Raw genomic sequence first — 72,089 nt, forward strand, 5'->3', positions numbered from 1 at the left:
GATCAGTTAGGCATTGATCAGGCTGGCAGGGGAGTGGTTAGGGGGTGAACATGCTGGCAGGCAGAAGCAGTTAGGGGCAATCAGGCAGGCAGGCAAGCACTTGGGAACCAGCAGTCCCAGATTGTGAATGGGATGTCTGACTGCCTGTTTAGGTCTGGCAGTTGGACATCCCCTGAGGGGTCTCAGATTGGAGAGGCTGCAGGTTGGGCTGAGGGCCACACACCCCTGTGAATGAATTTTGTGCACTGGGCCTCTAGTTTACTGTTAAAAGAAGTTAAAAACACAAAAAATGGAAATGTAACTCATGTTCATTGATTGGAAAATTAATGTTTTCATATTGTTCATATTAAACAAAGCCATTTCTAAGTTCATTGCAATCCCCCAAAAATATTCAATGGCACTTTTTTAAAAATAGAAATAGAAATATACAATAACCTTAGATTGGTTTGGAACCACAAAAGACACTAAAAGCTAAATCAATCAATCAAGAGCCCATAAATAAACCCAAACACATATGGTCAACTAATATTTGACAAGGGAGCAAAGACTACTTTATGAGGAAAGGATAATCTCTTCAATAAGTGATACTGAGATTTTATCTTACACAAAAATAAATAAATTGAACCCTTATCTTATACCACTCACAAAAATGAACTTGAAATGGATTAAAGGTTTAAATGTAAGACCTTAAACCATAAAACTCCAAGAAGAAAATAGAGGGGAAAACTTACTAACATTGGTCTTGACAGTGACATTTTAGATATGACACCAAATGCACAAACAATAAAAGCAAAAGTCAACAAATGGGACTGTATCAAACTAAATAACTCCTGTATAGAAAATATGTTATCAACAAAAAATAAAAAGACAAACTATGGAATAGGAGAAAATATTTGCAAGCCACATATATAACAAGTGGTTAATATAAAAAATATGTAAGGAACTCATACAACTCAATACCAAATAACAAGCAATCCAATTTGGGCAAAGAATCTGAATAGATAGCTTCTAAAGAAGATATTAAAATGTCCAAAGAGTACATAAAAAGGTGCTCCACATCACTAATAATCAGGGAATTTCAAATCAAAATCACAATGAGATATCACTTCACACCTGTTAGGATGGCTATCATCAATAAGATAAAAGATAAATGCTGGTGAGAACATGGCTAAAAGGGAATGATGGAGCACTGTTGGTGAAAATGTAAATTGGTACAGAAACTATGGCAAAGGTTATAGGGGTTACTTAAAAGATTAAAATGAGAACTACCATAGGAACCAATAATCCTACTTCTGGGTATATATCTAAAGAAAATGAAATCACTATCTTGAAAAAATATCTGCATTCCCAAGTTCCTTGTCACATTTATTCAAAAATAATTCAGACATGGAAACAACCTAGATGTTCAAGGATTGATAAATAGATAAATATGTGAGATTCATATGAATAATGTAATATCATTAAGCACTAAAGTAGAAGAAAATCCCTGACATTTATAACAATAAATGGCCTGGTGCACAAAATTTGTGCACAGAGGTGGAGTGTCCCTGAGACCAGCCTGCACCCTCTTCAATCAGGGATCAGGCCTAAACCAGCAGTCAGGCATCCATCTCACAATCTGGGACCACAAGCTCCTAAACACTCACCTGCCTGCCTGCCAGCCTGATCACCCCCTAATGACTCCCCTGCTGGCCTGATTGATGCCTAACTGTTCCCCTTCTTGCCCAATCACCCTCAACTGCCCTCCCCTGCAGGCCTGGTCACCACCAACTGCTCTCCCCTGCAGGCCTGGTAGCCCCTAACTGCCCTTTTCTGCTGGTGGGTTTGCCCCCAACTGTCCTCCCCTGCTGGCCTGATCACCCACAACTGCCCTCCACTGCTGGCCATCTTGTTGCAGCCATCTTGTGATGATATTGCATGAGGGTGTCTTGCCACCTAGGCTTTTATTATGTAGGATGGGTAGACCTTAAGGGAATTTGCTAAGTGAAATGTTAGACATAGAAAGGTGAATTTCACTTATATGTAGCATCAAACTCATAGACACAGAGATTTAGAATGGTAGTTTTCAAGGGCTGGGGACATGTTGTTTCCAGGGTAAAAACATTCAGTTGTGTGGTGAATGAGTTACAGGGATCAAAGAAATAATATGTTTTGTATAGCTATTAATACTGTAATGTACACTTGAATGTTGCTATGAGAGTAGTTCTATAATATTCTCACTGTAAAAACAACAAAATTCTAATTATGTAATGTGAGGAAGGTATTAACTAACCTTATCATGGCAAATATATATATTGATCAGAGGCCCCATGCACAAAATTCGTGCATGGGGGCCATCCCTCAGCCCGACCTGCACCCTCTCCAATCTGGGAGCCCTATGGGATTGGGCCTAAACTGGCAGTTGAATATCCCTCTCGCAATCTGGGACTTCGGGCTCCTAACTGCTCACCTGCCTTTCTGCCCTAACCACTCTGCCTGCCTGCCTGATTCCCCTAACTGCCCTCCCCTGCCTGCCTGGTTGCCCCTATTAACTTTTTAAAAAATCTTATCCCTTTCACACACAGCTGTATTTTACTTCCTTATTAGCTTCTCCATCTCACACAATTTCTCTCTCTCTTTTATGTATTTTTTTCCTACTGACTTCTTTCTTTCTTATTTTCTACTTATGTTCCATCATCCTTCTTCTCATCTTTTTCCTACCATCCCTCCTTCCCCACATTCCTTCTTTCTTTATCTTTACTCCTGTCTACTCTTCCCTTTTCCTTCCTTCGCACCTTAATTTTTTTCTTCACTTCCTTCCTCAGACCTGCTTTGCTTCCTTCTCCATTTCTTCCTTCTTCCTATTCTCCTTTTAAGCTCTACTGTCTCCCCTTGAAAACTTTTCTTCATTCCCTCTTTCTCTCTCATCCATATTCTTCTCTACTTACTTACTATTTTAATATTTATCTACCTGCCTAATTATTCACTATCATTTATCTTTCTTTTTCTTTTCTGACTTCTACTTTTAAAATCTGTCCCCAGTACAGAACTATACTAGATTTTCTTTATAGCTACTACAGTTCACTCACACATCCTCTTTTCTTCTTTAACTCTTCTCTCTACTGATGCCTTTATGAAGTTCTTCCCTCCCTCTTTCCCTTCTTAAAGCTTCCATTGAGGGGGGGGGGCATTAACTCCCAACCCAGGGGTCAGCCCCAGCCAGGTGTTTGCTGTCCCCCCTTCCCCGGCCTCCCCACTGCTGTCCTGCTCCTATTCCCTGCCCAGGATGCCCAGCCCAGCAAGGGTGGCCCCCATGGACTGTGCAATGCTGACGCAAAGCAGGAGCTCCTCCACCCAGAAGGCCTCAGACCATCCTCCACTCTGTGCTGGACCAGTGGGCTTCTCCCGACAAATGGCCACCACCAACCTCCTCCCACATCTGGTCAGGGCTCCCTGCTCCAGGTGCTCTTGCTCCACCCCCAACAAGGTTGCCATTCCCTTCTGCATGCAGTTTCCTTCCCTTTTCATTCCTTCGTCTTTTCCTTGTTCCCTTTCTGTATTTCTGTTTCTCCTCTAGGCTTATCTGCCTGCAGGCCTGCCTTTCTTTCCCTCTCCTTTCTTATCCCCTTCTATCGTATCCAATCCTACCCCAGGCCTTGCCTGAGCGGAGGGTGGGGATGCAGCCTGCTGATCTGGTAGTGACATGACACTGTAACAGACAAATTTGAATATTCCTCTATTATTAGATTAGATGTATTCAATCATCACACTGTACACATTAAACTTACAAAATGTTATGTCAATTATGTCTGAATTAAGTTGGAAGAAAAAAACACATTATCATTTAACATTAGCACCAAAAATAAAATAGGTATAAATTTTACAAAATAGTACACAAGTTATATGTGAAGAAAACCATAATCTGATAAAAAATATCAAAGAAGAAATAAATAAATGGAAAAGATATTCTGTGTCCATTGATTGGAAGACTAAATATTTTCAAGTTGTCAGTTCTTCCCTACTTGATATATAGAACCAATGTAATCCAAATCAAAATCCTAACACATTATTTTGTGGATATTAACAAATTGATTCTAAAGTTTAAATTACTAGGCAAAAGACCCAGCATAGCCAACTCATTATTGTAGAACAAAATTGGAGGGCTGACACTACCCTACTACAACATCTGCACTAAAAAAAGAGAATTGACAATTGACAGTACCTTCGCTATGCCCACAGCCAATCAGGAGTGATATACAAATTAAGCCAACAAGGATGGAGGGTAATTTGCATATTCAGGAGGGGTAGGCTGTGTCTGACTCTGCTGCAGGGACCAGTCTACCATGGGGGACTGGGCAGGCCAGGCAGGCAGTGCCTGACGCCACTAGCTGGGTCAAGGCCTCCATCAGTAACCAGGCAGGCGAGGTGGGGTTGGGCAGCAGAGCCTGAGCCACCGTTGGGATCCAGGCAACCATTGGTAACCGGGCAGGCCTGGTGGGCAGTGCCTGACGCCACTGGGGTCCAGGTAGCCATCGGGATCAGGCAGGAATGGCGGCAGCGCCTGATGCCACCTGCGGGGTCCAGGTCATCATCAGAGTGCGGGCAGACCAGGCAGATAGTGCCTGACGCCATCGGAAACCGTAAAGGCATGGCGGGCAGCACCTGACGCTACCTATGGGGTCCAGATCGCCATCCAGGACAGGGATGCAGCATGGACGTTACCTGACACTGCCCGCAGGGTCCAGGCTTCCATCGGGACCTGGCAAATGGTATGGACAGCGCCTGACATCACCTGTGGAGTCTAGGCTTCCATAAGGACCTGGCAGTTCCAGTAAGCAGCGCCTCTGCCCAGAAGGCTTGAACTCCGCCTAGCGGGGTCCAGGCAGCTATCGGGACCAGGGAGGCGGCATGGACAGCACCTGATGCTGCCCTCAGGGTCCAGGCAGGTGGTATGGACAGTGCCTGACGTCGCCTGCGAGTCTGTAAGCAGGGGTAGCCAGGGTCTCAGGGATCACTGTCTGAACTTGGGCCGCCTGAGGGCACTGGTGGAGCAGGCCTGGGTTGAACATTTTAATGAAAATGCGATGCCTGTGCCCTACCCCACAGCACCTTGTCCCTGGAAAGGAGAGAGAAATAGGCAGTTAGGAGGCACCAGGGCTTTGAGATGGCTGGGTACAACCTGCAGGGAGTTACCAGGAAGAGGTGCTGAATCATGAGGATGCAGAGGGCTGGCTGATGGAGGTGAGCAAAGGTGCAGATGAGGTGGCTCTTACTAGCGCTGAGCTGGAAAAGTGCATTGAAAGCCTGATGGACAAAATCACCTTTCTGAAGAAGGTGCAGGTCAGTATGCTCAGATCTCCGTGGAGATGGACGTGTTCTCCAAGTCCAACCTCTCCACTATGCTCAAGGACATCGCGCCCAATATGAGAAGCTGGCTGCCAAGAACATGCAGAATGCCAAAGAATGATACAAGAGCCGCTTCACTGTGCTGACCAAGAGCACTGCCAAGAGCACCTATGAGACATGGGCCAGTGACTGCTCAAGGCCAAGACCCTGGAGATTGAAGCAAGCTGGGGCATGAATGAAATGCTGGGAAAGCAACTGCAAGAGCTGGAGGATAAGCAGAACTCTGACATTAGTGCTATGCAGGAAACAATCAACAAATTAGAAAATGAGTTGAGAACCACAAAGAGTGAAATGGCAAGATATTTAAAAAAATACCAGGACCTCTTCAATGTGAAGATAGTTTTGGACATTGACATTGTAGCTTACAGGAAACTCTTGGAAAGTGAGGAGATATGGTTTAGTTTCACCAGTGTGGGAAGCATAGCCAGCAGCTAATACAGAGTTCCCAGGTCTCTGATAATCTACCTATGGTGGTTTACAGACTAGCTCTGACTTGATGTCTGCTTGCTCCTTCCTTTCTTAATACACCAGCCATGTCCAGGAGGAGCAGATCAAGGTGGAAAAGACCATTGAGGCTGCAAAAGCTGAGAAAGCTAAGGATGAACCCCCTTCTGAAGGAGAAGCTGAAGAGGAGGAGAAGGTAGAGGCTGAGGAAAAGAAAGGAGAGGAAGAGGAAGAAGTTGTCAAGGAAGAATATGAGGACACAAAGGAGGAAAAAGGAGGTGAAGGTGAAGGAGAAGATGCCCAAGAAGCTGAGGACGAGAAGAAAGATGGAAGGTGCTGGGGAGGAGCAAACAACCAAGAAGAAAGATTGAGCTCCCCTTTCCTTAATTATTTCAGAAATAATCCTCCCCAAACCAGGTCAACCCCATCACCAACCAAGCAGTTGAGTTCCTAATACTATATGAATTAAGAAGTCAATATATATAACATTCTGAGGTGACTCTGGTGGGACATTACATTTTATGCTATGACTTTTCTCCTTATGCAGAGTATCTGTTTGCTTGCAGAGTGGCTTCCTGGCTTGTTGCCAGCCTGTGCATGGTCCACGCTTATGAGTTTAGGATCTATGACAATGTGAATAATTCAGATCTTTATAATAAAAATACATGAGTACATGAATTCACTAATGTCATTGTTAAACTTCATGGAAAAAATAGTCCTTTAAATCTTTGGTGGTTAGAAATTAAAGACCTCAAATCATGTGCAATAAAAAGTAAATAAAGTTACACTGAATGACAAAAAGAAAATACATTAGGGGCCAGGAAACATTCAAAGAACTGGGGAACCATTCCCAGATCAGGAAGGGAAGTCACAGGGTGTATATTATTGCTACGAATACAGTATTTCTTACTACTTACAATATATACAATGTAATGTATTTGATGCCTTCCTATCACATGAAGTATGTATTCTCATAGAGCAATACTGGTAGATATGTTATAGTTATGGCAGTATGTCTTATCCTATCTATATTAATAAAAGGGTAATATGCTCATTAGACCATGAGACCTTCCAGATGTCCTTCCGGACAAAGCCATGGTGGCTGGGTCGAGGCAGAAGTGGTTATGGGTGATCAGGCCAGGAGGGGAGGGCAGTTGGGGGTGATCAGGCTGCCGGGGGTTGAAGTTGGGGGCAAGCAGGTCAGCAGTCAGTGTGGTTAGGGGAGATCAAGCAGGCAGGCAGGTGAGTGGTTAGGAGCCTTTAGTCCCACATTGCGAGGGGTTTGTCCAACTGCAGGTTTAGGCCCGGTCCCACAGAGGTCCCAGATTAGAGAGGATGCAGGTCAGGCTGAGGAACACACTAGTTTATTATAAAACTACAGTAAATCAAGATAGTGTGGTATCAGTGGAAAAAACAACACACAGACAGATCAATAAAACAGAGAGCCAGAAATAGACCCACATACATGTAGTCAGCTGATCTTTGAGAATAAGCAAAGACAATTGGGCAAAGTTAATTTTTTCAACAAATGGTGCTGGAACAATTCAACATACATATGTAAAAAAATAATATAGACTTATACTCCTCACAAAAATGAAGTGAAAATTGATCATAGACCTAAATGTAAAACACAAAACTGGAAAACCCCTAGTAAATAACAGGAAAAAGCTTAGATTACCTTGGGCATCATGATTTTTTTTAGATATATCAGCAAAGCATTGCCTATTAAAGGAAGAACTGATAAATTGAACCTCATTAAAACTAAAATCTTCTGCTCTTAGAAAGACAATGACAAGGAAAAACTCAAACTGGGAGAAAATATTTGCAATGGCATGTCTGACGAATTATTATCCAAAATAAAATAAGAACACTTAAATTCAATAATGAGAACACAAATAACCTGATTAAAAAATAACCTGAACACCTGAACATCTAGATGTCTTACCAAAGAAGACATACAAATGGTAAGTAAGCATGCATCATTAGGGAGTTGCAAATTAAAATAACAATTTGATACCACTAAAAACCTGTTAGAATAGCCCAAAGTTTTAACACTGACAACACCAAAACTGGTAAGGATATGGAGCAACAGGAACTTTTATTCATGGATGATGAGAAAGTAAAATGGTACAGACACTTTGGAAAAGAGTATGGTGAGTTCTTATACAACTAACATACTCTTAATATACAATTCAGAAAAGATGTTTCTTGTTAATTATCCAAGTAAATTGAAAACTTATGTCCATAAAAAAAACTGTACATGGGTGTTTATAACAGTTTTATTCATAATTGCCAAAATTTGGAAACAACCAAGATGTTCTTTGGTAGATGAATAGATAAGTAAACTGTGATACACATAGAAAATAGATTATTATTCAATGCTAAAAGAAATTTAGCTACAAGCTATGACAAGATTTGGAAAAAACTTAAGTACATATTGATAAGTGAAAAAAGCCAATCTGAAATGCTACACATTATATGATTTCAGCCATATAAAAAAGATAAAATGGAGACAGTAAAAAAAAATAGTGGTTTCCAGGGGTTAGGGAGAGGGAGAGATGAATAGACAGAACACATGGATTATCCACTCTAATTGTGGATACATGTCATTATACATTTGTGAAATCATAGAATGTATAATACCATGAATAATCACTGATGTAAATTATGGATTTTAGGTGATAATAATGTGTTAATGTGGGTTCCTCAATTGTAACAAATATATTAATCTGATATGGAATGTTGTTAGTGAGGATGTTATATGGGGTGAGAGCAGGGAGTACTAGTATATGTGAAATCTCTGTATATTCTGTTCAATTTTGCTGTGAACCTAAAGCTGCTCTTAAAAATAAAGTTTAAGTTAAAAAGACAGTAAAAATTAAAAAAAAATTCAAGCTTTATATTTTGCCTATCTGCCCTTTCCATGGCAGACATGATGACATTAATGCTTTTAATCTGCTTCTTACATGAGGTCATTTTATTAAATTGCTAGCCTACCCTCTTCAGATTGGTTGCAACCTTTTCGGAGTTGTGCACATCGAAGATCCATGTCCTGGGCACTGATCCAAAAAGGTCATTAATGCTACCCTAGAGGTAGCAGTTGCCAAAAGATTTATTTTAAACCTATTCACACAATGATAATCAATGTTTGTGTTTTCTAAGAGTGTTTTGCAATGCCTATGAAATTTTATGTAACTCAAAGTCCAGAAGATAAAGCGATTTGAGTGTAGCTAGACCAAAGAGAATTTCTAAATAGAAATAAGTCTGTCAAAGCCAAGTTTCCAAAGGATATTAATGAAGTCTATATATCTGCTGCCTTGTAAATAGTATATTAAAGATTTCTCATAAACACCCTTCATGGTATGCCCTGAGGTTGTTACATTAACTAATTTAAATATTTTCATTTATATTAACTCAAGAATTATTAAGATCTAACTGGAAAGAACTCTCCTTTTGAATTTACATGACTGATTCTGATTAATCCAAGAAGTAACCTCACAAAATAATCCTGGAAATTTCATGCATGAATTACAGACAAGTTACAGAAATGCATACTGAGCATCCCGATTTGGAAAAAACAAAACAAAACAAAAAAAAAACTGGGCAGAGAGAGAAAATGGAAAAACCCAAGTAAGTCAAGGTCCAGCTCTGAGTTTCAAGATCTTATCTAATAATAGGCAAACATGTAAATTGATCGTACCTCTGCTATGCCCACAGCCAATCAGAGTGAGTACGCAAATTAGAAGGCCAAAGATGGTGGCCTCCCAGCTGCTCCAGGTGTGGAGCGGCCAGGCAGAGCAGGACGCCTGCTATGAGGTGTGTGGGGGGAGGGGGGGCGCGAAGGATCTACAGGAGCAGCACTCCTGCCGCAGGGAAGACAAGACTGCAGACTCTGGAGTCTGCCACAATGACAAAGAAGGCAAAGAAGGCAGACTCTGGTTGGAGCTAAGGCCTGGGTCTCAGATGTCAGAGGAAAACCGGTGCTGGAAGCCAAGGGAATGAAGGCCTATTGCATGAATCTCTTCATGCAATGGGCCTATAGTATTATATAAGAGGGATATTTGATAAGTACAACCTCAAAGCAATGGCAGGATATAAATTAATGCATGTGTTAGTTTGAATCAAATAGGGATCTGAAGCCAGAGAAGGTAAGTCATGTACTGTATTTTTTTCAAACTTTGTATTCATCCATTCATAGCAATATTATTTTTTAAATATATATTTTATTGATTTTTTTACAGAGAGGAAGGGAGAGGTACAGAGAGTTAGAAACATCGATGAGAGAGAAACATCGATCAGCTGCTTCCTGCACACCCCCTATTGGGGATGTGCTCACAACCAAGGTACATACCCTTGACTGGAATCAAACCTGGGACCTTTCAGTCCACAGGCCAACGCTCTATCCACTGAGCCAAACCGGTTTCAGCAGCAAGATTATTTTAAAAATCATATAAAGAATCCCCTGAGGTTCCCTTGTGGGGCCCTAAGAAACTGAAATTTGTAGTTTTAAAAGTACTGGGCTAGGTGTCCAAGACACTTTGAAGCAGTGGTGTCAACCAGTGGATTCTAAGAACTTCTGCTTCCTTTCTTGTTAAAGATTGACCACTAGTTTGAGCTAAAGGCTTGAGCTAGTCAGTAAGCAAAGCAACTTTGCTTTCATAAGTCTGTCATCCACATCCATTACCAAGTTCTACCCAAATCAGACCCATGGCTGAGAAGCAGGTCAGTTCATTTTCCTCTCATTGATAAAAATGGCAGTTTTTATGACAAAAATCAGAACCTCCCCCAAAAATAAAACAAGGCAAGACAAAAATATGTTTTTAAAGTTACCATCCAGCCTAAATACCCTTTTTAGTCAAACCCAAACTTGCTTAACAATGTGAGGCAAAATATTTGAGGAATAGCAACACAGAATGAAAGAATAAAAAAGATGAATGCTCTTTTAACTACATCTCCACTCACCCTATACATGAAAGAACTGAAACTAAATGAACATTTTATAAGCAGAATTTAAAATTTTAGGAGTTTGTATTCAATATCATATTCCTAAGGCTTTTGTCGGCTTGGATGGGCAACAAATGGGCAAGATCTTGATCATTAAAGTCCTCCTAAAGGTATCTCATGCCTAGCAAATTATTTCTGTTATCAATAAAACGTGTGTTGCTTGTATGTGAGGGATGACTAGAACAGCAGTGTAAGATGGGAAGAAAGCCTCCACTGCTTAGTAGGATTCAGTTACTATAGGCACCCTCATTATTGGTGTTTGCTGCTATGATGCCAGCTATTTCTCAGTTTGCAAATAATCTGTATATTATGGGACATAGATGGCAAATAGTTTTCATTTTACATGCCAAATACAATTAATCAGTAATGGCCATCTGTAGTGCTCTATCAAAAATGATTCTGAAGTTGATTCCAGACAATAAGAATGCTGTGATTTATTTGCAATGTCTGCCATGGGCACAGGAATGGGGAGGGTCAGCACTTATTCAAGCATCTTCAAGTTTTGAATGAGCATAAGCAATACAAAAAGGTCACAGTTTTATAGAAGAGTCAATCCCCTCAGTCCCATTGGACTGGAATGAAAACAGGGATTCCTTGAGAAAAAGTTCTAAACTATCATCTTAAAATGGCTCTTTTTCCTGTAGGTAAAGCTCACATTGAAACAAGCCACAAGTTTGTGCTGTATAAATCCCATACTGAACAACTCTAGTTACGTTAAATATCATTTTCTTGACTTCTTGTTTGGGCCTTCTTTTTTTTAAAAAAAAAATCTTGTTTCAGGGGATGAAGGTGTTTCCTACAAATATCTTTTTCAGTTCCACACAAAGACCCATATCTTCTCTGCCTATCATGCTCAAATGGAAAAAATTATTTAGAGTATAAGGGTATTGCTTTGGATCCCATATGTCATTTAAACTTTGGATTAGTTTTTATTAACCAATATTTCATTCACTATTCTGACTATGCTATTTTGAGTTGGTAATGTATTTTTCTTCTCAAATTGTTTTCAAGATATGAAGCTATAAAGATTATTCTTTTTAAAATATATTTTTATTGTTGACTAGAGACTCAGTGCATGAAATTCGTGCATGGGGAGGGGATCCCCTCAGCCCAGCCTGGAATATCTCTAATCTGGGACCCCTCAGGGGATGTTTGACTGCTGGTTTAAGCCCAATAGCTTGGTCATCCCTCACTAACCCCCCTGCTGGCCTGATCACACCTAGCACTGGCAGTTGGACATCGCTCTCACAATCCTGGACCACTGGCTCCTAACTGCTCACCTTCCTGCCTGACTGATTGCCACCAATTGCCCCCCACCCTAGCCAGCCTGGTCACCCCCAACTGCCCCATCTGCAAGCCTGGTATCCCCTAATTGGCCACCCTGCCTATCTGGTCACCCTGCAGTGCCCCTCCTACTGGCCTGGTCGCCCTCAACAGCCTCCCTGCTGGTCTGGTTGCCCCACACTGACCCTCTATACTGGCCCGGTCTCCCCTCACTTCCCCCCTCTGCTGGCCTGGTTGCCCCTCACTGCTGCCCCTGCTAGCCTGGTTGCCCCATACAGCCTTCTGATCAGTCATTTGGTCGGCCCTCGCTAGCCCCCCTGCCAGTCTGGTTGCCCCATGCAGCCTGCTGTTTGGTCATTACTGTGAGGGCATCGTAACCAATTAACTTATTACTCTTTTATTAGTATAGTTAATATTATGGTAAATCTCCCATACCCCCCCCATTTACTCTCTCCTCTCAGTGCCTACCCACTCACCCCCAGGTCTTCATTACCCTATGGCCCGTGTCCATGGACTATGAATAAAGAGTATTCTTAAACATCTCTGTCTAGTTCCTCTTATGATAGAACTTCCCTGAAGGTTTCTTGACTTAGTCTTTTGGTGAAGAGTTATCTTCCATAAATTATTAGCTGTGTGACTTTAGGCAAATGAATTCACCTAAGCCTCAGCTTTTTTTACCTATAAAATTAGAAAAAAATAGCATATAACAGGGTTGTTGAGAGCAAAGCACTTAGGATTATGCCTGTCTTATAGTAGTTTGTCTATAAGTGTTTATTTTTGCTATTCTATTTCCTAGGAATAATATTATTTAGCCTAAATATTTATTTGATAGTTAAACACCTGAGTATCTATTTCTATTCAGATTTGCTATTTTGAGACAAAAGGGTATATGAGAGTACTTCCTACATGACAAGTCATTATAAAAATGTCTCCAGTAATGAAATGTTTATATTTTTATCATATTTGATAAACTTGATTCTGAGGTTGATTTATCTATGTACTTAAGGACCTGGAGAGTATTCTGCTAGGTGAAATAAGCCAGTTAGAGAAAGACAAATACCATGTTATCTCACTAATATGTGGAATCTAATGAACAAAATAAACTGATGAACAAAATGGACCCAGAAGCATAGATACATGGAACAGACTGGTGGGTGCGTGAGGGGAGGAAGGGAGGTGGTGACTGGCTAAAGAACATATATACATATCCAAGAGACACAGACAATAGTGTGTTGAAGGCCACAAAGGGGAGATATGAGGGTAGATTAAGTTGGGCAAAGTAGGGGTGTCTTCAATAATGTCAACATAAAGAAATTTTAATGAAAAATAAAAATATATAAAATGAAAAATAAAGTAAAATGTATTTTAACTTAAAGACTGCATAAGATCAGTATTATTTTCATTCCACATTGTATTTAGCTCAAAATATAAGTGGCAGAGCAAGGATATAAATCATATTTGCTTGATGCTACAGCCCATGCTCTTAACCACTTTACAACACTGCTTAACATATTAATACTTATTTTCTTATTGGCAGGACAGCCCTCCATTCTTGTCAAGTCTCCTGGACACTTATACCTTTCCCTCCTCTCTCAACTCCCTCCTTTAACTATTTCATATTAAAACGTATTTATACTAATAAAAGGGTAATATGCTAATTACACCAGACATCTTCCAGACAAAGCCATGGTGGTAGGAACCTAGGCAGAGGCAGTTAGGGGCAATCAGGCTGGCAGGGGAGGGCAGTTAGGGGCAATCAGGCCAGCAGGAGAGCAGTTAGGGGCATTAGGCTGGCAGGCAGAGGTAGTTAGGAGAAATCAGGCAGGCAGGCAGGCGAGCGGTTAGGAGCCAGCGGTCCTGGATTGTGAGGGGGCTGTCTGACTGTCATTTCAGGGCCAGTCCCCTGTAGGGTCGGGCCGAAACTGGCAGCTGGAAATCCCCCGAGAGATCCTGAATTGGAGAGTGTGCAGGCCAGGCTGAGGGAACCCCTCCTTCAACCCCGTGCATGAATTTTGAGCATTGGGCCTCTAGTCTTGAAATAAGAAAATGAATTAGAAGGAGTTGGTGGTGACCACTTTCTTAGTCCATCAGTCCAACTGGAAGAATGTGTGATAGCCTTAGTATTCTCAGACCCTACCTGAACTGAATGTGTCTGCCCTCGGTTCATCAAGGTGACCCACCAATTGTTTCACTGCCATCACTAGCAATGTGCCCCTACTTATACCATATCTACTGGATGAATTATCTGAAGTTATCTGGAGAGCTGTGTGAGTGGTGGAAAGATATAACAGGGTTAATCAATTTCTAAGCATTTCTTATATTTTATGGAGATTCGTATAGAAATTCAGAAGAAAAAATGTCACAGACACCTACCTACTCTCCTAATGACAGTTTAGCTCTTCCCAGAAAAGAAATTTCCCATTTCTGGGTGTGAATGTAATTTTTTCTGTGTTGGAGCCCCCTACCCTCTAATCTAGGGAAGTTGACATTTCCCTTTCTCTAAGAGGGTGAAGACATTGGTTTGACAATTTTTCTTTGCCAGAAGCTCTTTTTCTTCATGGCATATGGTAGCCTGGACTGCATCTGTTCTGAATGCCAAGAGCTTCACAATCCTTTGGGGAATCTTTATAAACAATGGGTCTAAACTGTGAAGCTATCCTCAAGGTCTTTTCTTACTACAACAAGAATATTAGGCCCCCAAGCCTTCCTACAAGAGTACATTTGTCACCTATTGTAGTCACTGATGTATATACCCAAAGAGACATAGATGACACTATATGTAATTTTATACCATTTCAAGTAGCTTCATACTTTATTATTAGGCCACTAAGAAAAGAAGGGTAAATATCATTGTGCTTCAATATACAAGGAAACTTGAGTATATAAAAGCTATTATTCTTTGAAGGAAGTAGCAATTTCTAGTGGATGCAAAATTAGAATTTAGGTTTCCCTACTCTCAGCATTTTGGAAACTCTACTACATCAATTCCTTGAATAAAGTACAAACAGGCTGTCTTTCCCTATTTCCCTAGACATGCCAATACTTATATTCTATGATTTCCTTCATTGCTTAAAAGTCCCGAAGGCTCCTAGAGTTCTGGTTGAGAAACTGTAGCCACCTAGAACCAACTACACATTTGGAGAGGTTCCGGAAAGAGCTGATCCAGGGTTCAGGGTAATGTCTGGGTGCACAACTCAGTGCTGTTTGGTTAAGTGTTGTTAAGTCTCTTCTGTGCCCTAGTGGCCAATTATACCTACCATCTACCCATTGCTTACCATGGACCAGACAGAATGCTATGCACGTCACAGAGATTACCTCATTTGTACTTCCTAACAACCCTATGAAGTAGGTACTATCTTTAATCCTTATTTTTCATGCTCTCAACACTGCTGCCACCCCAATATTGCAATAATAAAGATATTTTAAGTGTTCAATGACAAAAACTAGTAGTTGAGAAGTTGATTTATCATTTGTGTCTTCTCCCTCACTTGCCTGATTTCTTTTTTTTATTGAAAATTTATTATTTTTATTTTTATTTATTTTAAATATATATATTTTATTGATTTTTTAAATTGATTATGGTCTCACATAATTGTCCTTATTCCCCCATTCCCATCCCAAACCCCTCCCTAGATATGCCCCCCCAAACCCCCATTGTCCATGGCCACTGGCTAGGCCCATATGTATGCACACAACTCCTTTGGTTGATCTCTTCCCCTTAACCCCATCCTCCCTTACTTTCCCTCTGAGGTTTGAGAGTCTGATCGCTGGTTCTCTTTCTCTGGGTCTGTTATGTTGTTCATTATTTCCTCTAGATGTATGAGATCATGTGATCCAAGAAATACCCTTGTAAGAACCTAAACTGCAACAGGCCATAATGGTTATGCTGAGAGGCAAATGAATCAGTCTGTAGTGAGTTCCTTTCTGGGCCAACAGTTCTTTTGCGTCCCAATTTCAATACCAGATAGTTCCTTATGTGTACATGCCAGCCATGACATTTCATATCTGGTTGGTGGACAAATGGTGGTAATTTTAAATGTGGAACCAGTTGTTTTATCCAAAAATTTTCATGAGATATAAGTCACCATATAATTCAGCCACTTAAAGTGTAAAATTTAATGTTCTTTTAAAAAGTATGGTCACAAATTTTTGTAACCATCACCACAATCAATTTTAGAATATTCCCACCACCTCAGAAAGAACTGATCTGTAAATTTTGGTGATGGTTGGTTTTATTTTTATTTAGTGGAGAGTTGAGTAATGCCTGATTCCAAATCTATCCTGGCCAAAGATCTAGTGCAGGAGATGACAAACTCAAAGGCTACAGAGACCAAACAGATAACATTAAAGTGTGACCCAGCCACAACACTGGGAGGGACCATGGGAAATTAGAAGGAGCATGCCTTCTAAAGGAAACAGCTGCAAGTACAGTAAGCCATGTTGGAATGCGGAACCAGTTGTTTTATCCAAAAATAAGCCAGGAATATGGAATTTTAAAGTTCCACATATTTTTTTTACACGATAGCAACTAAAACACATTTTTAAAAGCCACATATGCGGGCAAAACACATACTATCTTTGGGCTGGATTCTAGTCTTGGGTTACTGGTGTGTGATCTCTGTATTTTGGAAACAAGGACACCTTTCAAGTTTCCTTTTTCTTCACACTTTCCTTTTCTCTACCAAACTGAAATTAGAGTTCTCTGGCTTAAGGACATTGATTTCACCCTAATATTTTTGCCCTAATATAAAGATATATAATAGATAGCTTCTTGGGTAAGGTGTTACAATAATCCTTCTTTCATAATGGTCCATCTCAAATCTGTGCCCATCTCTCTGAAAAGATAACTGAATAGTATATCTCTTGTGGTTTTTAAAAGAGACCTTAACATATTTATCTTATTGGAGATCCAAACCTAATGCCCAGACTCAAAATTTCCTTAGCAGTCATTCTGAAACAAAGTGCTTCTAGCTCACTCAGCCTCTCATTGTATCCCTAACATCATGGAGTATCCAACATTGACATGTCTCTTCCTCCTCTGAATTACCTTGTCCACCAGGTGCTTTCACCAGCCTTTCACCATCACGGCTAATTCTAAGGTATACACTTGTATGAATCCCTACCTTAAAGGTTGTGTTAAGCATTAAAAATAATGTGCACCAAATTCCTAGGATAGATAGTGTGTGGCACTTGGCAGGTGCTCATTAAAAATAAAGTACTTATTATGATTCTGTTAGTGCTTCAGAGAAAACAGATTTCTGGTGAGAGAAAAAAATAGCAGCTTTAGGCCAGCTCACCTTGCCATAAATAGGAATGCAAGGTTTCTGAGATGCTGAGGCCCATCTGCAGAATGAAGTAAGTAGGCATAGCCCTTCCCCAGTCTGCACTCACATGGCCCTTATATCCATTTTTCTTAGTACACATGAGAACACATGGCTTTAATTAGAATACTAGCCAGTGTTATAGATATTTGTGATGCTAAGCTCTCCAGGTGGAATAAATATTAGCCTGGCACTGAACTCAGCTCAGCCACAGTATTTATCCTCCTGGCAAGTCCTATGCAAGTGCTGTTCCTATAGGTCCTTATCTCATAGGCATCAGCTCAGCAGGAAAAATAAGCTGCAGTTTTAAAGAACAACATGGTACTTTTATACTCACCACTAGAGGTCTGGTGCATGAAATTCGTGCCTGGGGGGCACAGCCCTTCAGCCCTGCTAACACCCTCTAAAAATCCGGGACTGCTGGCTCCTAACTGCTTGCCTGCTTGATTGCCCCTAACCACTCTGCTTGCCTGCCTCATTGCCCCTAACTGCCTCTGCCTGCCCGCCTGATATCCCCTAACCACTCACCTACCTGCATGATCACCCCTAACCCCTCTGCCTGCCTGCCTGATTGCCCCTCATATTACACTTTTATTATTATAGATAGTTGCCTTGCTCCAAGTTATAAGGACCTGCTTGCCATAGAGAAAGAAAAGTTTTAATTTATACTCTTGATTATAGCAATTAACTAACACAGATGGCCACCAAAAAGGTGATTTACCAAAGGGTGTATAGCAAATGGTGCTATTAAGTCCTCTTCCATGAAAACATGCATGACGTGCATTGTATCTGCTCAGGTATATGAAAGAGTGAAGTTTCTGCCTGTCTTTGCAATCATATGAGCGAATTGTGTGAGACCCCAGTCCAGTCTGGTTTGGTGCTCATAGAATAAAAGAACACTTTTTTTTTTTTTTCCTTTGCTCCATTGGTGGAGATTTCCTAGAAGTTTCAAGCTATCTTCCTTTTAATTTTTTCTCAACACTTTGACTATGTCTCTCACCTTTTCTTTTCCTCCACCCCCCACCTGCAACAGTAACTTGCTCCAGGCTCACTTTGCTATAGTATCTAGGAGACTGCCCAATGTGTCCCCCACCAGAAATAGGATTCCCAGCATTCCTGGTGCTTCCCATGCTCTCAGATTATGTTTCTAGTCCAGGGGCCACAGAAACTAAAAGGAGACAAGTGGAAGGGCTCAATGGCTGGGTGACTCCAGCAGGGCTGACAGATTCGAACACTCCAGCTTGAGGCTGAGGGGACTGGGAGCCACCATCTTGTGGCTATGGGCCCTGCCATCTTCGTTACAGAGTGATGGTTAATTTGCATATCTCCCTTGTATTAGATAGGATACTCAGTACTGAATGCCTTGAAATAGATGAGTAGGAAGTGTTGTGGGTTAATTTGTGTCTCCTCAAAAGATATGATGAGGTCCTAACTCCTGTTACCTATGAATGCAACCTTATTTGGAAATGGGGTCTTTGAATCCGTAATACAGTTAAAATGAGCTCAGACTGGAGAAGAATGGGCCCTTAATGCAATATGACACACACAGAGGGAAGGCTGCCATGTGACCATGGAGGCCGACATTGTAGTTATGCAACTGTAAAACAACAAACACCAAGGACTGCCAGTAATAACCAAAAGGTAGAAGAGAGAACCTGGCCTTGCCAATACCTTGATTTTAGACTTCTAGATTTGAGGATTGTAAGAGAATAAATTTCTGGGGTTTTTTTAAGCCACACAATTTGTGGCACCTTGTTACAACAGCCTTAAGAAACTAATATAGGAGGTATAGTAGGAGGTGCATGCCCCTGGAATTCAAACAAATCTGAGTTCAAATCATGGCTCTGCCATTTTCTAACTGTGCTTTTCAGCAGATTATTTAACATCAATGAAGAAGTACTGATTGAATAAGGCATAAAGGAGGCTTCATGAATACATCCATATAACCAAATATTGTATCTAATTCACTTTGTAAAAATCTGTCAAGCTATACACTTATATGTGCGTTTTTCTGTCTATATATTATACTTCAATAATAAAAAAAAAACTTTTTAAAAGCCATGCCATTTGACCTAGCAATTCCACATTTAAAAAATATTTAAAAAGGGAAAATCAAATATATGTCTGAGAAAAATCAGCATAGTAATATATGTAATAGCACAGAAAAAATATGCATATACCCAACAGGAGATATATGGTCTAATCATGTACAATATGCCTATAGAGTGAATATTAAGTGACAAAAGGTTTTATATCCAGTTCTTCTACAGAAAATTTTAATTTTTAACAACTCTAATAGGCTATTAATTAAAGGGATCTTAAAAATAGGTGTAACCACTTACTTTGTGCCTCGTTCTTCCTTTCTTTCTTTCTTTCTTTCTTTCTTTCTTTCTTTCTTTCTTTCTTCCTTCCTTCCTTCCTTCCTTCCTTCCTTCCTTTCTTCCTTCCTTTCTTCCTTCCTTCCTTCCTTTATTTTTTTTCTTCCTTTCTCCCTTCCTTCCTTTCTTTCTTTCTTTCTTTCTTTCTTTCTTTCTTTCTTTCTTTCTTTCTTTCTTTCTTTCTTTCTTTCTTCCTTCCTTCCTTCCTTCCTTCCTTCCTTCCTTCCTTCCTTCCTTCCTTTCTTCCTTCCTTTCTTCCTTCCTTCCTTCCTTTATTTTTTTTCTTCCTTTCTCCCTTCCTTTCTTTCTTTCTTTCTTTCTTTCTTTCTTTCTTTCTTTCTTTCTTTCTTTCATTTATGAGGGAAATTAACTTGCCTAAGAAAGGTGTCTGCCCAAGTCAAGTTATATTTGTATTAAAACTAGAAGAAAAATGAAGTGGCATGAATTAGGTTTGGGCCACATGCTGTTTGCACTTGAAGAACAATAAAACATTAGATTGTCTGGAAAATAGCAAGGATTTTAACTTACTTATAATAGTCAGTGAATGAATGGTGGGAGAACACCTGGCTGGCACTTTGAAAAGAAACAAAAGTAGATCACTATATTACTTCTCACACCAGAATAAGTCCAGGTGGATCAAAGAGGAAAACAATAAAAGCAGTAGAAGAGAACATGGGAAACATTTTAAATAAATCATTTTGGAATGTGTTCTACACAAGGACTCAAACTCCTGAAACCCTTTAAAGGCAAAAGACTGATAAAATTTACTATAAAGCATTTAAAATTTCTTTATGGAAAAATTAATACTATGAGGACAAGATAAAAGTTGAGAAAAAATGTTTTCAAAACATGGCAAAGGAAAAATTTCCTTAATAAAGAGCTCTTACAAAGCCAAAGAAAAATACCACAATCTAATTAAAAGTGGGGACAGAAAATAACTAAGAAATTGACATAAATGTACAAATGGCACAGGAAAATAGATAAATCTATATAGTACTTAACAGAGGCCAAGTACTGATCTAAGTAATTTATTTACACATTTGAGCCTCACAACAACCTTATAGGAAAGTACTGACATAATTTTCATAATTAAGAAAACAAACAGAGAAGTTAAGCGTCATGCCCAATTCCTAATAGTGAGTAAATAATAGGATAGGGTTTTGTGGTGGGGTGCTTCTCCTTTTTCTGCGTCCTGCACGGAAAGGGAGAAGGGCAGGTTCCAGAGTGGAGGAGCTGGGGATTAAGAAATAAAAGAAAGAAAGGGACAAGAGGCAGAAATATATCTAAAATCTGGGTGCCAGGGGGAGGCTGTAACTCTGATGGAGGGACAGTCAACACCCACCACAGACATCACAGCACATTTATTGATTTCCAGAGGGGGGTTTAAGGTCAAAGAAGTTTTGAGTGTGCCCAGGTCCTATTCATTTCCTCATTCCTGAGATTTAGCATATCAAGACCTGGGTAAGTCAAGGTCCTATTTGTTCCTCATTCCAAGCACATGGATAAAGATAAGAAATCAGTACTGATAATAGTCTCCAACATTTTGGGAGGCTGTTTCCAGGGGACAGCCATGCCAGTCACCTCGGACTCAGCTGACGTTAATTTAAAGGTCATCCATGTGCATTCCCAAGGGGCCCTCTACAGGGTTTGAACATATAGATATAGATATAGATATAGATATAGATATAGATATAGATATAGATATAGATATACTCTTTACTGTTTGAATTTTTTACCATATGCATGGGTATATTATTTTTTTCTGTTAAAGTAAAGCTAAGAAAAAATATGTTGAATGTTGAATTATTTTTTAGGATATAATATGAACTAGGTTTTATTCTAAGCACTATAACAAACACCTTAATTATGAACCAACCGGCTAAATTGGAAAGGCAGAGACTCAACTCAGTAAGAATATTTTTCTGTCTTTTGCTCAAATACTATAGAAGAATGGCCACACTTAACTTTCTTATTTGCTACTAGGTTACAGAGAGTAGGTGATACTGTCCTTAGTTGTTGACACTACTCCCAATTTATTTGTTTTCTCAATAATTAGAATTCCTACTGTGTGTCAAGTGCTGAAATTTGTGACTCCTATTTAATATCAGCAACTCTATGAGGTGGACCCTATTCTAACCTTCACTTGTAGAAGAGGGATTTAAGCCTCAGAGAATTTAAGGAACTTCTTCATGGTCACATGCCCAATATTTTCATAACCCCTGATCATAACTTCTATATATTTATCATCCTAATTTTAGAAAAAAGAAATAACATTTACTATTTCAATGGAGCTTACTGTGTTCTTAGAATTATACTAAATGCTTTATAGAAATTATTGCATTTGATGCTCAGAATAACTTCATGATGTGACATAACAACACTTGTTATTTCTTTTGAGAGATGAATGAACTGAAGAGAGTGGTAAGTGATACTAGTATGTCAAAGATTATTCAGTTAATAAATGAAAAAGACAGGGTTTGAACAGGGTCATGTGTATGGCTTCAGAGCCCATATTCTTTATTGTAAACTAGGTCCCTTGGCCTGGCCTGTGCCCTCTTGCAATCTGGGACATCTTGGGAGATGTTGGAGAGTCTCTTTTGGCTGGATCCCCACAGGCTGGTTGCTTAGGCTTTCATATATATATATATATATATATATATATATATATATATACACACACAGTGGTGCCTCACACAACGAACTTAATTTGTTCCAGGAGCAAGTTTGTTATGCGAAAAGTTCGTTATGTGAAACGCGTTTTCCCATAACAATACATGTTAAAAAAAATAATTCGTTCTGTAGCATAAAATATGCTAAAATGACTTTTTAAACCTCAATCTATTAAGTCCTGCTTTTTTTAGAAGCCATGATATAAAAAAAATATTGAGTTTAACTTAAAAGGACGACTGCCGTGATACGTGCGTGATTTAATTCGTAATGAAGAACGATTGCCGCGATACGTGCTTAAGTTAAGCGCAGTGACTAACGACTGCCTGCAGTGCCTGCGCGGAAGGATGCAATACATCGGCAGCGATCGTGGAAGCTCGGGCGAAGCAGTCGTGGAAGCTCAGGCAAAGCGGTCGTGGAAGCTCGGGCGACTTCGTTGTGTGAAACGAAGTTCGTTGTATGAATCATGAAATGAAGTTCGTTGTGTGCAGCGTTCGCTGTGCGAGGCGTTCTTTATGCGAGGCACCACTGTATATATATATATATAAAATAATGGTGGAGCAGAGGGAGGATCCTTCCTACCCAGCCTGGGCTCCACCATTTATCCCCACCTACAGGGAGGCCCTGCCCACCTGTCCTGGGCTCCTCCATTCATTCCTGCCCACAGGGAGGCCCTCCTACCCAGCTTGGACTCTGCTATTAATCCTCTTTTGGGGCTCTGGGATCAATGGCAGAGCAGAGAGAGGCCCTGCTCACCTGGCCAGAGTTCTGGGTGGGCCCCATTGCCACCTACAGGGTGGCCCTATCTGCCATGCCCACCCTGCCAGGGCTTTGTGATCAATGCTACACAGAGGGAGGCACTACCAACCTGGTAGGGGCTCTACAATGGGCCCTTCCAGCATTGGTGGCCTGCCTCTGCTCTCGCAGCCATGGCTTTGTCTGGAAGGATGTCCAGAAGGCCATCTGGACCACATCTGGTCTAATTAGCATATTATTCTTTTATTAGTATAGATATAATATATATGATTTATATATATATAGATAGATAGATAGATAGATAGATATAGATAGATATAGATATATATATATAGATATATGTAGCCTAATACATATATATCTATATATATGTATATATAGATATATATATCTATATATATATATCTAGCCTAATAGTGTGGCTAAGTAAATTAAGAAAAATACACTAAACTGCATGCTGCTTACAAAAGACTCACCTCAAATTCAAGGATACATTTAAGTTCAAAAGTGAAGAGATGAAAAATACATTCTACACAGATGAAAACCAAAAGAGAATAAGAGTACAGTAAATCCTCAATATAATTGACTAATTCAGATGAAGGGGTGTCCATTAAAGCCAAAAATCCATTGTATAATAAAGTAAGTTTTCTGAATGCATATGTCAAAAATTTGATAAATTATTAGTTTATCCACATTTACACATCTATGTAATTAAAATTAAATATGTATGAAAAGTTTAGTTTCACAGAAAATTTTTCTATATGTATAACTGTTTCTATATGTATAATTTTAAATTTATACATTAGGTCTAATAAATGCATGTGTTCCACAGTCACCTCAGGTAACAAATGCATGTGGCTACATGTCGCTTAGCACAAATCAGAATACTAGTCAGCATACCTTAAAATTACTTCAGAAAGTCACATCACGTGATAACAGAACCAATTACCACTCACAATGCAGTGTGATCATCTGCTAATCATTCGCAGAACATTGTTTACAAGCGCTTACTCTTACCTTTTATATATGTAGATTACTAGGGGTCCAGTGCACAGATTCATGCACCTGGAAAGGAACTGTGGGCCGCAAGACTGTGGTGGGCACAGGGGAGGGTCTCAGCCCATCCTCCGCACTTCAACCTGGCCCCTCCCACCATAGCCTCTGGTCTTCTCTCTGCCACTGCTGCTCCCATACACTGACAGCGCTGGCCCCACTTGTACCCACTGATGGTGCAGAGTGATTGGGGTCAGAAGCAACAGTGGGTGTGAGCAGTGTCTGCTGCTCCAATCACCCCTCATGAGCAGGGGGGTGAAGAAGCCCTGAGAGATGATTGGGGACAGCAGCCACCACTTGCAATCACTGATGGAGTCAAGACATCAGGACTGGTGCTGGGTGCAAACAATGGGTGTGAAATACAACTCCAGTGCCAGCTGCGGATATAAGCTGGAGCAGCACCAGCAATGGGTGCGAGCAGTGACTCTATTGCTGGCAGTGGGGCTGGTGCTAGTAGCAAGTACAAGCACTGGGGAGGACCATGGTACACAGGAGTAAAGAATTTTCAGTAACCACCAGAGGCTTACCCAGATGACAAAGATCAGTGCCCAGCTTTGGTCTGGCACCCTTGTTCACCTATTCCACCATCCTGACTTGCCTGATGCTGGCCATGTTCTGCACTCTGCTGCCTGCTGCTGACACCTACCACGTTCTGCACACACCCCCTGGTGGTCAGCGCATGTCATAGTGACAGGTTATTCAGTTGTTTGGTTGTTCCGTCATTTGGTCTATTTGCATGTTAGGGTTTTATATATATAGATAGTTGTAGATATGTAATATTTATGTCAGCAAAATTATTACAATTTTATCCCACATATAGATAATTCACTAAAATTTATTTAAAAATAACTGAATTAAAAACAAAAAATAACCTGTTAATGTAATTGTAAGTAAATCCTGCATAAAAGCATTTAAAAATTGATAGATGTTAATTTTTCACATATGACATATGGACTGGAAATTTTGTCTGTTAAATCTGAAGTCTGTTAAACCGAGGTCCTCAAAATTGAGGGCTTACTGTAATTATATTTATAGCAGACAAAATAAAATTGAAGTAAAAACTGTAACAAGAGACAAAGAAGGCCATTATCTATATATATAAAAGCCTAAGTGACCATTTGACCATTCAACCATTCTACGGGTAGCTATGATGCACCCTGACCACCAGGGGACAGACTTGGTGCTGGGGTCTGGCCAATCAGGACTGAGCGAGGTGGCCTGGACATGCCCTGGAACCCTTCTGCGGTCCCTCCCTGGCTGGCCAACCTCCTGTGGTCCCTACCTGGCCAGCCAACCCCAATTGGCCCCAATTGGGACTGGGCAAGTGGGCTGGACATTCCCTGAATGAATTCATGCACCAGGCTGGTTTCCACCCGATCCCACCAGACCAGGCTGAAGAACCCCACCAGTGCATGAGTATGTGCATCAGGCCTCTAGTATAATAATAAAGGGGTCTATTAATCAAGAGGACATAACAATTATAAATATATATACAGCCAACAATGGAGAATTTTAATATGTTAAGAAAATAAAAGATCTGCAGGGAGTAATAAACAATAATACAATTATAGTAGGGGATTTCAATATACCATTTTCAACAATGGATAAATTATCTAGTCAGAAAGTCAATAAGAAAATATTGAGCCTGAAGTATATTTAGACCACGTAGTCCTAACAGAGATATAGAAAACATACCATCTAAGAGAAGCAAAATATAAATTCTTCTCAAGCATATATAAAACATTATTCAGGATAATAATTCATATGTTAAGTTATAAAACAAATCTCAGCCAAATTAAAAGGATGGAAATTACACCAAATGTCTTTTCCAACCAATATGTTATAGAAGTCAATAACAGGAATAAAACTAGAAAATTCACAATTATGTGGTAATGAACTCACTCTTGAAAAAACAACTGGTTAAAAAAGAAATTAAAAGAGAAATAAAATGTATTGTAACAAGCAAAAATGGAAATAAAACATATCAAAACTTATCTGGTATAGCAAAAGTACTACTAAAAGAAGTTTATAATGATAAATACCTACAGTCTTTAGAAAAAGAAATATCTCAAATAAAGAACCACACTTTACACCTCAAGGAACCAGCAAAAAGAGAACAAACTGAGTCCAAATTTAGAAGGGAGAAGATAAACATTAGAGCAGAAATAAATCAAATAGAGAATAGAAGAACAAACAAAAAAAAATCAACAAAAATTAGAGTTGGTCTTTTGAATAGATATAAGTTGACAAACCTTTAGGTAGAGTTAGCAATAAAAAGGGAGAGGACTTAAAACATACAGCCTACTAAGTGTGAGTCAAGAATAAAGAACTGATGATGAACTGATGAAAATACCTAAGGACATTTAATCAGTAATCAAAAACCTCCCAAAAATAACAAAGGTGAGGATCAGATGACTTCATGGGAGAATTCCACCAAACATTTGAAGAATTAATGCCAAATCTTCCACAACTATTTTAAAAATTGAAGAGGAGGGACTACTCCTAAAACAATGTTATGGAAATAATTGATAGAGTCAGACAAGAGTATGGTGATTATCAGAGATAAAAGGTGGATAAATGGTCATGGAAGGATACTTGACTGAGTATAAAATAAGTCAGACTGTGGAAGGCAAATACTGTATGATCTCATTTAAATGTAGAATCTAAAACATCAAAGTCATAGAAACGGAGAAGAGAATAGTCACTGTCAGGGATTGAGGGTTGGGGGAAATGAATGATGGTGGTCAGATGGTATGGACTGCCAGTTATCCTATATAATAAAAGGCTAGGTGTCACGACCAGAATGACAGATTGACCAGTCGCTATGAGGTGCATTGACCACCTCTCAGTTCCTCCCCCCATCCCTCAAGCTCCAATTGCTGGATAATGGGGAGCCACAGGGAACTGGGCTGGGTGGCAGTGATGTGGGCCTGGGGACTGGTGAGCAGGTGAAAGGCAGACCGCTTGATCCCTCCCCTGGCCCTCCGCAGACTCATGGCTGTGAGAGGCTCTGGAGTTGAAACTTTAACAAGGACTTCAGCAACTGCAGTGACCCTCAGCCTTCACTGCTGGGAGGTGGATGGAGAACATTAGCTTGAAAGCACAAAAAAACACCTCCCTAATCCATAGCTTCTGGGTCTTCAAGAAACTGGACAGGCTCCTCAATGATGGATCATTGGGGCCAGAGCCTGAGCTGAGCGGTTCCACAATGGGGGAGGGGCCGAGCCAGGTGCTGGGCCAGTGCAGGAACAGAGGGAGGGAAGGAGGGGAGGGCAGCAGCAAGGGGTCAGCCCTGGTTCCTTGCACCTCCTCACATAAGCATAGCCCTTCCTGGTTGAGTTTCCCACATCATTGTTAGGGTTTTGGCTGGTGACACTGGCTGTAAAAGGATTCACAAGGGAGAGAAAAGACAGGTGCAGAGAGAGGGTGTTTATTTTACTCCTTTAAAAGGAGCAAAGGGCCAGGTGCCCTTTGATGGCACAAGGCACCTAAGGCAGAGTGGGCTGTTCTTTTCATTGCTGGGTGGTGAAATAGGCTGGGTGGCAGTGGTGGTGTTGGACTGGGGACTAGTGAGTGGGGAGAAGATGGCCCTGATCACAGGCTAAGCCTAGGACCTTATCCACACACAATTTCGTGCACTGAGCCTCTAGTGAGATTAATAAGTTTTGAAGTATAATATACAGCATGGTGACTATAGTTACCAATACTGTATTGTATTCCTAAAGTTGCTATGAGAGTACAGCTTTAATGTTGTCATAATAACAACAACAATAATAACATGATCATTAGACAGATAAAGGATGTGTTAAGTAATTTTAGTGTGGTAAGCATTTCACAATATATACATGTAATAAATCATTACACAAACTTACACAATGTTATATGTCAATTACATCTTGATAAAACTGTGAGGGGGGGTATAAAACTAAACAATAAGTATTTTTCAACATCAAAATAATTCCCAAATCTATTATTGGACCCTATAGGAACACAGAGAAAGGATAAAATACAGAGCCAGTAAGGTGGCAGAATGAGCTTTCCAAAACAAGATAATGCTAAAACAGTGTAACCTGCATGATTGATAGGACTGCAAGGAAGACAAATAAATGATACCTGGAGTGGCCATCAGAAGCTATATGGAGGAGGTCACTTTCTAAGAGAAATAGGATTTGATAGTGAAGAGAGGGAATGTTGCAAAAGGCATGACTAAAACCCGAAAGGCAGGATTAAAAGAGTTAAGAGTTTATGGCTCATGTACTTCTTAGACTGTAGAACATTATTTTGACCAATCCACAAAGATTCTAGAGGCAAGCAAACTCATCTCAGCACTTTGCCTTTAGCAAAAATATAAGGTGATTTATTAGTATTCTAGAGAGGCAGGGAAGGGAAGAATTATTTGAAAGAAATTCTTTGAAGAAAATGAGAATGTTAGATCACTTTCTAGCTCTAATTCAGAAATTTTCTTGTGGTAAATTCCTAGTACATATGGCAAACCTGCCTCCAAGCTAATTACCATAACCCAATACAAAGCCCACTATGTATAGAGTTCTGGATTATTCACCTTTACAAACCTCTACAAATATATAACCTATCACATTTACTATTATTAACATTAATACATGAGTTGATGAGAGAGTCATTGTTCAGGTCAGGTAATGTAATATAAATTATAGTGTTTTTTTAAACCAAGCATGTCAAACTCTAAGGCTAAACAAGCCAAATAAACAAGGTTTAAGTTTATGTGGGCCGCAAAAAACAAAAGCTTCAATTTTCACAGAAACGTAGGTTTATTTCGATAATGAGATGCTGAATACAAAGGGCTAAAATAAATGAGTAATCGTTAACATAAAATAATAGAACATTTTAATACAAATTAGTATTTTTTGAACATTAACTTACCAGACTCTGAATAATTGCACAAATTAATAAGTGTAACTCAAATAAACCTATTTTTCTTATTCTCTGAAAGAGAAATATTTTCTTTTGCATACACCAAACAAGTCACTCCAAGACTAATGATGTGGCAATCGGCTGCTAAAATATTCTCTGTTAGTATTAGTGGAGAGAAATGGTGTGCCTGTGGGTAAGGCGCGTAAGGAAAATGAATGTGACACGGTTATAGTAATCAGTCATTAGCGAATGTTGTAGTTCATTATTAATAATGATGTATAACATGGCCTTATTTGCATACAATTTGCATACACCAGAGCAAGCGGGTCCAGCGTGTGGGATGAATTTACGGGGGAGGGGTTTATCCCTGTGCGATCTAAGGTTCATTGTGCCACTGGTGGCAGCATCTTCAGCTGCACCTGGTCCTCCAGGGAGGATGGAGCTGCCACCCAGCCGGCTTCCATGACCTTGGCCACCTTGTTCCTCTTGGAAGTGAGAGGGGTCTCCAGGGTGAGGGAGGCATTGGCCAACTCCTGGGGCTTGTCGCTGGCCAGTAAGTGCAGCAGGTCAAGCAGGGCCTTGGCCACGTCACTGGGGGTGCTTTTGTTGACCAGGTAGTAGAGGATGGGGTCAGCCAAGCACAGCGGGTGGGCCACGGCCAGGTAGCAATCCATTGAGATGCAGCACAGGAAGGCGGTGCTTATGTAGATGTTAGTGTAGAAGATGAAGCTGAAGAGCTTGCAAGAGCCAGGGCCATGGATCCAGTTGTCATGTTGTAGAAAGTAGTTGACCCAGAGTGGCAGCATGCAGATGTATAGCAGGTCGATGATGCTCAGGTTCATGAGGTATGCACCCAGCTCATTGCCCTGGAGCACCGGGCAGTAGGCAGCCAACAGCACCATGCATTTGGTGGGCAGCCCCACGCCAATGACGAAGATGTAGAGGGAAGGTGAGAAGAGGTGGTCCATGTGGGAGTCCACGTGGCAGCCCTCCCAGCTGTGGTTGCCCATCCTCAGCTCTGGGCCTTTCAGGAGCTTCCCATAGCCCCCGAGGTCTGTGGGGACACAGGGGGGGGGGAGAGGCCATGGGGCTCCCTGAGCCCCCTCCTTGGAGGCTCAGGGGGACATGGTGGGAAGTGGTCCCCCAGGGAAGAGAGGAGGTTGGCTGTGAATGGGAAAGGGTGGAGTTTGAGAGGGAAAAATTAGGGGAAGGACTGAATCAACACAAGAGGGAGTTGTGTGTGTGTGTGTGTGTGTGTGTGGTGGGGGGGAATGGACCAAGGGCTTCGTTAAGGAGGTGTTTCTAGAGGCAGTCAGAAGGTAAATGGGGAAAGAATGGGGTGACACAGAAACTGGCAGAGGGGAGTGCTTATGGAAGAGATGAAGGTGTCATGGGCCCTGGCCAGAGTTCTGTGCAGGACAAAGGGAGCAGTGGGGCTGAGCTGAAGTGATTGTGGGTGGAATGTACTAGAAGACAAGGGAAACACATAGGAAGGTGTTGAGACAGGTAGGGCTACAATCGGGGAGTACTGAATAGACCAGGCAGTGTGGGTGTGGGTGCTGGCATTTCCCAGGACCCCAATAAGAAGTGAGGAAATAAGACAAGATAACTGAAAAGGAGGTATTGAGGGTAGAGGGGCAGGGAGGAGGAAGGGCTCAGCCTGGGGAATGTAGGAAAGGGAACAGAAAGGAAGTGAGTAAGGGCTAGATCACAGGAGGATTGTGGATGGAAGGAGCAGTGGGAAGGGGGCAGGGGCGGGCTCCACCTGTCTTGTGAAGGCTGAGCAGTGAGATGAGGCAGCCCCACCTGCAGCTCTGCTCTGGCTTTGCAGTACCTTACTTTGTATCTTGTTTTTGTCTGTCTGTCTGTCTGTCTGTCTGTCTGTCTGTCTAGAGTGTATGTTCCAGGAGGAAAGGGACCTTGTGTTGACTGCTGAATCTCCAACGTACAGTAGGTGCTCAATAAATGACTGTTGACTGGTGCCCTGGTGGCAGGCAGAAGCCAGGGGACAGTCAGGCCACACTGACTGCCTTGCTGGGCCTTGGTTTCCCCTTTTCTACCAAAGGGATCCTCATGTCCCCCAAGGCGTATGCTGCCAGGAAAGGACAGCAGGGTCACTAGCCCCTATCCCTCTGATGTTCTGAGTTCCAGCGTTCTCACCACCGCAGGTGCCGTTAGTCCACTCATGGTTGGCTGTTCTATTATTGTAACATCCTAGGCCTTACCTTCCCTCCGTCCTCTTATTATTATCCTCACAGCTCTCCATGCCCTCACCCAATATTCCAGGAAGCTCGCATTCCAAGATTCGAAAGTTCTATTGTTAGAACATTCTACAACTTTCATAATCTATTATTAAATTCTCTGTAATTATTATCCTTGCCAAGCAAAACCATTCATGTGTATTTCCCTTTTTTTTACAGAAATGGGAACATACTCCATGTACGGTGAACCCCACTTCCTTTTCTCCCTTATCTATTCCATTTCTTTAACATTCCAGCAGCCTGAAGTTCTAAGGTTACACAGAGTTCTCAGATACTAAGGAATCCTGGGAGGGGGGAGAGTTTGTCACCATATCCACCTAGTCTTTAACATCTCACCATGGGGGGGGGGAGACAGGAACTAGGAGCCCAGACTGCCTCCCTGCCCCTCGCCCAGAGGGCCTGGCATCACCCCTCCTGGCTGGCTCACACCAGATGAGTTTTTATTTGTCCAGACACAAACCAAATTATAGGCCCTGTCTAAGGTAAGCAGTGGGCTTCATAGGGAGGGTCAGGAGACAGAACCACGAGGGAGCTGATCCTGCCACCCCTCTTGGCCTCCTCGCTCCCCTCCTTCTCTGCTTCTCTGAAACGCCTCACCTTCCACCCAAATCAACCCTTGTCCCCTCTCCTTTGCCACCACCCCGGCTTTAGAAATATTGTCTCTGCTTCTAAAAACGCTCCTCTGTCTTCCAGCCATTCCTTACCATTTATTTTTTATTAAGGTATTATTCGTGTACATATCTTACCATTGCCCCCTCAACCCACTCCCATATATGCCCTCACACACACCCTCCCCCAGTGTTTTGCATCCATCGGTTATGCTTATATGCATGCATACAAGTCCTTTGGTTGATCTCTTATCTTTCTCACCTCTCCCTAAATTTCCCTCTGTAATTTGACAGTCTGCTTGATGCTTTACTGACTCTGTATCTATCTTTTTGTTCATCAGTTTATAATGTTCTTTATTATCCACAAATGAATGAGATCATGTTGTATTTTTCTTTCATTGACTGGATTATTTCATTTAGCATAATGCTCTCTAGTTCTATCCAGGTTGCTGCAAATGGTGAGAATCCCTTCTTTTTTATGGCAGCATAGTATTCCATTGTGTAGATGTACCATGGTTTTCTGATCCATTCATCTGATGATGAGCACCTAGGCTATTTTCAAAACTTAGCTATTGTAAATTGTGCTGCTATGAACATAGGGGTGCATATATCCTTTCTGATTGGTGTTTATACAATAGTTTCTTAGGATATATTATTAGGAGTGGGATTACTGGGTCAAATGGGAGTTCCATTTACCATTGCACCAAAAAAATTAAGATATCTAGGAATAAACTTAACTAAGGAGGTAAAAGACCTCTATGCGGTTAACTACAGGACATTGGAAAAAGAGAGAGAGGAAGATGTAAAAGATGGAAGAACATACCATGTTCATGGATTGATAGAGTCAACATCATTAAAATGTCCATACTACCCAAAGCAATATATAGATTCAATGTACTCCCTATTATAATACCAATGGCATATTTCACAGACTTAGAAAGAACTCTCCAAAAATTCATCTGGAATGAAAAAAGACCCCTAATAGTCACAGCAATAATGAGAAAGAAGAATAAAGTAGGTGGGATAACAATACCAGATTTCAAGCTGTATTACAAAGCCACTGTTCTCAAAACAGCCTGGTACTGGCACAAGAACAGACATATAGACCAATGCAATAGAATAGAGAATCCAGATATCAACCCAAACCACTATGCTCAATTAATATTTGACAAAGGAGGTATGAACATACAGTGGAGTCAAGACAGTTTCTTCAACAAATGGTATTAAAATAATTAGATACATGCAAAAAAATGAAACTAGATCAGCAACTTACACCATACACAAAAATAAATTCAAAATGGATACAGGACTTAAACATAAGATGGGAAACCATAACAATTCTAGAGGAATCCACAGGCAGAAAAATCTCAGACATATGCCCAAAGAACTTCTTCACTGATACTGCTTCTAGGGCAATGGAAGCTAAAGAGAAAGTAAACAAATGGGACTACATCAAAATAAAAAGCTTTTTCACAGCAAAAGAAACAACCAACAAAACAACAAGAAAGCCCACTGTATAGGAGAACATATTTGAAAATTTTATCACTGATAAAAGTTTAATCTCCCACATCTTCAGGCAACTGATACAACTTAATAAAAGGAAGAAAAATGATCCAATAAAAAACTGAGCAACAGACCTAAATAGAATCTTTTCAAAAGAAGACAGAAGGAAGGCCAAGAGACACATGAAAACATTCTCAAAGTCACTAATTATCCGAGAGATGCAAATTAAAACGATAATGCGGTACCATCTCACACCTGTCAGAATGCCAATCATCAATAATTCAACAAATGACAAGTGTTGGAGAAGGTGCGGAGAAAAAGGAACCCTCTTGCACTGCTGGTGGGAATGCAGACAGGTGCAGCCACTGTGGATAACAGTATCAAGTTTCCTCAAAAAACTAAAAATAAAGTGATTTTAAATGAAATGCAGGTGCCCTGACAAAAAGGCACACAGTTATAGCTCATACATGCATGATGCTTTTACTTTTTTTTCAAAGCATCATCTCGTTCATTTATCTCACATAAACAAAAAGAGAACTTTATAAACTAAGAAGTTATTAACCTTTTGTAGTATCACTTTCTTTTCTTTAAAACTGGGGATTAGTGACTGCCTGAGGAAATACATTTTATTGATAGCAGCCATAGATCTAAAATTCAGGAATCTAGGCACCAAAATCCAGACATACTAAATTAGAATCTCTAGAAGTTTTGTACTCATATTTTACTACTGCTGTAAGAAATTACCACAAAGTCTATCAGTCAAAACAACACATATTCATTATCTTATTGTTCTGGAAGCCAGATGTATAAAATGGACTTCAGAGGGCTATAACCAAGGTGTAAGCAGGACTATGTTTCTTCTAGGAATCTAGAAGAGAATCCGTTTCCTTGCCTTTTCCAGTTTAGAGAGGCTGTCTGCATTCCTTTTCTCTCTCTTCCTCCATCTTCAAAGCCAACAATTGCATCACTCTGATCTCTGTTTCCACCATCACATCCCTTTTTCTGATTCTGAGGTTTTTGCCTCATTCTTTTACTTAAAAGGAAACCAGTTATTACATTGGGTTCATCAGAGTAATCCCCATCTCAAATCTTAGCCTAATCATATATGCAAAGCCTCTTTTGCCACATAATGTAGAATACATATAGGTTCTGAGGATTAAGTTGTATAAATTTTGGGGGAGCATGTATTATAATGCCTTCCACAGGTAGGCCCTAGGAATATACATTTTAACATCCTCCATCTGATTCTGATGTTGTAAGACCACAAGTATAGACTAGTGGTCTCTGAATTTCATAGGTTAAGCACCCTGATTTGTAAAACAATTTAGTACTAGTAGTACTAATATAAACATTACAAAAAATATACAAAATGAAGTAAAAAGGATGAAATTTTAAAAATCAACAATAGAAGTTCTTAAACTTTTCATAGCCCAACTCATTGCCATGTGTACTCCTTAGGTAATACCCTACTTTGGAGAACAGTGTTGTAAATAAGCATCAGCAAACTTCTTCAGCACAGAGCCATGTAGTAAATATTTTGGGTTTTGTGAGCTACATAGTCTCTACTGAAAATACTCAAGCTTGTCTTTGTAATACAAAAGCAGCCATAGACAATATGTAAATAAATGGGAATGGCTACAATAAAATCAAGCAGCAGGCTGGTTTTGGGCTACAGTCCATAATTTTCCACAGGTTATTAACTGTTCTATTCTTTTTTCTTTTTTGCCCAAAAAATTGATTTTTGCTGTGACATTTCACTGGGAAGTCATATTTTCCTAAGATCATATTCACAAACATGACTATGAGTCTTAGGAAGTGGCAGTTGAGACTTGGAATAATAGTACACTACTTACTCCTAGCCCACTGTCCATCCACCTTCTATCTCCTCCTTGACATACCTCCTTCTGCTACATCCTTTCCTAGATGTTTGGATGTAAAGCCAGATATACCTAAAGGCTGGTATAGCTCCAGGAGTTATTTCTTGATTTTGAGCTGAGAAGAAGTAGCCATTATTTTATCCCACTGAAAATAGTGTTATTCTTCCCTCTACAGCTGTTTTGGTACAGGCGTAATTATCTATATCTTATCTAATAAAAGAGCAATATGCAAATTGACCATACTTCTGCTGTACCCATAAGCATGCCCACCAGCCAATCAGGAGCAAGTATGCAAATTAACCCAACCAAGATGGCTGTTGACACTGAGAACGGGAGGCTTGGGTTGCCCTGGCCAAGCTTTCCACACACCCTGGCTGGTCCAGGCCTCTGCTTACAGCTACAAAGTTTCAATTATAGAAGATAAATAAATCCCAACAAAAATGGTTGTGGCCATAGAGCGAGCAGGAGGCTTGGCTCTGCTCAAGGCTACAAAGTTTCAATTATAGAAAAGAAATAATTCCCAGATACCAGGGCCTCTGCTTGGGTCCCCAGGGGTCATGGCCAGCCTGCAAACCACCACATGCCCCTTGCTCAAGCTGTGCCATGCCCCAAGGGAACCCCTACCCTGATCCAGGACACCCTTCAGGACAAACCAGCTGGCCCCCACCCGTGTAGCACACCTCTATACTATTTAATAAAAGAGTAATATGCAAATTGACCACCACTCCAACACACAAGATGGCTGTCCCAATGTGGTCAAGGATGGTTGCCCCCATGTGGACACAAGATAGCCACCACAAGATGGGAGGGCAGTTGGGAGGGACCAGATCTGCAAGGGAGGGTAGTTGTGGGTTATCAGGCCAACAGGGGAGGACAGTTGGGAGGGACAGTTGGGGGCGATCAAGCCTGCAGAGAAGGGCAGTTAGGGGTAACCAGGCTGGCAGAGGAGGCAGTTGGGGATGACCAGGCCTGCAGGGAAGGGCAGTTAGGGGGGACCTAGGCCTCCAGGGGAGAGCATGTGGGAGGACCAGGTCAGCAGGGGAGGTCAGTTAGGGGCAAACAGGTTGGCAGGGGAGCGGTTAGGGGGTGATCAGACTGGCAGGCAGAAGCAGTTAGGGGCAATCAGGAAAGCAGGCAGGTGAGCAGTTTGGAGCCAGCAGTCCTGGATTGTGAGAGGGATGTCCAACTGCCTGTTTAGGCCTGATCCAACCTGGATTGCACCTAAACAGGCAGTCAGACATTCCTTGAGGGGTCTCAGATTGGAGAGGGTACAGGCTGAGCTGAGAGACATACCCCCCATCCCTGTGCACAAATTTTGTGCACCAGGCGTCTAATACTATATAAAAGCCTAAGCAATTGTCTAACTATTCAACTGTTCACCTGGTAGCTATCACACACAATTACCACCAAGGGGCAGAATCTCCAACCACTAGAGGAGGGAGCCTGATTCCTTGAGTAACCAGCCATGGGTTAGGTTACTGCTGTTGCACTGTCACCCCTGAATCTGGTTCACCCACACTGTGGACCCAGATAAGAGGGAAAAGGGAGACAGATTTTTCACAGAATCGGCAGGCCAGTCCAAAAGGCCCCAGCAGTACTTGAATCTGTGCACAGGGCCAGTTTTGATGCTATCCTTGCAGGTCTGACTGAGGGACTCCACCCATCCATGAGTCTGTGCACCAGGCCTCTAGACAGAGAATAAGAATCAACAAAGAAAAAAGATGAAAAGACTGAGGTAATTTGAAACCATCATATTTAGAGCTTAAAAAAGCATATTGTATGGAGTATTAGTGAGATGATGTTCTCTCATTTTCAACTGAAGGTTTGGTCTTGAATGGCTTCACCGAAGTGACAGATATATAGAATAAATACTGATATTGAGAGGGTACAACAGTAGGCTTTTTTTTGGGGGGGGGGGAATGAAATCTCTTATGTTACTTTGGATTGTCAGGATCCAGAGACTCTTGCCTCAAAAGTGGAATATCACCAATTCTGTCAAAGAGATTTTAGAATTTGTCAAACCAGCTTCTTCCCTGTTGGAGAAATCACTTTATCATCAGCCTTGATAGAATTTTTTCATTATCTCCTATGACAAGGGACTCAGCACTTCATTTGATATTCCATACCACCCCTGGCAAGATATTTCTTGCTTACACTGAGATAAAATATGCGTCCTTTTGCCTCCCTGTGTTCTGCCCATTGTCCCTTAGTTTCTCATGGAGCCACACAGATAAGACATAATTCCTCTTCTTCAAAGAAAAAGTGTCTTCAAAAATTGTACTATACACTATACCTGTATTTCTTGTTTTATCTCTTCCAGTCTAGAGATTCTATTTCTTCAACTATTTCTCATATGAATGGTTTCCAGTCTCTTTCCAATCATGGCTATGTTCACATTTGTTAATGCTCCCCTTATGATTTGGTATATAGAATTGGCTGTCATATTCTAAATGGAATAACATTACCAATAACTGATATTTTTTCATGTTACTATGTGTCAGATATAGTGCTAAATCTCCCCCCTTAAATTGATTTAATCCTCCAGCGTTTCCATTAAATAAATGCTATTAGTATCTAACTTTACACATGAAGAAACTGAGGCATAGAAGAAAAGTGAATTACCTGAGGTCACACACCTAGTAAATACCAGAGCTGGGTTGTGAACCCCAGTCTTACTTCACATCACTAATCTGCACATAATTGCTGTAGGCAAAGAAGGATTTTACCCAGCCACATACCATAGCTCATATTAAGCTTGTAGGCAACTAAAAAAACAAGTAAACAACTAAATAAACCTAGAACTTTCTTCAATTGAATTGCTGGCAACCTAGTTCTACCCCATTCTTTTCTTGAATAAATTATTTTTAACATAAATATTCAACTTCACATTTATCCTTAAGTTTAATTTTGTTTTGAGCAATCATTTTTACCTCTTATATTAGTGCATTAGCTATTCTCTTTGTCATCTCCAGATTTTCCAGAAGTTCTCTTTCCAGAAGTCAAAGAACTTTCATAAAAACATTGGCAATGACAGGATTCAGTACACTTATGATGAAAATAGCATGAAGCAGACATCAGGATAATTTGGTTTTAGGACAGCACTTAACAGTTAGTGTCTATGTCTTAGCAACATGCTTTTACACTCTGAGTCCAGTTTTTACTTTTCAAAAAGTAGTATTAATCTTTGTGCTCCTTACTTAGTAGAATTATTGAGAGTATTAGATAACAATGGATGCAAAGCTGTACTACAAAGGGTAAACTGCTATAAAATTAAAAATAAAAGTGGCTGATGGAGGAGACTATGATACCACTGTACTTCTGTGGACAGTTGTTAACAAAACAGTCCATAGCAATGGATCAGGAAGGACTCCAGAAAATGCAACCTGTATCCATTATAGTACAAATGCCTCTGCCACTTATTAGCTCTGAGAGCATAAACAAGTCTCTTAATTCTTCAGAACCTCAGTATTTTTATCTGTAAAATGGGGATAACAATATCTGGGAATCATTCTCTGTAACTATTTAAAGTGTCCTAAGATCCTTCTATTGTCAGTTAAAAGACAGAAGAGCTAATTAATATTAGAGTTTAACAAGTCAAGGAAATATGTACTAATCTCTAGGTGAACCATTAAAGAATATATAACAAAGTTAGTGAGAAAAATTAGAAAAATAAAAAAATACAAGAAGGGAGAACAATGATAACAGCAACAAAACTTGAAACAGATTAAACATTAGAAAAAGTTGCAAAAATAGACATATAGCCAAATAAATAAGAAATAATACTAAATATAAATGTAATAAGTGATCAAATATAAGAATTACCAAACTAGATTTAAAGAAAATAAAGCAAGTACAAGTTTCTTATAAGAAACCCATCTAAATTATAATGATACAGAAAGCTTAAAAAAATTAAAAGACAGAATAAGCTATAGCATGCAAACCCTAACCAAGTAAAAGATAATTAACTATATTAAGGTCACAAAAGTTAAAATTAAGAATTATTAGAGGTAAAGCTGCATTTTGAAATTATAAAAAGTTAATAAAAACAATTCTGCAATTAGAGTGAATTTTAACATACTATTATAATAATAGAACAAGCAAAAACCTAGTAAAGGTATAGAATTTTAAAATTCAGCAAGGATGATATGTAATAACACTATTAACCAAATTCATATAATTGATATTCATAGATAATTATACAACAACTACAGAATACTACACATGTTTTAGAAATCTACATGCACCTAAATTTGACCATCTGTTGGACCAAAAAGCAAGTCTCAAATATTTCAAAGATTTGAGATCATCCATGATAGGTTCTGACCATAGCAGAAATAAGTAGTGAGCAACAAAAAGATCACTAAAATGTCCCCATATGATTGAAAATTTAAAAACATGCTCTAAATTAACCATGGGTCAAAGACAACATAGCAATAACAATTAGAAAATATTTTGAATTGGATGATACTGAAAATTTTATATATTGTAACTTTTGGGATGTAGGTAAATCCATTATTATAAGAAAAATATATAGTCTTAGAAGCCATATATTAGAAAATAGAAACGGTTATTAATCAGTGATCTGAGTATCTATATCAAGAAAATATAAACAGAATAGTTAATTAGGCCTAAGGAAGAGGAAAAACATTATAAAAAATCAGAGCAAAATTAAACAAAAATATATCACTAGAAAGATAAACAAAATCAAAAGTTAGTTTCTGCCAAAAACTGGTTTGGCTCAGTGGTAGAGCGTCGGTCTGCGGACTGAAAGGTCCCAGGTTTGATTCCGGTCAAGGGCATGTACATTGGTTGCGGGCACATCCCCGGTAGGGGGTGTGCAAGAGGCACCTGGTCGATGTTTCTCTCTCATCGATGTTTCTAGCTCTCTATCCCTCTCTCCTCCTCTCTGTAAAAAAATCAATAAAATATATATTTTTAAAAAAGTTTCTTTCAAAAGATGAGTAAAAAGGATATGCATTGGTAATAGTGATTCCCCCAACCCCACCCAAAAGAAAAGGAAACCAGAAATTTCGAGGGTGACCATACATCCTGATTTAGCATCTCCTTTCAGTTTCAAAATGTTTAGGTCTATATTCTAAATTATAGTTATTTTGCAGATACTCAAAACCATAAATCAAAGGGTACATCACTGTATATCATGCTTTCTCCTTCTGTCTCTACCTTTCGCCAAGACCTGTTTATTTAGATTATTACTTTTTCCTTTTATCCACTGCAACAACATTAGCCCAAGTTACCAATGACTTGTTAACTGGATTAGTGCAAACCAGCTTTCTAAAATGTGTCCCTGCTTCCAGTCTTACACCTACACATCTGTCCTCTACTTGCCACACCTATGGCTATCAGGGTAGTTTTGTAATAGTGTTTCCAACAATCAGTACCAGCCTAAAGAAAACAGACCCTTTTAAGCTTCTCAACAATGCTTATCCCTCTTCTCACAAGCCCATTTCTCATTGGTTTGGTAAATTAAATGCCTTTGTCCTTTCACAAAAATATAATGAACTGGTAAACATTCCAGCCAATGTAGTATTCTTACTCTAACATGGCCACTACTGTGAGCCTTTTGATCTCTTCTTTTACTGGTTTCTATGACAGTTCTACTTTCACTAAATCTTTGCAGTAATCCAGAACTATAATTTTCTCAAGTTTCTAAGAGCTATTCTAGCAGTTTCCAAGCATTGCTTTCCAAAGTCTTTTCCTGGGTATTAAAACCTGCATCAATGAAGAATGTCCCCATATCACTATATTCTTTTTTTAATACAATATTATATTACCCTTGCCCCTCCACCTTGTTCCAACATCTCATGACTCAGTCCCACACATATTCTCTTGGATCCCATTTGCCAGGTTCTATATCTGTTTTGGGGTATAGTCCCTTTTCTGCCTTAGCAGATTCAATTTATGTTGTGACCTGGCCCTAGTTTCTGGTCTTGTGACCAGGAAGGGAGATAGGAATAGACTGAGAAGTAAATACAGCTTTCTTTGTAAGGCAGAGTCCTCAACATCAACTTCAAGAAAAGGAGCAATGCTATCAATTTCTAACAGGAAGGAATAGGCTACTTCAACAGGCTAGAGAGTTCAAGAGACACTGGGAATCCGAGGATTTTTAGTTACCTGACCCTATGGTCCCCAGTGCAAATCCCAGGACTCTTATACAATTAAGGCTCCAAATTTGTCATAGAAGACTTTCTGTTTCTGAGAAATAAACTTCCTCTGGAGCACTGCTATTCAAATAATGAGTCCTGAGCCTGATCCTACATTTTGTCTCTCTTCTGTAGGAGATAAGAATGTTTTTAGTATATGATGCCTAATAGGCCCTTGGTCTTTCACACTTTATCTTCAATTGGTACTTAATCAGCCATTCATTTACAGTAAACACAATGCACTGATAACATTCAGTTATCACCATCTGATTCCAGTTTCTTCATAATTAATACTAGAGGCCCAGTGCATGAATTTGTGCACCAGTGGGATCCCTTGATCTGCCCTGTGGGATCACGCCAAAACCAGCTGTCTAACATTCCTGAAGAGATCCCAGATTGCGAGAGGGCACAGGGCAGGCCAAGGGACCCCACTGGTTGCATGATTAGGATCAGGGAGAGATGTAGAAGGTTGCCCACCCAGGGAGGGACCACAGGAGAGCTCCAGAGCATGTCCGGACCTTCTTGCTCAGTCCTGATAGGCCAGACCCCAGCAATAAGCTAACCTACCAGTTGGAGCATCTGCCCCCTGGTGGTTATCACAGCGAGCTGTTAAGCAGCCTTAGCATATCATTAGCATATTACTCTTTGACTGGTTGAACGGGTAACCAGATGACTGGACACTTAGCATATTAGGCTTTTATTATATAGGACTAGAGGCCCGGTGCATGAAATTCATGCACAGGTGTAGTCCCTAGTCCTGGCCAGTGATCAACGCACAAGCATCTGGTGAGGAAGGGCAGGTCCCAGCTGACCTCCAGGCCCTGGGCAGCACCTGGGCACCTTAGCCCTCATGAGTCCTCCTGTGCCTGAGCCATGACACAAGTCTCCACATGGAGAGGTGGTGAACGTGACCAGACATCATTGGCTGGGGCGTAGCGTGAGCCTCTGGGCCACCCAGAGGCACTGCACAAAAGCTAAGCGTGCAGCATGCTCTCTCCTGGCTGGCCTCACAGAATGGCTCCTGTGTGAACCCATGGGGAACCTGACCGGCCCCTCTGGTCCTGGTGGCTGTGGCCTGGCTCACCCTGCTCACTTGAGAGCACATGTCATAGCAAGTGGTCGAACTTCCAGTTAAACAATTTGCATTTTAGGCTTTTATTATATAGGATTCCTCTCAAAACTCTCAAAATCTTGGTATTATATGAACCAGTGACCAATGAATTATTTTAAACTAGTATCTCATCCTAGTTCACCAGGTGAATGTTTTAATAATTGCACCAGTACAGTATGCCAGAAGCTGTACCTACTACTAATGGTGGGGTCCTAATTATCAGATATCCAATGAGTAACTCAGGTCCAAATTTTCATTTTTAGTCTGCAACCTCCAAATGGCTTAGTTGACAGACCCTGAAATAAAAATTTGCATGATGTAAGATTACTGGAGAATATCTTCATGATCAACACTTATGGGAGAATGTATGATGTAGAATTGTACAAAGTAGGAAGTTGAAGTGCAATGCAATAGCAATAGTCTCATCCAAAACTATGAAGATTGGATGGCACTTTATATTATATTTGTCCACCCTTGAGTAGCATTGACAGATTTAGTGAAAATAGGCTGCTAAGTCAAATTTGAAATTTGGATAAAAATTGATACTTTTTTTTAGTGTAAATATGTTTAATACAAGAATTCTTGATAACCTGAAATAAAAATTAACTGGATGTCTGGTATTTTATCTGACAACTCTGCTCTTGTGGCAAGGGGATGAGGCTTTATACCTATTCTCCTGAATCAATCAGTCAGTGGTAGAAGTGTGAGAATTATGGTTGGGCACTTCTCTGTAGCAGAGGAAAATTTCTGGAAAAAGACAACAAATACCCACCAGTCTTCAAGACTACCAGCAGCTGGAGGACTAAGATCCTTAGTCCTAATGGAGGAGCTTACCTAGGAATAACTCTAGCAGAATATATGCAAGATGTCTACACAGATAACTTGGAGAAAAAAATTAGAGATAAAATTCAAAAGATTTAGAAAAACTTAAGAGACATTCCACGTGCATGGATTGCATACTATAAAAATGTCAGTCATTTCCAAATCAATCTATAAATCAACGGAAGTTTCAGCAGATATTTTCATTTAAAATGGGACAAGCTATCAACCATAGGACTTGTATGCATGCATATAAGCAAAACCAATGGATGAAAAACTCTTGGGGGGGAGGGCATGTATGGGAGTGGGGGGGGGGCAATGGAAAGATATGTACACATATAATAGCTTAATAAAGAAAAACAAAAAAACAAAACAAAAATAAAATAAAATAAAATGGGACAAGCTAGTTCTGAAATATATATATCAAGTGCAAAGGATCTTGAAGAAGAACAAAGTTGGATGACTTAAATTAACCTGACTATAAAATTTACTATACAGCTATACTAATCAAGGCAGTACTGTAATCGGACAACCAAGGGGTCCAGGCTGCCTGTAATGAATTCAACCAATTCAGCAGAGACAGGGTTGAATTATATATGAGCATTTATTCCAATAATGCTGCCAGTATGGGAGAGCAGCAGGTCATCCACAAAAATCTGCTTTGCACCCCACCATAAGCCAGCTGTTTATATTGGGTAGATGGACAAAGATTATGTGAGGAAGTAGGAATTACAGGCATGAGATAGTAGGTATGGGATAATAATTACAGGTTACAAATCATGTGGGCTGGGAAATGGGGCAGGGGCTGCAGAGGGCTGGTGCCTCTGGGTGCCCTGAGATCAGATTATAAGCAATAGGGGCTGTGGGTTATAAATAGTGGGTGCCTCAGGGAGTAGATTGTTTCAGCCAAGAGGTTTTAAATCTTTCCACAATGATAGGCAGTTTTGGGGACAGGAGGATGGACTGCATTCCAATATTAGCTCCCATGTCCCAGGGTATATACCTCTCAGCCAGGTTACAATGTACTTTCTCTAATCAAAACATAACCATCATGGTTAACATACCATGGTTAATATATATTATTATTGTAGCTTGTCTCCCATATTCTATTTCAGCTCCTAACATTTCCCAATGCTTTTTCTGTCATCTCATAGCTATGAGATTAGTTTTAGATGAAAAATCTCATGCTGCTGGATTGCATTTGCTTCTGCCTTGAAAGCAGTTCTCAGGGATGAAATACAGTAACTGCAGGATCTTGGAAGATGGTTTCCCTAATTTGTTGAATGTTGTTTTCTATCAATTGATAATTTTCAGACAGATTAAAACAGTACATTCCTTTAAATTCATCACATCCATGGTAATGCCACAACAACAAATAATCTACTGCTTCCGGGTTCTCTAGAACTTCCTCCCTGACTTGGATCAGCTCCTGATTTACCTTCTGTATGGCTCTGGGAGTGGAATTCAGGGCTTTTACCATACCGGGTCACTTCTACATTAAGGGAGTCTACCATTACTGGCATAACAAAAATGGTCAAAACAATATATGCAGCAGGGCTCTACAGGTGATTATTGTTGCAGTTGGCATGAGAAGATCTCTTTTGGTTCAGACTCTGTGAAGTTTGTGATGCATAAAGACAGTCAGTCATCCTAAGGAACAGGACCTCCTGGTGCTATTAGCAGAGATATATGAATAGACAGTTATCCCATATATCAGAAACCAACCATCCAGCAGCTTAGTATGTTCATTATAAGAGAGAGTGAAATTATCAGAATAATTCATATTGTAGTTATTAGTTACTGAAAGACAATAGCACACCCAGTAAAAGTCAGACATTTACCACATGTAACTATTGCAGTAACCTTTAGAGAAAGCATCCCTGCATCCTTTTCCCAAACAGTGGGTCCCAACATATAAAGGTCCTTGTATATGACTTCCAAAAATGAATGGAATAATTCTACATATTAGCAATAGGTGTCCCAACTCCTACTAGGCAAGATGTAAAGGTCCATTCTTCATAGGTTCCTCCATTGCCAGCTTCAGAACCCTAGGAGTAGTGAGAAGCATGTCTCAGGGTCCTATTCATTTCTCTTCCGGTTGGTCCATCATCCTTGCTCTGCTCATGTCTGTCTAACTGCCTCCCACACACCCCCTCAAGGATCTTGGATCTAAATTCTTTCAGAGAAAAGGGGTGCAGGTTTTGTCCTCTTCTGTAATTGCTTCATGCTGATAAGGGACAAATATATATATATATATATATATATATATATATATATATATATATATATATATATATATATATATTTTTTTTTTTTTTTTTTTTTTTTCAGAGTGAAGAGATCCTTGCTCTCTGTCAGAGGGACGATGAGGCCTGGGCACTGAAGGAGGTGTCAATGGTGTCTAGATGTGGTATTCCCTGATAACAAGTAGGGCTTGTAACCTGGTGGAGATAAACTGTGTTATAAGTGTTAGTATGATTGAGGAAAAAGCTAGAGATAAATTCAGAATCCAGTTCAATTCATAGGTGAAAAAAATAAAACTTTGATTCTAATATTCACAACTGTTTGTCATAGAGTCTACTGAAACACAATTTCCCCCTAAAATCACCCTCATTTTTATTAAGAAGCCAAATTAAGACCAATTTATTTATGGTAATGATAGATCCTCCCTTCCCCCAACTGGTGGGTGGAATATGACATAACCTGAACCTGCGGCCTGAACATATGTGAGTACCTAACCAGACACCTTATATGGACTATACATTGAACCACCAATAAACACCTGCCAAATACCCTAACCTGCCAAATATCACAACCATAAGCCCTTGTACCTTCTATGGACCACCAATCAGCATGTGCCGAGTACCTTAACTCCCCATTCTTTCCCATTCCTCCCCTCAAAAGACATGTTCACCTCTGCACATGTTGCTGTTCTCCCCTTGTGAGACAGCCCAGCAGGTCTTTCTGCTCTAATAAAACTGTAGTCCTGGTTTTTGCACTCTGTTTGATCTTTCCTTTGGTGCCAAAGTCTGGAAGAGGTGCATGGGAGCGTGGACTATCCTCAAACCTAGCCCCAAGCTTCTGACTCCTGCTCTGGCTCTGCTTGGTGGTATGGTTCTGAGTTGATTGGCCCACTCTGGACACCTCTCAAACCCTGCTGTACCAGGGAATGTGGGGATCTTGTCACTTCCTTCTCACTGGTAGGCTTCAGGGACTCCCGCCACCCCCTTCATGGTTCCCTTGACCTGGAAGGGCCTCAAGAATTTCCCGTCTACTTGGCTACACATTCTACGTTCTACATTCTACGAAAGCCCAGGTAACTGGCAGGGAAACTCTGCTTTACTCTATGGGAAAGGTCTCCAGGTGACGACCTTGGAACCTTTACTTGTCTCTTTCTCTCTCTACAGGTTGGCTGAGGGTAAAGAAGGACACTCCTTGTTCCTTCCCCAAATTACCAGTGGCCCTTCCCTCCGGTCATGAAAACCTCTCAGTCCAAATCCCCTCGAAACACACCCTTAGTGTGTCTCCTCTCCAGTCTCTCGACCCTTGGTCTTTTTGGCTACATTAAACCAAAAAAGCTCTTTTTTTTTTTTTTTTCTGTAACACTACCTGGCCATAATAGGAACTCGATGTCTCTCTGTGGCCCCAAAATGGCACTTTTACTTCCAATATCCTCCAAAACCTAGATAAGTTTTGCCACCAGACAGGGAAAGCTTTCAAAATATCTACTAACAGGCATTCTCCCCCCCCCCCACCCCACGCCCCCTGCCCCACTTCTGCCCCTCGCTTTGCTCCTCGTGTTACATACATCAGATCTTCCTCAAAAAGTCCTCTTTGCCCCCACAATCTGGTCCTCAAACCCTTTTTCTGTCTTCTGACTCTTTCAACCCAGCCGATCATTCATCTCCACCTCTCTGGCATCCACCAATCCCTTACTACCCTGCTGCAGAATCCACACCCCATGGTCTACCCTCTGAGAATTCTAACTGCCTGCCTTCCCCTGTGCTCTCCACCGAATCTCTGCCCCCATGGTCACCAGCAACCAAATTCACAGGTGGCTGGACATTCCCTTCTCACTTTCTGTTCTTTCTCAACTGGAAAAATGCCTCGGCTCTTTGTCTTTAGACCCTCTTAACCAGCAGTTGCCTTCTCCCCAGTCACTGAGAGCCCAAATCCTGAGAACATGAGCTCCAAAACAGCCTTTCCCATCTAATACTCATTTTCAGGCCACCCAAAGACTGCCTTCATCAACAGCCTCTTCTATTCCTGCATCCATTCTACCTATGAGGGAGGCAGCAGGAACTAAGGGTATAGTATGAGTCCAGGTCCCATTCTCTATGTCCAGCCTTACAGTTTAAGAGGCATCTCAGGTTTCTTTTTCCACTGACCTGACCACCTTTACTTCCCCAACATACACTGCAAACTTCAAAAAACATATACACATCCACAAACCCCTCAAAAAGACTTAATTAACCTGACCTTTAAGATCTTTAACAATAGAGACATGGAAACCCAAATTCATAATCAAAGGAGAGATCAGGCCAAGGCTGAGGCCCAGAAGGAGGCCTTCCAGCTCTTAGCCATCTCTCCCCTGAACCCCAAACAAAGTGCCAGTCCTCCAACTGCAGGTAAGTCAGGGGATAAGCCTCCTCTGGGCCCATGCTTCAAATGAAGCAAGGAAAGACACTGGGCCAATTCCTGCTCAAACCTGAGACCCCAGCCTGGGCCCTGCCCAAGGTGTGGAAGGGAAGACCACTGGAAATCAGACTGTAGCCTGGCCCCTCCAGTTCAGACCTCAGCCAGTCCAGCACAGCCACCCTCTGGATCCACTTTGAAGCTCCCAGACCTCCTGGGACTGGCCATTGAAGAAGCTGCCCAAGCCCTGACAGGGCCCCACAGACTTACATCACCAGGACAGAGCCTCGGGTAACAACTGTGGTGGTAGGTAATCCTATATCTTTTTTAATTGACACTCGAACACTTATTCTGCCCTCTTCAAATTCCCTGAGACTTGTCCACTCCTCAGTATCTTTATGAGGGTTGATGGATTAGTCTCACAGCCATTAGCCACCTCACTTCTACACTGCATCTTACTAAATTCCCCCCATTTACTCTTTTCCCATTCTACTTTGGTGCCCGGCCAGGGCTACCATGTATTCCCTCATAAAGCCCAGTTGTCCCAAACCACAGTCACCTACCTCAGTTTCACTCTCTCACTCCACAAGGCCAAGCCATTCCTTGGACTGTAAATGCCTTATCTCCTTATCTCCTCCATGACTGTCCCTTCCTCTGAACAAGGAATTTTCTCCTTTCTCAGGCTCACTGGGTACTCTTGCCTCCAGGTTCACAACTTTAGTCTTCTTGAAAAGCTCCTTTATGACAAGACATGGTAAAGGGACCCCCTCACTGAGCATTTGGATCCCAAGGCCAACATTCTCACTCATGTAATGCTCTAAAAACTGCTCTGACCTCAGCACCTTCTCACCTTGCCCCCTCCCCCAATCCATCCTTCCCAAAGAACAACTTTCTTGACTACACAGTAAGGCTATTATCAGAAACTAAGATCATTATCTCTAGAAAAAAATGCTGCAGTTTAAATCTAAGCAGCTAGAGGTCTGGGAACAGCCTATGGGGCCTGCTCCCTCCTCCCCCTGCTTTTTCTAAATATTTTTAAATAGCATACAGTACTGAAACATTTATTGCTAGACATGTTTAGAAATACTTAATGGAAGGTCTGAGGCATGATTATGCATTTTTGAAGGACATAGAAAGAAGTTTTGAAGGCTAATTTGAAAGTGTGAAATTTGTGAACGTTGTGTAGGTGATGAGAAGGAAAAGAGAAATGTTGAAAGAAAGAAAGAAAGAAAGAAAGAAAGAAAGAAAGAAAGAAAGAAAGAAAGAAAGAAAGAAAGAAAGAAAGAAAGATTCTAAATTTAAATGTTGACAATAATTGCAAAGGGGCCATTTTACTCTGAGCAAGAAAGTGAGGTTTCAGTCTCCAAGCCTGGGTGGACAAAGTTGCTGGATACTTCTTAAACTAAACCAGAATATTCACAGTGTCTAACTTCTTACTGAAACATCCTATCAGCTTGTCTCTGTCATCAGGGATTTTTCTTCCTCTGTGGGGAAAACACATACATCTGTCTCCCCATCAGCAGGACAGGAACCTGTACTCTCATCTATCTCTCACCCAATGTAGATTCAGCCCCCAATAATCAGTCTTTACCTGTACCTGTAACCCATCATATCTAACACAAAAGAGGAGTCCAGATAATCCTTCTCCTCATAACCCTCAGCATCACAGCAGGGGTTGGAACTGCCATAGGGAGCTTAACCACTGCTCTACCTATTTTGAAACCCTGTCTTAGGACCTACAAGAAACATGTGGATGCCCAGCAAGGGGCAAAATTGGGAAAACAAGAACCTCACTCCCAGGGTAACCTACTCTCCTTTTTCATATCACTAGTGAGGCAACTGAGATCCCTAATCATTTCCCCCCTAAAAATAATATCTAAGTCTCAGTTGTATTTCAGCTTCAGGCCCAGAAAAACAGAAAAACCAGACAAGTGATGCTGTGGCAGCTTCAGGACCAGTTCTTAATCTCCCAAGTGACTCAACAGAATCACTCTTGAGACTTCACCAACCAATCTCTTGGGGAAATCATGCTGCTGCACCCCTTGTCCAGCATGGAAAACACTACCTGTTTAACAAATATCTCTCAAACCACTACCTCAACTACTCCTACTCCAACTATGCACAATCTATAAATTTACCCTCTCCCTTAGCCTGCCTTCCACCGAGTATTTTTCTCCTCTGTGGGACTATAGCCTACACCTGTGTCCCCCAGCACCTGTCACACTCACTCTATGTATTCCTAACCCCCAATCTTTCTATCAGAACAGAAGGAGAACTCGAATTCTCTCTTGATCTTCTCAGACCTCGACACAAAATGGCAGCCCTTGTTCCCCTCTTAGTGGGTATAGGAGTTCTCACTGAAGTAGGGACTGGAGTAGGAGGCATTTCCTCCTCTGTTCATTTCTACCACAAATTTCTGCTGAATTTTCCGAAGATATCTCCATCATTAGCAATTCCTTTGAATCCCTTCAAAGACAAGTAGACTCCTTAGCAATGGTCACCTTACAGAACCGGTGTGCTTTAGATCTCTTGACATCAGAAAAAGGGGGTACCTGTGTCTTTCTTGGGGAAGAACGCTGCTTCTTTGTAAATTATTTTGGAATTGTCAAAGATCACATTAAATCCCTCCAGGACAGAATTGACTAAAGATGACATAACCAGCTAGAAGTGGGGTATGCCATCTTTGGCTCACTTACCCAATGGCTCCTCCCACTATTAGGCCCACTGTTATTTATTCTTTTAATCTTGCTCTTTGCCCCTGTCTCATGCACTGTTTCACTAGTTTTTTTCAGAACAGAATGCAGGTGTTCACCAACCAGAAGGTGGGAAAGACCTATTTGGCCTTGAATCCAGAACCTAGAGGCACCTATGTCACCAGAATCCTTGAGACCACTGGTAGACTCCCCAACAACATCCCCTCTCAGCATGAAGTAGCTACAGAAGACAGACCTTCGCCCCCTGACCTTTCCCGGACTCTCCTTTTTTTTTTTTTTTTTCCTATTATCAAAAGACCGGAATAATAGATCCTCCCTTTCCCCAACTGGTGGATGGAATATGACATAACCTGCACCTGTGGCCTGGACATATTGAAGTACCTAACCAGCCACCTTATATGGACTATACATTGAATCACCGATCAACAACTGCCAAATACCCTAAGCCCTTGTACCTTATATGGACCATACATTAAGCCACCAATCAGCATGTGCTGAATACCCTAAGCCCCCATTCCTTCCCATTCCTCCCCTCAAAAAGCATGTTCACCTCTGCACTTGTTGCTGTTCTCCCCTTGCGAGAAAGCCCAGTAGGGTCCTTCTCCTCTAATAAAGCCTGTAGTCCTGGTTTTCATACTCTGTCTGATCTTTCAGGTATTAAGTTTAGTTTCAATTTGGCCTGGTTTTTTGCATGAAGACAATAAGAATAGCAATTGGATCATATAGGATTGAAAATAAATCTGCTTTGCTGGAATTTTATGATTAAGCTTTAATTAGCCCAAAGAAACTGAGCCACTTAGTTACCATCATGTTTTCCTGCAATACCTATAGACTTGGGTGAATTTCTCACACTCTTGAGGTTGTCTAAATGTCTTGAGGTTCTTTCCTTGCCATCTCTCAGGAAATCAACCTTCCTTCCTTAATTGGAAAGACTGCCATGAACCACGTGACCAAGCAAGGTACCAGACTATTTCTCCAAGGCACTTTAATTGGTCTCAAAGTCAATTTTCATTTTTTAAAACTTTCTGGTGGCATCCAGAGTCTGGGCATGTCTTTCTCAGACATGACACATGACATTCCAGTAAAAGTCCTGGTTAATATAACAACAATTGGGAACTAGTCTTATTAAATTTATGCAAAGAAAAATATTGCCATGACTCACTTATTAAGAATTGCCAAATTCTGGAGAGATCAGGTAGAGAGAAAAATAGATAATTTACCAAATTGCTTTAAAAAAAAGAAACAAATTTGCCTTATGTCTGAAAAACAAAACAAAACAAAAATTATTAAGAATCAGCAATGCCTTCAACAAAAGTTATAAAAACTATATAATTATTTTCAATTTATTCAGTCCCATAGTCAATTTTTTGTCTGTCCTGATTTTTCCTGCCAGTACTTCTATAGATCCAGATACTCTATAGATTTCTAATAATTTTCATCCAGTTCAAAAAGGGTCATCTGAAATTGTCAGAGTCCTTATCATGGATCCCTCAGAAGATGTAATGTTCTTCCAAATGCATTATAACAAAACAGTGACTGTCTCTAAATGACAAGAAAAAATTTAAAATTACACAATTACAGATTTGATTATAATGAAAATGACATGGAACCTTGTCCTTTCTGAAAAATGCAATATTACAGAATAACAGAGTTATAAATGAAAGCATATCAGAATATATTTTAATACTATGCATATATAAATAGAATATAGCTATTATTTCTTTATTTGATAAAGCTTCTCATCTACCTTAACAGAAAATTTTCCTTCATAAAACAATAAAACAAATCCTTGAGGCATTCCAGGGCCTATTGGAATGACGTAAAGCCAATTCTAGATCAGAAAACAGTTTCTTAAAATTCAAAACCTAGGAAGGTTGTCAAACTTATTTTACCAAAAGATTATATATCATCCTTATTATTATGAAACAGTAGTAGATTATTCATTCAAAGTGACAAAATGGCATTAAACACAAACATAGGCTAGCAAAACTTCTTATCCCATGATTAAGAAGATGGCCTTTTTAAGTAATAAAGTACCTTTTTCATATAACATAATATATAACCATTTCAATAAATTATAGAACTTTTGCTTCCTGGGCAAAAAGAGGAAAGTCTTTTTTTACATTTCAACAGACTAGCAAAGACTAAACAAATTCTGCATTAGCTCACTTTAGATTCATTTATCTAATTAAATTTATTATTCAGATTACCTGTAGCTTCCTTTTAAGATTTTTCTTCACAACCCTTACAACTTTCACAAATTTTTAAAACTTTCACTAACCGTTTTACCCATTCAGAAATTACCCGGCTTTAGAACTCACTTTTTTTCCTTCAAAAATGCATCTCCATGCCTCATGTCTCCTACTATCAAAACTATATAATTTCTTTCCAATTGGTTAGAATTCTTAATTTTTAAAAACCGTATTTTTAGGTGACCACTAAAAAGTATGCAGTTAGCTTTCTTTAGATTGGCAAATAGCTTTATACTTTTGAGAATCGTATTTCTATTAAAAAACATTCACTAACAGTTTCAAGTGTATTTTCTATTTTTTCTGTAATAAAAGGTCAAAAGTAGGCAAAATCAGATTAATTAATATTTCAGTATCCATCTATTTCAAAATACCTTGATATTTAATAATTTCTACTATGTAACCAGCACAATTCCAAAGTTTGATATTACCAAAGACTTCACTTTTTTTTTCTTTACAACATGGGAATGGCCCTTGCTCTAGGGCACCTCAGATCAGGCCCTTCTAGGATAAAAATGTGGGGTGTTTAGAAGGTTTATTCCCCATAATTTTCTTTCTGAGTAGACTGTAACAACATGAAATCTTACATATAAGAAGAGATCTTATCCTATTTCAAAATGGAATAAAAAACAACGCCAAAGTAAATAAATGAGTACTCCCAAAAGAAGTAACTGGAATATTAGCCTTAGAATCTTATTTTACATTAATCCAGAATAGCAAATAACCTTTGGTTATGAGTGATGCAAAGCCTGAACAGCAGAGATAGAGGATTTCCTATATTCATAAAATGGCAAAGAGCAAATGAAATCCCCAAAAGTTAAGAAAGCAAGCAAAGAACATCATTAACCAATGTTACATTATTGAGACACACAAAACTCTTACTAGGCATTTCAGGAGGCTTGACACCTTGAGGAGAGCAGGGAGGGTCCTTGAAATTAGGAACTCTCTGCAGCTGCTGGGAAGTCCCTGCAATCCCTTCCATGGGTTCAGTCTGACACAAACAGTTGGGATGTGCCCCATCTTTAAACAATTAAACCAAACAACAGAGAGACACAAAACAACAATCAATAGAGACTCTCTACATATAATATTCATAAGCACACACAACCTACAGACAAGAATTTCAAATAATACTCCTTGTATGCCCAGCCACAGAAACCTCAGGATACCCTGCATTAAAAACAAACAAACAAATAAACAACAACAACAAAACAACACCACCAAAGCAGGGCAATAGCTCTCATTCCAGAGTGGATCAGATTAAAGGTTCAGAGACCAAGCATGGACCGCTGGAGGTCTCTTGCCACCAGGACCTGATCAGGTTCACTCAGGAAATGCATGCCTTAAGCTCACAGGAGAGGCAGCAATTGCTTCTTGTGCTATACAAACATGCTTGATTCCTCCTCCTGTGGTACAGAAATGCTTGATTCAATTTACATATTAGGTGAGATGACAGGGATTGATGATGTTGTGGCTAGGACTAAAAACAGGAAAATTCCTGGCAGCACTGCGAATAAGAGTCCAGGTCTCAGACCCAGGAACCCCCAGTCCAGACAGCAAAGGGATCCCCAATACTTACCAAAGAGAACTCCCTGCTTGAGTCCCACCAGAGTCGCCAGATTATGTAACCAGACAACCAAGGAGTCCGGGCTGCCCATCACTACTTCAGCCAATTAAGCAGAGACAGGGTTGAATCATATATGAGCATTTATTCCAATACTGCCAGCAGTATCGGAGAGCAGCTGGTCATCCACAAAAATCTGCTCTGCACCCCACCATAAGCCAGCTGCTTATATTGGGTAGAAGGACAAAGATTATGTGGAGAAGTAGAAATAATAGGCATGGGAAAGTAGGTATGAGATAATCATTAGATTACAAGTCATGCTGGTTGGTGGGAGGGGACCATAGAGGGCAGGTGCCTCCAGACGCCCTAGGACCAGGTTATCAGCAATAGGGGCTGGCGGGTATAAAGAGTAGGTGCCTCAGGGAGTAGATTGTTTTAGCCAAGAGGTTGTAAATCTTTCCACAATAATAAGCAGTTTTTGGACAGGAGGATGGACTGCATTCCAATGTTAGCTCCCATGTCCCAAGGCTTACAACTCTCAGCCAGGTTAGAATGTGCTTTCTCTAATCAGAACATAACCATCATGGTTAACAGAACATTATTAACATTTCTTATAATTGTACCTGGTCCCCAATATTCTATTTCAGCCCCCAACAGTATGGTACTGACATACAGATAGATAGATCAATAGAACAGAATAGAGAGTACAGATATAAACCCACATATGGATCACTGAATTATGACAAAGGTGATATTGAGTAAATAGCAGTTTTTTTTAATAAATGATGTTAGGTAATTTGGATATTTACATTGAATATGAAACTTGGCCCTTACCTTGATACAGACACAAAAATTAATGCCAGATATATATTTTTTTCTACATGTGAAAGGTAAAACTGAAGCATCCATCTTATATAAAAACTGCTGTTTGAAATTTTAACCCTGCTATTTTGGCTTCTGTAAATACTATTTGCTTTCTTAAATAAAGAAAATATGACTACTCCCATTCCAGAGAGGCCATAAACCTTCCCCAGATGAAGTTATCAGTGCAGGCACCAGACCAGGCCTTTGGTTGATGTCTCAAAGCCCCAGCACATGGGGCTCTTTAAGAACTTGCAAAGGGGACCAGAAAACCCCATATCTGGGAGACAAAGAATGTAAAAGATACAAATAGGGAAACTTCTTCCATGTTGGGGCCCAGAATTTGAAAGACATAATTATTGTATGCAAATTACACCTCAACATGACTTTTTAAAAAAACACCAGTGAGATTATATAAGCAAGCTAAATAATAAGAGACTATATCTGAAACACATATGACTTTAAGAGCTTATTTCCATGATATGTAAAGAATTTCTACAAACCAATATTAAAAACATTAGCAACACAATAGAAAATGGGCAAAATAAATAGAATAGTGCAAATAAAAATGTACCCAACAGAGAATTTCAAGTTAATTCACAGAGTTGCAATGATATGCCAATAAGAATGGTCAAAACAATGACAACAAATGATAAATGCATGTGTTGCCTAGAATTCTCTTACAGTGTTGGTGGAACTGTAAATTGGTAAAATACTTTAGAACACTGGCAGTGTATTAAAGCTGAACAGTTACATACATGACTCAACAATTCTACTTCTAGGTATATAAACAATTGAAAGGTGTATATGAGAACATCAACGATATCTATAAGAATACCCACAGTAACATTACTTGATAATTCCACTTATAATTATAATGTAGAAAGCCACGAGAGAATATTGTCCCCAACCTGATAATGCGAAGAAGATGGAAAATCTACACAGTGTTTCCCAAAGTGTGGTACGCGTACCCCCAGGGGTATGGGAAGAATTTGGTGGGGGTACGCGTTGCACTGGAGTTTGGTGGGGATATGCACTGCACCGTGCTTAGCTGTGCATAATTCTACATTCTCATGAGTATGAGGGGTACTCAGCGTTACAAAAGTTATAGAAGGGGTACACATATGTCAAAAGTTTGGGAAACACTGATCTACAGAATAACTTTCTTGAGCCTGTCAGAGAGTTGAGTTATCAAAGCAACCAAATAAACATTCCGATGTATGAAAAGTGCCTTCAAGGAGAGATGCAACACTGGATTTTTTCACATTTGGCAGAGAACAAGAGAAAAAATGGCCAACATACAAACAGGTAAGATGAAATCAGTTGAGAATTTTATCAAATTGTTAAGGCAAATATGGGCAATAGTCAGTTTGGGATAGGTAGATGTCCTTGACATAAGGGGAGCTCACCTTTGCTCACAAGTTTACCAGTACTTCCATGGAAGTCTCCAGGTGTTTTGAAGAAGATTGAAAGCAAGTGGGATATTAAGAGCTCTCCTTGGTGATACAGTATGTGAGCACTGCTTCTTGGCAGATAGGCAAGATGCTCAGCTGCTTCCCAGCATCCTTGTTTCCTACAAATTGAAGATTAAACTCTTGCTTGTGGGGCAACAAAGTCTTTCCCCTTTTAAGGTCCAGGTAAAAATACATTATTTGGGGGACAGGAACAGTAGAAACTCACATCTGTCTCTGGAAAAGGGGTAGAAAATCCTTTTATTCCCAGGGCACAAACATAGTAGCATTTTTTTGTAATAAGCCTAAACTGGAAAAAAAACCCTAATGCCATTAATAGTGAATGTACAACAAATTGTTATGTTCAGCCCTGGCTGGTTTGGCTGTGGATAAAGCATCAACCTGTGGACTGAAAGGTCCTGGATTAGATTCCAGTCAAGGACATGTACTTCAGTTGCAGGCTCAGTCTCATGTGGAAGGCAAACAATCAATGTGTTTCTCTCTCTCTCTCTCTCTCTCTCTCTCTCTCTCTCTCTCTCTCTCTCTCTCTCTCTCTCTCTCTCTCCATCCCTTCCACTCTGTCTAAAAATCAATGCAAAATAATATCATTGGGTGAGGATTAACAAAAAAAAATTGTTATGTTCACATAATAGAATACTATATAGCAATGAAAATAAATGGATACCTTCACATTAAACAATATGGAAAATCTTTAAAATATGTTGACTAAAAGAAACCTGGCACACTATAATACACGCTGTATAATTTAATTTAAATAAAAAGTTTTTAAAAAGATAAATCTATACTGTTAGATGCCAGGAGAGTGGTGGTTAACTATTGGTAGGAAGAATGACATAGTGATTGGAAAACTCAGGGGCCTTCTCTAATACTGGGAACATTTTTAATTTTTGACTGGTCACATGGGTTTATTCACTGTGTGGTAATTCGTAAAGATATACATTTATTGTTTCAATACTTTTATGTATGTATATTATGTATCAACAAAAACAAAGTATTTATAAAATAAAAGCATATTAGTTATACTAGAAAATGTAATTCTTTTACTTAAAGGCACCTTTTATGAAGAGCTAAACATAAATTGAAATGGAGTATAAAAAACTCATAGAATTTGAAAGTGTGCATATTATGTTTTTTCTCAAAGACTGTGATTAGGATCTAATTATTTAATGCTAAATTTTAATTTCTAACATAAATGGTTTTAAAGTGCCTTTGAATAGTGTGACAGATGAATAGAGAAATGGACATTTTAGAATTATTATACCTAGATAAGTCGATAATTTCATTTCATGGTTGAAAACAATTTGACAGAAATAGAACATACCAGAGAGGAAGAAATTAACCCTAATGAAATGAAGCTGATATTCTAAAGTTCAAGTCGTTACATAGTAGATTGCACATTTCGGGGATTGTTTGTCCTACTTTTCTATATAAGTAGGTATTCTGCACTTAAGATTTCAGTTTAATGTACTTTGTGAAAATAGCTAGAACAGGGTAGCTATTTGGCTAATAGTAAATGCAAAACCTATAAAAGGCATTATTTACCAATGTTCTCTCTTTATATTGCTCTCATAGGCCCTCTATCTAGAATATTGCATCTTTAATACTAGTCAGAAGATGAACTACATCACAATCATTCAGTGGGTGTGAGGGTATGTTTTTCTTTTGTTGAGCAGAATAAATCAAAATTAGAATGAGCATGACACTCGAACAACATATATATTTTAGAAAAAAAGTATTTATGAAAACTGAGAATCTGGCAAATGGTTTTCTTAAAACTGGTATATTCATTCCAATATGTAAACTGGTACCTTTAGACATATTGTGTACCTCTATACCAAGAACCTTATTGTGTGAGTTATCATTGCCACCAGAGCCATAGAAGGTAGAAGTCAAGATTGATTTACTCTGATTACACTGTGAAATATGCATAAACAGTTTCAAAGAAATTGGAACCAATTTTGGATGCAATCCTATATAAGAGGCAGAGCAGGGAACATGGTAACCTCAGAACAATGCTTCAGCCCAGGATTTACTACTTCTCCTTTCCCAGTTCCTCCTTTAGAAATAAATAAATCCATCTTTGTGTCTGTACCACAAGAAGACTTCAGGTGAGCAAGAATTCTCTCAGAGCAAGAGAAGTATTCTTTGGAACAATAATAAATTCTGTGCAACAGTGTTGGGTGTAGATTTTCTACCAAAAGTAGCACCTAGCACATTAGCCTTTCTGTCTGCAACAATAAGCTGAAAATTTATGGAGCAAGCCACATACTCACTTTTTTCACAATTCAGCGGCAATGGTGCCTTCTCCTTCCTTACAAAAAGCAAACTAACAGGTGGCAGATTGAATTTTAAACTGCTTTTCAAAATGTTTGCATATGAATTATGCAGAGAAAAAATGTTCTTATCCTGGCATAAAGGATTCTTATTAAGCTATGATTAATAATCATTATATTAGCCTGAAGGAAATTATAAATATTTATAACCAAGTAACCTCTTTAGGTTCAAATATTACATTGATAATTTAGGTCCTGTTGCTGTGAGAGGAATGTACAATTGAATATAGTGGAGAGAGACCTAAGCCCCTTTCTGGAGGCTGCTTGCTGGGGGCAGGTTGGCTTCTGCTATGTTCATTCTGCAAATAGCAGGTAGAAAGGGTTAGTCACTGGTCAAAAGATAAAGGTATATTTAAAAAATATATGTTTTTATTGATTTTTTTTTAGAGTGAGGGAGGGAAAGGGATAGAGAGAAATAGATACACTGATGAGAGACACATCATTGACTTCCTGCCTCCTGCACACCCCCTAATGGGGATTGAGCCTGAAACACAGTCATATGCCCTGAAATAGAAAAGATGACCTCTTGGTTCCTGGATCAATGTTCAACCATTGAGCCACACCTTCTGGTCACATGGGTCTTCATTTTTTTTTTTTTATCAGTACACCCTTCTTTGATAGCATTAAAGTCTCATTATTATAGCTTTAGCTATATCTCTCTCCAAACTTGATTATACAACCAACTCTCTTCTTGTCATTATTACTTTGATGTCTAATAACATTTTAAACTCACTAAATCCAAAACTGAATATTGATCCATGCACAATATTCTTTATCATAGTTGTTGGCAACTCCATACTTCATATTTTTCACATATAAAACCATGCAATCATCCTTACTAGCAAATCCTCTCTTCTTTTGCAGCCAAATCCAATGTTGGCTATACCTTCAAAATATATCCAGAATCTATCCATTTCTTATCATGTTCACTCCCACTATGCTGGTTTTGACCACCATTATTACTTGCCTCAGATTACTGCAATAGACTCCTAGGTGGTCTTCTAGCCATCAGGCAAAAAGGATTGTATTAAAGCGTAAGTCAAAGTCTCAGTTTATTAGTGCTGTTATGACAAAAATACCACAGAGTAGATGGCTTATAAACATCCAAAATTTATTTTTCACAGTTTTGGAGGCTGGGAAGTTCAAGAATATAGAAAATGTAGTGTCTGGTGAGGGCCTACATCCTGGTTCATAGATTACTGACTTTTTACTGTGTCCTTATACGGTGAAAGGGTTAGGGAGCTTTCTGGGGCAACTTTTACCAGGACACTAATCCCATTCATGAGGGCTTCACCTTCATGACACAGTTACCTCTCTAAGACCACACCTCCTAATACCATGGCATTGGGGATTAACTTTTACCAGGACACTAATCCCATTCATGAGGGCTTCACCTTCATGACACAGTTACCTCTCTAAGACCACACCTCCTAATACCATGGCATTGGGGATTAGGTTTACACAAATGTATTTTTGGGGAAACACAAATATTCAGTCTAAAGCAATCAGATTTAAAAACCCCTAAGCACTTTGAACAGTGTTGCCAAATAGTGGGCACGCAGTAAATATCTAGTAATTTAGATTTGTCTTTCTCCTTTTTCTTTTTTTTTTTTTTTTACCACCCATCCTTCCCTGCATATATCTGTCCAGTTTTCCCAACACCATTTATTAAAGAGATTGTCTTGACTCCATTGTATGATCTTGCCTCCTTTGTCTAGTATAAAGTGAGCACAATGGATTGGGTCAACTTCTGGGCTCTCTGTTCTGTTCTGTTCTGTTGGTGTACATGTCTGTTTTTGTGCTAGTAATAGGCAGTTTTGAGAACAGTGGCTTTGTAATATAGCTTAATATCTGGTATTGTGATCCCTTCAACTTCATTCCTCTTTCTCAGGATTGCTACAGATATTCAGGGTCTTTTTTTATACCATCTGAATTTTTGGAAAGTTTGTTCTAGGTCTGTGAAATATGCTGTTGATATTTCAATGGGGGTTACATTAAATCTATAGATTGCTTTGGGTGGTATGAACATTTTAATGACATTGTTATACCAATCTGTGAACATGGTAAAGTCTTCCACTTGTTTATGTCTTCCTCTATCTCTCTTTTTTATGTCCTATAGTTTTCTGAGTACAGGTCTTCTACCTCCTTAGTTAAGTTTATTCTTTGGTATTTAATTGTTTTTGTTGCAATGTTAAATGACATTTTTTTAAAGTTTCTCTTTCTGTGAGTTCATTACTGGTGTATAAAAAAACCATAGATTTCTCTGTGTTAATTTTATATCCTGCTACATTGCCGGATTCATTTATTAAACCTTGTAGTGTTTTTTGTTTTTTGTTTTTTATGGAGTCTTTAGGGTTTTATATGTATAGTATCATGTTATCTGCATATAATGACAGTTTTACTTCTTTTCCAATTCAGATGCCTTTTATTTCTTCTTCTTGTCTGATAACTTTGGCTAGCATTTCCAGTACTATGTTGAACAGGAGTGGTGAGAGTGGACATCCCTGTATTGTTCCTGTTTTTAGGGAAATTATTTTAATTTTTGCCCACTGAGGATGATGTTGGCTGTAGGTTTGTGATATAAGGCTTTTATTAAGTTGAGGGATGATCTCTCTATTCACACATGCTGAGAGTTTTTATTATGAACAGGGTGTTGAATTTGTCAAATACTTTTTTTATATCAATTGATATGATTATGTGATTTTTAAATTTCAATTTGTTTTGTGATTTATTGTGTTTATTGATGTGCAGATATTGTACCATCCTTGTATCCCTGGACTAAATCCCACTTGGTCATGGTGTATGATCTTTCTAATGTAATGTTGGATCTGATTTGTTAGGATTTTGTTGAGGACTTGAGCATCTATGTTCATCAGATATATTGGCCAATGATTCCCTTTCTTTGTAGTGCCTTTATCTGTTTTTTGGATGAGGGTAATGCTGTCTTCATTGAAAGAGCTTGGGAGTATTCTTTCCCGTGTATTTTTTTAAATAGTCTAAGGAGGATAGGTTTTAGTTCTTCTTTGAATGTTTGGCAAAACTTCGCTGTGAAGATATTTGGCAGAAGGAAGGCTGTTGTTTTCTAGAAGTTTTTTTTTTTTTTTTTTTTTTTTTTTTTTTTGTGTGTGTGTGTGTGTGTGTGTGTGTGTGTGTTTATTACTTCAGTTTCCTCTATAGTTATCAGCCTATTCAGATGTTTTTATTCTCCCTAATTGAGTTTTGGAAGGTCATATTTTTCCAGGAATATGTCCATTTCTTCTAGGTTGACCAGTTTGTTGGAATAGAGTTGTTCATAGTATTTTTTTTTTTAACAATCCTTTGTATTTCTTTGGAGTCTGTTGTTATTTTTCCTCTTTAATTTCTTATTTTGCTTATTCAGATCCTCTTTCTTTACTTCTCAGTGAGCCTGGCTAGAGGTTCATCAATCTTGTTTATCCTTTCAAAGAAGCAGTGCTTGATTTTATTGACCTTTTGTATATCTTTTTTATCTCTATGTGATTTATTTATGCTCTGGTTTTTATTATTTCCTTCCTTCTGCTTGCTCTAGGCTTTTCTTATTGCCCTCTTTCTAAATCTTTCACCTGTAGAATTAGATAATTTATAACCAGTTTTTCTTTTTTTTTATGTAGGCCTGTAATGCTATGAACTTCCCTCTAAGGACTGCTTTCATTGTGTCCCATAGATTTTGGATTGTTGTATTTTCATTGTCATTTGTTTCCAGGATGCTTTTTATTTCTTCTTTGATCTATCTCTTTTTTAATCCAACCATTGTTTAATAACATGCTATTTAGCATCCAAGTGTTTGACTTTATTATGATTTTTCTTGTAGTTTATTTCTAATATTATGCCATTGTGATATGAAAAGGTGCTTGATATAATTTAAATCCTCTTGAATTTGGGTTGCTCTGGGTGGCCCTGGCAGAACTGTACAGGGGGATTTTGTGGAGCAGGTGCAAGTTGCTCTGGGTTGCATAGTCAAAGCTCCCCTGTGGCCCTGAATGAGGCATGCACTATGTTGCTCTGGGTCATCCCTCCTAGGCCTAAGTAAAGCAGGCATGGGTTGCTCCAGGTCATCCCAACAGGGCTGCCTAGCAGTCTGTGGTAGAGTGGGCCCTAGTTGCTCTGAATTGCATAGTCCACACTCTTCTGTGGCCCAGAGTGGGATATGCTCTGGGTTGCTCCAGGTTGCCCTAGCAGCAAGTCCCAGGGCTTGGTGTGGAGTGGGCGCTGTGTGGTTCTGGGTTAGGCTAGCATCATGGTTATGGGGTCTGATGTGGGGTTGGGGCAAGGGTTCCATCTGGCTTGCACTTGCTGCAGGGTCTTGGAGCCTGATCCTAGGATGCTGAGTACCAATGGGCTGGTGATGAGGCCTGGTATGGAAGCTCACTCTGATTGCATTCTTCCTACAGACATCTGGAATCCTGCTGACAGGAACTGCACCATTCGTTGCTGGGGCACAGTGGTAGTTCCTTGCAAGTTATGGATGGCAAGTGGCATTCTCTGAGCATCCTCTGTCCTTCCTTATTGAAAATTGTCTCCTCAGCTGTGTCTTATTTGTTAATTCATGGTAGATGTTCTCTGACTTAGTTGCTTTTCTGGCCTGGCCCTGGGAAGAGGTGCATAATAACTGCTGCCTAATTGGCTGCCATTTTCTATTCATCCTCTTTTTTTCCCTTCCAAGAAAGGCAGGGGTTCCTTTTGGCCACCCAAAATGTAGAAACATCATTCATTCATTCAACAAGCATTTATTTATTGAATTCCTACTATGTATCATGAAGGACTGAGGTAAGGACTTTAATGCCTAGCTGGTTGTGGAAGACTCTGGGTGGGATCTTTACAGCCTTACACAGATGCCCTGAGCTTTATTCCCTTTCTTTAAGAAAGCCCCTGGAAAGTCTAGGTTTGAGAATGGGAAACACACCTTCAGGAAAAGTGTCTCTTAATACAGAATGGTATAGCAGCAGCTGCTACCACAAGTTAAGGTACATTCTAAAGTCAAATCTTATAAAATATATTTGCCTGGGGTGGATATTCTGTGGTCTCATACATGGATCCTAAATCTTAGCAAACAGAGCTTCTGGTGGCAATTCTAGGAGATATACAGCTCAGCAGAGCTGCCATTGCCCCATCATTCCTTTCCTTTTCCTTTTCCCTGAAGTGTATGTGGGGACATTGAATGTTGGACAAAAAGAACATGGGCAAGAGGCACTTTATATCTCTGGAAGATCAGAATAAGTTTGCATATATATTCTAAGTGCCCACACACATATACTCCAAATACCTGCAGCATTTTATTCACCCCATATTCTTGAAAATTGGCTTAGGTTACTGAGATTACATATACTAGTGGTTGATTCTTTTCAGTCATATAACTTTAGTAATGCCTCATTTATCCAGCTAGTCCACAGAGGAATAGCCTTTCAGGTCAATAAAGTTGATCCACTAATGTGTAAAAATGTAAAGAACCACTCTAGCTTGTAAACTCACCGACTTTGAAGACCTCTATGATTATCTACTGTGTTTCCCCGAAAATAAGACATCCTCCGAAAATAAGACCTAGCGCATGGAAATATAAGACATCCCTGAAAATAAGACCTAGCCCAACTTTGGGAGAAAAAATTAATATAAGACACTGTCTTATTTTCGGGGAAACAGGGTAGTTAAAATCCTTTATATTATCTAGCCTGGGGTTCTGCAACTTTGGCACCATTCATGTATTGGGCCAAATAATTCTTTGTTGAGGGGAAAGAACTCTCCTGTACATTGTAGGTTTTTTTTTAGCATCTCAGAATAACAGTAACATCCCTCTGCCCTGGATGTGAAAACCAAAATGCTTCCAAACATTGCAAAATATACCCTGGGTAAAGAACAGATGCTCCTCTTTAGAGAACCAATTATCTAATCCAATTTCTCATTGGATTAGATTATTGGTTCCTCATTTTACCAATGAAGAAACTGAACTTGATATCAAAGCTAGTGTATGACTACAAAAACAACAAGAACAACAAAACAAAAACAAAAACACAATAAAAGCCCACTGCATTCCTGTTGTCCATGCTATAAAATTGGACATTTTCCTTAACTCCTCTTTCTCCCTTAACAGACATCCACAATGTCCTGTCAACATAATTTCTAAATGTCTTTCAAACTGTCTTCTCTCCATTGATATTGTCTTAGACTAGGCTTCCATTTCTTTCACCTGGGTCACTAAAAGAGCCACCTAATTATACTCCCTTCTCTAATCTTACTCTCTTCAATTTATTATGTACATTTTAGCCAGAGTAAAGAACTTAATTTTTAAAAAGATTTTCATTGATTTTTAGAAGTAGAGAAAGGGAGAGGGAGAGAGAGAGAGAAACATCTATGTGAGAGCAAAACATCAACCCACTGCCTCCTGCATTCCTCATACTGGGGATTAAGAACACATCCTGGGCATGTGCCCTGACTGGGAATGGAATTGGCAACCTCTTAGTACACATGACGATGCCCAAAACACTGAGCCACACTGACCAGAGTGTAAATAATTTACATTTTAAAAATTGATTTATTTGAAACTTAAATACTTACAAATCTTCAGTGGCTTCCCATTCAGTGTCTTCAGGAAAAATATCAAACATCTTAACCTGTTATTTGGCACTTGCACATCTTCCCTTTCCCAGTAAATTACTTGTATTTTCATGAATATGTCATATTATTTTTCACTCTCAGTGTATCATATATGATGTTACCTTTATATAGCACCATTCATCCCCACTTATTTTTGTCTGAATGACTTATTAATGTAGACATTATATCCTCCAGCAAGCCTTCCCTGAATGCTCATGTACATGTTAAGTACCCCTCCTGCATGGTCTCTTAGCTCCACTTTAATGCCTTTCTTACTTTGCATTTTAATTGTCTATTCCTTCACTAAATGTGATCTCCAAAGTGGCATGGGATATGTCTAATTTGCCATTTTATCCCCAGTGCTGGCCTATAGATGAATCCTCTATTTATGTTTCATAAATAAAAGAATGGAAGAAACAATGTAACTAAGTTTCATTGTTGTTGTTTTTTTATTACACCGTTAGAGGCCTGGTGCATGAAATCTGTGCATGGGAAGGGGGCCCTTAGCCTTGTCTGCACCCTCTCCAATCCGGGACCCCTCAGGGGATGTCCAACTGACAGTTTAGGCCTGAACCCACAGTGGGTTCAGGCCTAAACTGTCAGTTGGACATCTCTCTTACAATCATGGACTGCTGGCTCCAAACTACTGGCCTGCCTGCCTGACTGCCTGATTGCCCTTAACCAACTTTGCTTGCCTGCCAAATGCCCCTAACTGCTCCCCTGCTGGCTTGATCGCCCCTAACTGCCTCTGCTTTGGCCCTCTCCACCATTGCTTTGTCCAGAAGGATGTCTGAAAGATGTCTGTCTAATTAGCATATTACCCTTTGATTAGTATAGATCCATTCTTCCTTTTTATATCAATGTTGGTCTATGCTTACATAAAGACAATATATTTGATATAATTTAGTATTTTTTCTTTCTGATTACTAAGTCTCATAATATGGTGTCTTCATGTAATGATGCCTTTAGGGAATCTGAGGACATGTAATACTATTTGTCTTGGTACTCAAACGACCCAAAGTGCTGAAATTTTCTGTTCTAGGGTCTTTTTAGTTACAGTTTTCACTCTTGTGTAATTTTTACAGATATCAGCATGACTGATATTAATAACTCAGCAATAAGAATGGGGTAGGTCAATGTTCTGTTCCCTTCCTATTTTTCTATTTATAATCTGCACAAAAAAAGAAAAAATGGCAAATTATATTAGAACTGTATGTGAATAAAACTATACTGGCATAAGGTGATATCAGTGTTAGGGTATCCAGCAGCTATTTTAACCATTTGTAGTCCTTTGTATAGTTTCCTTGATTCTCAGATATGCTCTCGGCAGAACAAGGGATCTAAAAAGGAACTGTCTAATTATCTCCATTGCTCTCATAGCTGGGAACCTAGGCCCTGTTTGTTAGAGTCAGAATGAGTCTTCCAGGATTCCATTTCAGGACTAGTGAAAGCTGCCTCAGACAAGACTCCAGGCTTGCCATTTTACTCTTTGGGTCCTCAACCAAAGAAAAAAGACTTGCCATTTTAATTCTGTACCTATCAAATACACACAGGAAAAAAAGTACAGGTATTATTTGTGAACAATGCTAATGCAGTCAGATTTGAAGTTTGTACAAGGTTATGTAGTGTGGATACAAAAAAAGGGGGAGGGTTGTTGTCAGTAGAAGAATTTGGCAAGCAGGGGTGCATGGTGAATGTGTGCCAGCAGCCTGGAAAGGCAGCCTAACATATTGATGAAATAACCCACTGAATACAAACAGTTACTTAACTCTGGAGACAGAACAGTTGTCCAGATACATACGTTTAATCATGTGAGTGCACATCCTGCTGTAAACTCCAGGATCACACCTCATCTTTCCCCAAAAGGCAGCTGCTGGGCAGAGAGGGGCCTGTGGTGTGTTCAGAGCTTGTGAAAGTCATGAGCCAATGCGTGTACCTGCGAGTGTCATCTGTGTAAAACATTGCAGGTCTGTATATGATGATGATACTAAGTATTACCTTAGCTTTACTGGATATTCTACTTTACAGAATATTATCACATCCATTACTTCCTTTTCTTTTCAAGAGGAAACTAAGACAGCAGAAATAAATGAGTTACTCAAGATCCCACAGCCAGGGCAGAGCAGAACTAAACTAAAATTCAGGTCTGTTGATGCTCATTCACTTTCTATCCAACAACATTGTATCAATACTCATAACTTATTGATGTTACTTAATGTCCAATTGATAGGAGCCTCCTTCAGAAGTTTAAAATTTCTGTGAGTTACTGTAAACTATAGCTCAAAGAAGAATCTAATTTTCAGGAGGGCATCAGAGGTGAAGGAAATAAAGAGGATCATTAATTTAGAAGGTGCTCTGCACCAGGGAAAACAGAGCTTCCTGGATAACCATAGGAACTTGGCAGAAGTGCAGAGTGGGATCAGACAGAGGCATCTGGTTTAAATAAGCATAGAAGGAGGACCTAAAGTTGGGTGCAGAGAGAGCCATTACTGACAAGAGAATAAGACCTTATTTCAAATTGAATGAAGCTGAGTGTACTGCCTATGTAGTTGTAGTTTATACTTTCCTAATACCCTTATACTTGGGCAGGTAGCATGGGGGTTACAGAAAGAAAAGAGGTAAAAGGTAGAAGATAGAGGATAATAATCAGGGTCACTCAAATAAGAATGGACATTAGAGGTCAAATTATCCTATTTGTGAGGAAGACTGATTTCTGATATCAACATTAAACTCCCTGGGTAAAAACAAAACAAAACAAAACAAAACAAAACAAAACAAAACAAAACCTCCCTGAGTAACACTTTCTTTCTTGAATCAGGTGACATCCCAGGGAGTCTACAAAGTTTTCATATTAAATAACTTGAACACATACCAAAAGTATTTCATATTGGTGGTTTAAAGGCCTTAATTTATCCTGGTTAAACCACTATGTAACCGAGTGACTTCTAGCCAGATAAATGACAAGCAGCAGAAATAAATTGGGAGTCACTGATCCCTCCCTGTACATTGGTCTGGGACGGCTGATATGAAATGACTGACTTCCAATAGTTAACCCTTGAACAATGCAGGGTTTAGGGATTACAAACCCTGCACAGTTGAAAAGCAACATAAAATGTATGATGCTTGCAAAACTTATGTTGTCCCTCACTATCTGCAGGGTATTGATTCCAGAATCCCCCTCCCCCCCCACACACACAGATAACAAAATATGTGGATGTTCAAGTCCTTTTAATAAAATCGCATCGATAAATGCATAGATAAATGCATACAGTTGGCCCTCCATATCTGAAAAATCCAACCATGGATCTAAAACAGTACAGGTATTTATTGAAAAAAAATGGATCTAAAACAGTACAGATATTTATTGAAAAAAATCTGCATATAAGTGGACCGACTCATTTCAAACCTATGTTGTTCAAGAGTCATGTACAAATAAATTAACATGGAACTTTTATGACCTGACCCCAGCCTATTTCTTCAACCATTTCTCTCACCTTTCTTTGTCTTGCACTGTGTATTCTTATCAGACTATTTTCATTCCTTGAAAGTATCAATCTATTTTTGCCTCTGGACTTTTGTGTATACTATTTCTTCTGGAACTTTCTTCCCACCCCCATTATGTTGCCTTGGAATATTTCCAGGGGTCCTCAAACTTTTTAAAGTGGGGGCCAGATCACGGTCCCTCAGAGAGCTGGAGGGCCGGACTATATGAACTACTAATTCCTACTGTAACACCTCGGCTGTGCTCACTGCCCAGAAAACCTGGCGGGCCAGATCAGACGCCTCTGCGGGCCCCATGTGGCCCGCGGGCCGTAGTTTGAAGACCCCTGCTTCAGGCATCAACTTAAAAGGATTTTCTTCTGAGATGCTTTCCCTGACCCTACCCAATGATTAGGCATCTCTTTCATGCTCCTTTACACAATGACTTACCCACCATACTAAATCCTATACATGGATTGCAATTATAGGTCTCTACAGACTGTAAGCTCCATGAAAGGCTTTGTCACTGCTGTTTATCCATGCCTAACACAATGCATAACACACAGTAAATATGCAGCAAATATTTTTTGAATTCAGTTAATATCAACAGTAATTTTAACTCAGAAAATGTGTCATGTCATAAAGCATTCATGGTGATAGGTTACCAGTCCATACAAGTAAGTAACTGAGACTTCATTTAATCTAGTTAATTCTCATTTCCCCACCTGCTTATTATTTTATTATTTATATTAGTATTTCTTCTTTTTTCTAACCTTTATTTTTATATCACTTTCTATGGGGAAGCAAGGGTCTTAGTTGGAAAGTCTGTAAGGAGGAAACTCTGAAAGCTTGGAACCTCTGGGGGAGTTGGCTAAAGGCAACTGCTCCTGTCTTGACTTTTCCAAACAAGTCTGAGCCCCTGGGTGTTTACTGGAATCTTTATGCTTAGTCTTCAGATGTCCTTGTTTAGAGGGCACTGCACAGACATGTGTCTTTTCAAATATGCTTATCCTGCTGATAGTATCTAACAGTTAATTCTAGTTCTAGTTCAAGCTGTTGTTACAATAAAAGCCTAAGGAGACAGGAGAATGGGGCTGTTTGGTTTCTCGGCCCTGGCAACATTCTGCTCTCTACTGTTCCCCAGCCTCTGGTACCATATCTACTCAGAGATGACTCTGTCATTCCTCCTATCCTCTGAAGCAATGATCCATACTCTGAGACTGATATTTTACTCCTTGTACTCCCACCACCATGCTCCTTCATCAATAAAAGATGCATTTTGTTTCCTCAGATCTCAATGAGATGTTGTACAAAAATGCAATACTAAGTTATAAAATCATGCCAAGATGCTGATGCCTAACCCAATTGATTCAATTTTAGGATTTCCAAAATGATTATATATAAACAGACCATTTCTTATGCCTCAGTGCTCTAACCATAGAAATAAATCTGTGATATCAAAATTTTAGTTGAGCTTTCTGTTTGTGAATGGTTGTTGGTGGGGAATGGTGGATGTGTTGGGGAGGGGGTGCCCTCCAAATCAAATAATAACCTAAGCATTGACCTACATGGTTTCATTGTGATTAGATTTGGAAACCATGAAAGAGAAAAATCTAAGTCAATCACATTTACTTTTTTGGGGAGGAGCCCAGAAGCTCTTTTAAAATTAACTTTAAAACTATTGGATAAAGGGGATTTCCATTACCCATGTTCATGCTGTTCTATTCAGCTCAACAAGTCCTACAGAGAGCCTGCCTGTGATGCTCATAGTGCTAAGGGAATTGACACTAATGTTTCTAAAATAACAAATATTCATCCTATACAATAAAAGCTTAATATGCTAAGTGTCCAGTTGACTGGTCAGCCATTCAACCAGTGAAAGCATAATATGCTAATGATATGCTAAGATCACTCAACCACTTGCTATGACAAGCATTGACCACCAGGGGGCAGATGCTCTGACTGGTAAGTTAGCCTGCTGCTGGAGTCTGACTGATCATGACTGAGTGAGCCAGGTTGGACATGCCCTGGAACCCCTCCGTGGTCTCTCCCTAGCTGGCCAACTTCCTGTGACCCTCCCTGGCCCCAATCATGCACCACTGGGGTTCCTCGGCCTGGCCTGTGCCCTCTTGCAATCCAGGACCCCTCAGGGGATGTCAAAAAGCTGGTTTCTGCCAGTTCCCGCAGTCCAGGCTGAGGGACCCACTGGTGCATGAATTTGTATACTGTATACCGAGCCTCTAGTTACTAGAGTCTAGTGTTTCTATAATGATTAACTAAAACAAAGCCCCTACTTGCTTCTGGCTTCCTCTAGCTATGCGGTCACCCCCTGAATGTCCTGTTTATGGATTAATTCTCTACCTGCTAAACAGTTTCTGTTTAATATGGAGAGTGTGTCGAATTTGTCAATGGTGATGATGCTTAATGATGTTTCAGATAATGAAATTTTATTAAAAATATGCAACAACAAAAAGACGCATCTGGCCGAAACTGGTTTAGCTCAGTGGATAGAGTGTCGGCCTGTGGACTGAAAGGTCCCAGGTTCAATTCCGGTCAAGTGCATGTACCTTGGTTGTGGGCACATCCCCAGTAGGGCAGCTGATCGATGATTCTCTTTCATTGATGTTTCTAACTCTCTATCCCTCTCTCTTCC

At 39.9% G+C, this 72,089-nt stretch overlaps 1 pseudogene across 1 annotated transcript; it reads left to right on the forward strand.

Moving 5' to 3' along the window:
• Positions 1 to 4,543: 4,543 nt before the first annotated feature.
• On the forward strand, positions 4,544 to 6,200 carry LOC311614808 (neurofilament light polypeptide-like; annotated as a pseudogene). Its single transcript has 2 exons — positions 4,544 to 4,619; positions 5,165 to 6,200. The product of its transcript is annotated as a neurofilament light polypeptide-like (transcript).
• Positions 6,201 to 72,089: the final 65,889 nt, after the last annotated feature.

Source organism: Pipistrellus hanaki (genome assembly GCF_964339955.1).
Source record: "Pipistrellus hanaki genome assembly, chromosome: X".
Classification (NCBI taxonomy): domain Eukaryota; kingdom Metazoa; phylum Chordata; class Mammalia; order Chiroptera; family Vespertilionidae; genus Pipistrellus; species Pipistrellus hanaki.